We start from the raw sequence: 70,541 nt of genomic DNA, 5'->3' as shown, positions 1-70,541 counted from the left end.
CATTATATTCGAAGATGGTAACTGGGACAGCAAGTACAGGTCATCTTCAATAGAGGTGTCATGCATGGTACGTGTCTGTAACCAGCTGGCGAAACTCCTGGTTTGTTCACGTGTAATCCAGTCATCAGACCGCTCCGGGTGTTTGGAGCGTAGCAAATTCTTGTGTTCATCCATATACGGAGCCACCAAGGCGGAATTCTGTAGAACTGTGTAGTGTGCTTCAGTGAGAGAATGTCCGTCCATACATATTATTTGTTCCCCTCCTAGCGTGCCTTTTCCATCCAGTCTGCCCTTATGTCGCGATTCAGAAACACCAATCGGCTTAAGGTCAGGAATAAAGTAAATACAAAACTCAATGACCTCCTCATTTTGATGGCCCTTGGAGATGCTTCCTTCTGGCCTAGCACGGTTATGAACATATTTCTTTAAGACTTCCATGAACCTCTCAAAGGGGAACATATTGTGTAGAAATACAGGACCCAAAACGTTAATCTCTTCGCACAGGTGAACTAGGACGTGTGTCATGATGTTGAAGAAGGATGGTGGGAACACCAACTCGAAACTGACAAGACATTGCACCAAATCATTCTTTAACCTTGGTATGATTTCTGGATCGATTACCTTCTGAGAGATTGCATTGAGAAATGCACATAGCTTCACAATGGCTAATCGAACGTTTTTCAGTAGAAGCCCCCTCAATGCAACCGGAAGCAGTTGCATCATAATCACGTGGCAATCATCAGACTTTAGGTTCTGGAACTTTTTCTCTGCCATGTTTATTATTCCCTTTATATTCGACGAGAAGCCAGACGGTACCTTAATACTGAGCAGGCATTCAAAGAAGATTTCCTTCTCTTCTTTGGTAAGAGCGTAGCTTGCATGACCCTGATGTATGCCGTCTTCTCCGTGCATACGTTGCTGGTCCTCCCGTGCCTCAGGTGTATCTTTTATCTTCCCATACACACCCAAGAAGCCAAGCAGGGTCACGCAAAGATTCTTCGTCACGTGCATCACGTCGATTGCGGAGCGGACCTCTAGGTTTTTCCAATATGGCAGGTCCCAAAATATAGATTTATTCTTCCACATGGGTGCGCGTCCGTCAGCGTCCTTTGGAACAGGTTGTCCGCCAGGACCCTTTCCAAATATCACCTTCAAATCCTTGACCATATCATGTACATCAGCACCAGTACGGTGGCGAGGCTTCGTCTGGTGATCCGCCTCACCTTTGAAATGCTTGCCTTTCTTTCTTACGGGATGCCTGCTCGGAAGAAATCGACGATGTCCCAGGTACACATTCTTCTTACAACTATTCAAATATATACTGTCGGTATCATCCAAACAGTGCGTGCATCCGTGGTATCCCTTGTTTGTCTGTCCTGAAAGGTTACTGAGAGCAGGCCAATCATTGATGGTCACAAACAGCAATGCCTTTAGGTCAAATTCTTCCTGTTTGTGCTCATCCCATGCACATACACATGTTCCATTCCACAGTTGTAAGAGTTCTTCAACTAATGGACTTAGGTACACATCAATGTCGTTGCCGGGTTGTTTAGGGCCTTGGATGAGCACTGGCATCATAATGAACTTCCGCTTCATGCACAACCAAGGAGGAAGGTTATACAAACATAGAGTCACAGGCCAGGTGCTATGGTTGCTGCTCTGCTCCCCAAAAGGATTAATGCCATCTGCGCTTAGACCAAACCATACGCTCCTTGCGTCATCTGCAAACTCCTTCCCGTACTTTCTTTTGATTTTTCTCCACTGCGACCCGTCAACGGGTACTCTCAACTTTCGGTCTTTCTTACGGTCTTCTCTGTGCCATCGCATCGCCTTGGCATGCTCTTTGTTTTGGAACAAACGTTTCAACCGTGGTATTATAGGAGAATACCACATCACCTTGGCAGGAATCTTCTTCCTGGGGCACTCGCCCTCGACATCACCATGCTCATCGCGGCTGATCTTATAGCGCAATGCACCACATACCGGGCAAGCATTCAAATCCTCGTACTCACCGCGGTAGAGGATGCAATCATTAGGGCATGCATGTATCTTCTGCACCTCTAACCCTAGAGGGCAGACAACCTTCTTTGCTTTGTACGTACTCTCGGGCAATTCGTTGTCCTTTGGAAGCATATCCTTTATCATTACCAGCAACTTTCCAAATCCCTTGTCAGATACACCATTCTCTGCCTTCCATTGCAGCAATTCCAGTGTGGTGCCCAGCTTTTTCTTGTCACCTACACAATTCAGGTACAACAATTTTTTGTGATCCTCTAACATGCGCTGCAACTTCTTCTTCTCCAAATCACTTGCGCAGTTTCTATTTGCATCGGCAATGGCCCGACCTAGATCATCAACGGGCTCATCTGATGCCTCTTCTTCAGCTTCTTCCCGCATTGCCGGCTCAGCTTCTTCCCGCATTACCGGCTCAGCTTCTTCCCCCATTGTTGTATCAACGTATTCAGGGAACCCATGGCCAGGATAGCTGTCGTCGTCCTCTTCTTCTTCATTGTCTTCCATCATAACCCCTCTTTCTCCGTGCTTGGTCCAAACATTATAGTGGGGCATGAAACCGGACTCAAACAGGTGGACGTGAATGGTTCTTGACGTAGAGTAATTGCGACCATTCTTACAGCCAGCACATGGACAAGGCATAAAACCATCCGCCCGCTTGTTTGCCTCAGCCGCAAGCAGAAAAGTATGCACGCCCTCAACGAACTGGGGAGAGCATCAGTCATCGTACATCCATTGCCGGCTCATCTTCATTACACAACACCGAATAGACCAAATTAATACAAGTTCATACATAAAGTTCATACAACACTTAAATGCAACAAACAAATAACTCTCTAGCTAAAGCATTTAAATGCAACAACAAATGCGATCAAGATCGCAACTAAGGTAACAATTGATCCAACAGCATAATGATACCAAGCCTCACTATCGATGGCATATTTTCTAATCTTTCTAATCTTCAAGCGCATTTTCTCCTTCTTGATCTTGTGATCATCGACGACATCGGCAACATGCAACTCCAATTCCATCTTCTCCCCCTCAATTATTTTCAATTTTTCTTTCAAGCACTCGTTTTCTCTTTCAACTAAATTTAACCTCTCGACAATAGGGTCAGTTGGAATTTCCGGTTCACATACCTCCTAGATAAAAATATCTATGTCAACTTGATGGGCATAATTTGTCATAAACACGAAATGCAACAAATAGTTTTAAAAGAGAATATACCACATCCGAATCATAACAAGGACGAGGGCCGATGGGGACGGATATCAAAACCATGGCACTGTGTATAACAAATAACGTAGGGGTAAGATAATTATTATACGAGTAACTATATATCCAAATCACACAAACATCAATTTTTTATATAAAATTTCATGAACAAGAGGCTCACCACAAGGTGGTGCCGGCGACGGGATGGTGCGGGCGATCGATGGTGGTTACGACGGAGATTTAGAAGGCACTAAGTAAACCACACCTACATATGCAAACTAAGTATTATTTTAACCTCAAATTGCATATAAATCAAATACTAGCACATATATATATTTCCTCCCAAATTACTAAACTCACAAATTAATAACTATATAAAGCATTGCAAGAGCTAATCTAGCAATGAGAGATGAAAGGACAAAGTTGATAACCTTTGTGATCATTTGAATGGATGTGGGCCTTCAAATCTTGACAATTTTTGGGCAAAATGTGTGATGAGCTCGAGAGGAAGAGGGGAAGAACAGAGAGGATAGGGGAAAGGGGAAGAACAGAGCGAGCTCAGGTGGACGAAGGGTTTATGTAGGACGACCTTTAGTACCGGTTCGTGCCAAGAACCGGTACTAAAGGTGCTGGAGGGGGCCCAGACTGACAACATCCTGCCACCACTCTCATTAGTACCGGTTCGTGGCACGAACCGGTGCTAAAGGTTAGCCACGAACCGGTACTAATGAGAGCGGCCCGGCTAGCCGTTGGAACCGGCACTAATGTACACATTTGTGCCGGCTCAAATACAAACCGGCACTAATGTGCTTCATGTTTGACCCTTTTTCTACTAGTGCGAAGGTGTTTGAAATTCTCTTGAATTCACCGCAAGTTTTTTTTGAACCGCAAACCATTGAACAAATAATTGTAACGGAAATAACTAGGAACAAGAGAAACAACAATGAAAGTAAAGGAAAATTACTGACTTCAACCAATTCCCGCTCTTGAGAACATGAGATTATCTAGTAGATCTGATTCTCAAAGTGCTAGAGTCATAGATGTGCACTAATCCATCCTTTCTAAGTATTTAAATGATTTGCTTTGATTATGTGCTCCAACAGTACAACATCTGCCTTGAGCCTGAATTTTGAACAATTAACAGTCTGGACTTCATTTCTGAAGACCATACCATTTATTTTGATCCAAATGTTCCAGCATCCTTGTATGAGACATAAATATCAATTTTCCTTGGAAGTAGTTGGTGGGCTAGGAATATAACATCAAAGTTAGAGATACCCATCTTTTTGCTTGGAATGATGTTGGTCCAACAATCTTTAGAGAAACAACAATCCCAGAAGAGATGCCTTGCACTTTCCTCATATTTTTCATTATAGAAAACACGGTCATAAACTCCAAGTTGAAAGTCTTCCTTCCTAAGAGATTCCCGATGGTGACTCTATCATGCAGGAGAAATCAGAAGAAAATCTTGTGTCTTAGTCTGTTTGCACTTTCCAAATCCATTTAAAGAAAATGTGCTCCTCCTCATCTGCACACAGGTTCTGATACATCTTAATTGAGGAGTATTTTTGTCCCCCCTGACATTTCCAATGTCCTATACCCGAGAGTTGTTGTACTGATCAATCAGACCTTGAAGCTCAGTGTACTGAAGAAAGGCTTGAGCTGACAGAGGTGTATGGAAAATTGGGTTGAGTCATCAGATGTTATCTAGCTTGCAACAGTTTTAGAATCATTTTTGACAAAAGATTGCAACTCTGGATATTTGTTAATCAAAGGTCGCTCTGGTCACTGGTCATGCCAAAGGAGTATAGTTTGTCCATTGCCAATTTTGCATTCAGAATTTTGTTTGTACATGTTTAAAAGTTTCATGTGGTTCTTCACGAGCTTGAGCCCTCCATCCTAATACCAGGGAGGTCTGTAGGTAATAGCTCCCCCAAATCAGGTTACCCAAGGTAGATTTTCTCAGTTAAATAATTTATGCATATTTTCATCATGAGGGCTTTGTTATGTGGAGCAACATCCAAGATATCTAGTCTTCCTTGAAACTTTCCCTTACACACTTTTTTTCAAGCAATTAGTGCAGGTCTAGCATTATCCTGACCAAATTTTCTCCATAGTAAGTGTCTTAAGTACTTGTTGATTTTGCTTGTGATAGCCACTTGAAGAGTTAGGGTGCTCATGAAGAATACTTTGAGCTGAAAACACTGATTTGATGAGCCAAAGTCTACCATCATAGGATATCATAGTAGAGCACCTTGCAAAGTCTTCTCTCAATTTGCTGGCAAATGGGAGTGAAGTCTTCAATCTTAACTTCTTTTGCACTTAGAGGCAATTCCAAGTAAGTAAAAGGAAAACTCCCCTATTTGCATCCAAGAGCATTGAGAAGTTGAGTGAGAGTTACCTTAGTGACATTAATAGGTACCATAATTGACTTGTGATAGTCAATCTTTAAACCAGTTTGAGAAGCATAGTGACCTAGCAGACTGCTCACTTGTATTACTTGGCTTTGAATAGCAGGCAGAAACAGGATTGTGTCGTCGGCATATTGAATAACAAGAAAATATGGATTTGCTTGATAAGGTAACGGTGCTTGGATGATGTTGGCCTGCATTGCTCCATGCCTCCATTAAGTACTGTTTGCAAAAGATCAGCAACCAAAACAAATGTAAGTGGTGACAAAGGGTCCCCTTGTCTAACACCTCTTTTGCAGTGAAATTGCTTTCCAGACACCCCATTTAACATAATTGAAGAACATCTTGAGACGAAGATCATCTTAATCCACATAATCCATCCTATAAACGCCTTCAATTTATACTGTAAGTGCATCTAGTGTCACCCCTAGTTGGTTTTGGAGTATTGATGACAAAGTTGGTTGAGGGACTAATGCGTTTGTGAGAATTGCAGGATAACGCAGGTAGTGTCCCTCATTGATTCGGTTTACCTACCGGAGATGACCCCTAAAAATGTATGAAGACATTGAAGACAATGGTGGTATGAGAAGATATTCATATTGAAGACTATGACATGAGAAGACATTGCGTGAAGACTATGGAGCGCGAAGACTGTGTGGATTCATTGCTTCCCTTTCTTCTTTGTTGAGTCATAGGAACCACCGTACTGTTAAGTGGGGTCCAAGTGAACTAAGTCAGAGTGACTGAAGTGATGCTCAACTCAAATCCTATGTCTTCGAGCGAAGACAATGAGAGCAAACCTTATCCAGAGCTGGATGAGTCAGCTTTGCTTGTAGCCCAAGTAAAGTTGCCGCGTGTGTTTGAAATCTGATCGTTGGAACACGTGTCAGTTCCTTAGTGACCCAGGGTCATTTTGGACAAATCAGGTCGGGTTGCCTAGTGGCTATAAATAGCCCACCCCCTACACCATAAATTGGTGGCTGCTTAGAGTTAGTATACGGCTTTTGTCGTTTGAGAGAAACCCACCTCGAAGCATTTGAGAGAGAAAAATCCTTGCGAGGACAAAGCCCAAACACCCAGAGCCAAAGAGTGTTAGGCATCACTGAAGTCTTTCTGTCTGTGTGACCTGAAGACTTATTACACTTGAGGATTGTGAATCCTCCAGCCGGTTAGGCGTCGCGTTCTGAGCATCCAAGAGGCATTGTGGATTGCCGGGTGAACGAAGTCTGTGAAGGTTCGTAAGTCTACCTTGAAGACTTACCAGAGTGATTGGGTGAGGACTAAGTGTCCTTAGCTCAAGGGGAATAAGGTGACGACACGGTCTTCTGAGTTGAATCTCAGCCTCTCTAACCAGACATACAGTTTTCATAGCAACTGGAACTGGTCCAACAAATCCTGTGTCTTCAACAAGCAACTGGTTCTATCTCTTCCCTCCTTTACTTTGAGTTTGTCTTCGTGAAGTCATTGCTTATCTGTCTTATCTGATTGACTTCATTGCTTGACTACTATTGTTGATTGGCTTCATACTATCTTCCATCCTAATCCTACTACCTAGCTGCTATTAGTCTACGTACGTTAACGCTATTGCATACTTGACTATGGCTTGCTTGTTGTAGTTTATCTTCCACTGCATATCAATTAGGTTATTTCTATTGTTCGTCTTCGAAACTTCCACGTTTTGAAGACTTTGATAAAAATCGCCTATTCACCCCCCCTCTAGTCGATAACTAGCACTTTCAATTGGTATCAGAGCAAGGTACTCCCTTGTTCTGTGTGATTCGGTTTAACCACCTGGAGTTTAGCTATGTCGACTGCAGGGATAATCAAAGTCTCCGCTGCTTGCCCCATGTTCGATGGAACAGAATATCCCTACTGGAAGAATAAGATACGCATGCATCTTGAAGCCATTGATGTCGACCTCTGGTATGTCGTCAAGAATGGCGTTCCCAAAACTGGTGAAGGTGTCACCCCTACTGATGTCAAGAAGTTCATTCAACTAGACTCGACTGCAAAGAACATCATCTGTGGTCATCTGACCAAAGGACAATATGGCCGTGTGAGTGCTCTGGAAACGTCAAAGCTAGTCTGGGACTGGCTGTCCAAGGTCAATGAAGGCGTCTCTACACAGAGAGACCAAAGGATCAGTGTTCTTAGAAATCTCTTCAATCGCTTCAAGAGAAACGACAATGAAAATGTCCAGCTCACGTTTGATCGCCTCACTGATACCACAAATGAACTTCAAGCTCTTGGCGCAACTGAGATTACCAAGCATGAAATCGTCAAGACACTGCTGAGATCACTTGACAGCTCCTTTGACACCCTTGCCCTCATGATACAAGAACGTCCTGACTTCAAGACACTCAATCCGTCTGATATACTTGAAAGGCTCAACACACATGAGTTCCAGCTTTCTGAGAAAAGAGATATCTATGGCCCCAACTATGGCTGAACTCGTGCTTTGAAGGCAAAAGGTGTTTCCTCATCTGAAGAAGAAGAATCTGACTGCGGTTCTGACGATCCTGAAGACATTGGAAGGGAGCTTGCTATGCTTGTGAAGAAGTTCCAGAAATTCACCAAGAAGAAAGGCTTCAGAAAGTCTTCACGATCCAGCTCAAGGAATGATGAAGCTTCCACCCATGATCACAAGAAGAGAACCTGCCACAAGTGCAAGAAACCCGGTCACTACATATCTGAGTGTCCACAATGGGACACTCAGAAGAAGAAGAAGAAAAGCAAGGAATATGATTCCGATGACAAGAAGAAAAAGAAATCCTCAAAGTCTTCTAAGTCTTCTTCCAAGTCTTCATCATACAAGAAGAGCTCATCTGGCAAGGCTCGTGCTTTTGTTGGCAAGGAAATGGATTCAGAGGAGGAGTCTGCTTCGGAGGAGGCGGAGGTGGAGTCTGGTGAGGAGTCTGACCCTGGCATTGCAAGTCTGGCTCTAGCCACAGTCTATGTCTCCAAGTCCATCTTCAACACTGAAGACAATGACTTCCACACCAACGCTGAAGCTAATGACGAAGACGATCCTTCTCCCACCTACTGCTTCATGGCACGTGGTGCCAAGGTAAAATCCCGCGATGCTTACTTTCAAACTTCAAGTGAAGATGACTCTGATTGTGAATCCAAACCCAGCTACAAAACACTTGCTAAAATTGCAACTGAACAACAAAAGGCTATGGAACATACTCAAAAACTATTAGACAAAAGCGATGACCTGTTGGACGCTGAAATGACACCTTCACAGTCCTTAGTTGATGACATAAAAAATCTTCATGCTAAGTACCAAGAACTTGAAGGTCGTCATGAATCGCTCTCAACTACTTATGAAAGACTCTCCTATGATTATCTTCAAAGGAAACAAGAGCTTGAGAAATTGAGAGCGGCTCATGAAGATCTTCAAAAAGTGAATGAGTCACTTCGTGCTCAACAGATCAGTTCCGCTCAGGATGGATTTGAACCACCATGTCTAAAATGCATTGAGCGTGATAACGCTACATCTGTTGCTAAATGTTCCACTGCTGCTACTGTTTCATTGTCTTCACCTACTGAAGTGGTTACTAACCCCTCTGCGGAGGATACCACTGCTGTTGCTGATGAAAATGCTATGTTGAAGACATTGCTTGAAACAGGGATGTACAAAAGTTTGAAGGGACATCAGACTCTCTACGATGTCCTCAAAAAGCAGATTCTGAATCGAAACCCTAGGAAAGAGGGTGTTGGGTTCGAGAGGAAAATGAATGCTGATGGTTCCTACTGGAAGCCTGAGCAGTATCCCAAAACCACATGGGTTGCTGCAAAGGAACCTTCAGTGGATCCATCCACTTTATCTGGATTTACCTGTGCTAATCCTATTATCATTGATGAATCCTTTGATGCAAACTATAAACTGTGCAAAAATCAGAATGGTGAAGTGTTTGCCAGGTATATTGGTACTAACTGCAGGAATGGACCTCCTATGAAGAAGATCTGGGTACCCAAAAGCTGCCTTGAGAATCTTCCAGTGAATGTCATCATGACACCACCAGTGAAGAAGACAAACCCCAGACCAAAGGCATCATATGGTCCAACGGCTACTTACGAACACATGACTCACTTGAGCCACCCTAACGCCAATGTTTTGCAGGGAAATCATACTCAGACTCATGAATATGAACATGTGTCTTCAAACCACTATGTTCATAGAACTAAGAACTTTTCTGCTTATTCACATGAGTATCATTCATCTCCTGCAAGGCTATTTGCTAGGGCTTCAAAGCCGAAATTCTCAGATGCTGCACTTAGACTCATTGCTTCTAAGCCGCCCCTGAAAATGTGGGTGGTGAAGAAGAATTAACTCTCTTTTGCAGAATGTGGTCTCCAGCCAGCAATCAAAGGCGTCCGATATTATTGCTGGGGACCTAAAACACAAAGGGACGCATGATAAAATGACTCACTATGTATTCCACATATGAATCGCTTACCTGTCATACTGTGTGCTAACTTTCATCTATGCTGTGATAATCCACATTTGCATCAAATGCTTATGCTTCACAACATACCTTGTGAAGCCTATCCTCCTAACTGCACTGTAGGGCATGTCACCAAAAGCTTAAGCATGGATTATTGATAGCGGATGCACTAATCATATGACTAGTGATCGAAGTCTTCTCATGGACTCAACCTTACGTCCATCTGACAAGAGTCAAATCACATTTGCTGACACTGGTAAAGGCAAGGTATTGGGTCTAGGTAGAGTTGCAATCTCAAAGGATCAACACATGGATAAAGTGATGCTTGTTGAATCCCTTGGATTCAACTTAATGTCTGTCTCAATGCTTTGTGACTTAAACATGATTGTGATATTTGGAAAATATCATTGTCTTGTACTAATGGAATCTGACAAGTCTCTAGTCTTTAAAGGGTATAGGAAAGGTGATCTATACATGGTAGATTTCTCAGCAGGTGCACAACTTGGCGTATGTCTTCTTGCAAAAGCTTCAGAATGCTGGCTCTGGCATCAAAGGCTAGGGCACACTGGCATGCGGAACTTGCACACTCTCGTCAAGAAGAAGCATGTCATAGGCATCGAAAGTGTCAAGTTCAAGAAAGATCATTTGTGTGGTGCTTGCGAAGCTGGGAAGATGACAAGGGCCAAGCATCCATCGAAGACAATCATGACAACATCTCAACCCTTCGAGCTGCTACACATGGACTTATTTGGACCTACTCACTACTCCACCCTCACAACAACGGCGTGTCTCTATGGCTTCGTCATTGTTGATGACTACTCAAGATATACATGGGTGCACATAATTCTCTACAAAACTGAAGTACAAGATGTCTTCAGACGATTCACCAATCGAGCAATGAACAATTATGGCGTCAAGATCAAGCATATCAGAAGTGATAACAGCACTGAATTCAAGAACACCGGCCTTGATCTTTATCTGGATACAATGGGAATCACTCATGAATTTTCTGCTCCTTACACACCTCAGCAAAATGGCATTGTTGAGCGCAAGAACAGAACCCTCATTGAGATGGCTCGAACAATGCTTGACGAATACAAGACACCAAGAAAATTCTGGCCTGAAGCAATTGATACTGCATGTCACATCATCAACCGTGTTTACATCCACAAGCTTCTGGGCAAAACATCCTATGAGCTCCTTACTCGCAAGAAGCCAAATGTCAGCTACTTCAGAGTCTTTGGTGCTAGGTGCTGGATCAAGGATCCCCATCACAAGTCAAAATTAGAACCCAAAGCTCATGAAGGCTTCATGCTTGGCTATGGAAAGGATTCGCACTCTTACAGAGTCTTCAACCTCTTCCACTACAAAATCGTTGAAACAATGGATGTGCGATTTGATGAAACCAATGGTTCACAACGAGAGCTCCTGCCAAACACACTTGATGAAGCTCCTTCCAGTGAATCTATCAAGCTGATGGGAACTGGTGAGATCATGCCCTCTGAAGCACAGCCTGAAGAGGAACTTATCATTTCTGCACCAAACCAACCTGAAGACAATGCTCAGACCGAAGACAATACTTCCAATGATGATAATGATCAGCATGAGCAAGGTCTTCGTCCAGTTCATCCTCGTGTTGCAAATAAAGTACAAATTGAGAAGATAATTGATAGCATCAACGCACCTGGTCCTCTTACTCGATCAAGAGCAACACAGTTAGCAAATTTCTGTGGGCATTTTTCATTTGTATCAATATCTGAACCCAAGAAAGTTGCTGAAGCCTTTATGGAACCTGAATGGATTCAAGCCATGCAAGAAGAACTTCAACAGTTCAAGCTGAATAATGTTTGGGAACTGGTCAAGCGCCCTGACCCTCGCAAGCATAACATAATTGGCACAAAATGGATATATCGGAACAAACAAGATGAGCATGGTCAAGTCGTCAGAAACAAAGCACGTCTTGTGGCTCAAGGATATACTCAAGTTGAAGGAATTGACTTCGATGAAGCATTTGCTCCTGTTGCTAGACTTGAAGCTATTCGCATACTGCTAGCCTATGCTAATCATCACAACATCTTGCTATATCAAATGGATGTGAAAAGTGCATTTCTCAATGGCAAGATTGAAGAAGTATATGTTGCACAACCACCTGGCTTTGAAGATCCAAAACATCCTGATATGGTGTACAAGCTAAACAAAGCACTGTATGGCCTCAAACAAGCTCCTCGTGCCTGGTATGATACAATCAAAGACTTCCTGAAGAGCAAAGGCTTCAAACCAGGATCCCTCGATCCCACACTCTTCATGAAGACATATGATGGCGAACTGTTTGTGTGCCAAATATATGTGGATGATATTATCTTCGGCTGCACCAACCAGAAGTATAGTGATGAGTTTGGGTACATGATGCAAGAGCAATATCAAATGTCCATGATGGGTGAGCTGAAGTTCTTCCTTGGTCTTCAAATTCGTCAGCAACGAAATGGGATCTTCATATCTCAAGAAAAATACCTCAAAGATTATCTGAAGAAGTTTGGAATGGAAGACTGCAAAGGCTACACGACGCCAATGCCAGCCAAACACCATCTTGGTCCCGACGACAATGGTAAAGAGTTTGATCAAAAGGTATACCGCTCCATGATTGGTTCTTTGCTTTATTTATGTGCATCTAGGCCAGATATTATGCTTAGTGTTTGCATGTGTGCTCGATTCCAAGCGGCACCAAAGGAATCACATCACTTAGCTGTGAAGCGAATTCTTCGATATTTGGCTTACACCCCAACACTTGGATTATGGTATCCCAAGGGCTCAAAATTTGATTTGGTTGGATTCTCGGATGCTGATTATGCTGGTGACAAGGTGGATCGCAAGTCTACATCAGGCACATGTCATTTTCTTGGTCGATCACTTGTCTGTTGGTCTTCAAAGAAGCAGAACTGTGTATCACTCTCAACTGCTGAATCTGAATACATTGTTGCTGGATCCTGTTGTGCTCAGCTTCTATGGATGAAGCAAACTCTCAAGGATTATGGCATCAACCTGAACCAAGTACCTCTCTTCTGTGACAACGAAAGTGCCATCAAGATAGCCAACAATCCAGTCCAGCACTCGAAGACAAAGCACATTGAAATACGTCATCACTTTCTCAGAGATCATGTTATGAAGAAAGATATAGATATCATGCACGTCAACACTGAAGAGCAACTGGCAGATATCTTCACAAAGCCCTTGGATGAGAAAAGGTTTTGCAAGTTACGGTGTGAGCTAAATATCTTGGAATCCTCTAATGTCCTGTGATCAGGCACACATCCTAACACTTATGCATGTTGATGACTTAGATGTGCAACACACGAAGTAATGTCTATCTTCAATCAATGAAGATTTACACTCCGAGTGTGAATACATTAACATGGAATTTGACTTCGGAGCGCCACGATAATTGTGCGCTGTGTCTGGGTCTAATACTTCCTATACGGTGGGTAACGCCACCACCAAATTTCTCTGTTTGAAGTGTTTCACTCATGGCGTTACTTTTGCAAAGACTGCGCATTTGGTTTGTCTTCAGTTTCTATTTATCTTCATGATTTTCTGCGCTGTGATGATTTGATTGCATATATATATACTAGTGTTCTGTCCTCTGCAGCATTCACGTATAGCTATGTCTTCAAGATTGGATCTTTTGAACTAAGTGAATGTGATCGGACCCTAACCTCTCTATGCTTTCTATCTCAAACTCTATCTGTCCAAATCATATGCATTCTATTGAAACTGTCGAATGTCTTCTCTGCGTCCTAGTCAACAAAAGACACAGAGACAAACATCAAGTCCTATTTAAATGATTCATCCGACAAACTCGGCGGGCGTGGGATCGTGGGACAACTCTATGTATGTTGCATGCTTGCCACGTGTCCCACGGATGTGAACAGACAGGGGCACCTGCGTAATTGCGCTATGCCGCACACCTACTTATAAATACGTGTCCCCTATGGTCAAGAAAACCTTCTTCCACCTCTCCACCTCGTCAAAACCCTAGCGCCACTGCTAGCTCTCGACGACGCCGGCGACGAAGCACTTAGCTGCCGCGACTTCTCCGACGCCGTCCTCACACCGACCGCGGACATCATCCTCTCCGCCGTTGTCGTAGGTGTCCTCCGGCTCCAAGTTAGGGCACGGTGGGCTGAACTGCTCGGTCTCCTATTCTTCCCATCTAGCAGTTCGTCATGTGGTAATTATAACTCTATTTTTACCACCTTTTTGATCTTCATAGATTCATCCTACTTACCGAAAGTGGTTTCTACCTACTCAATGTTAGATCTATTCTGTCTGCATCTCATAATGCCTAGTCTATTCACTTAGATTTCCTATCTAGTTTGATTCCTCACTTGTACTTATTCACGGATTGGTAAAAATCTGGAACCAACTCACCACATATAAGTGAATGTCTTCGCATCATGAGGTCAATGTCTTCAAACTGATTTATCTTCAAAATCTTCTGAGAATGTATATGACCTCTTCCCCTTCCCTCGCATCTCTAATGCTGTCACAGGTACATGTCCGTGGGAGAATCCCTTGGTTCTCATAGTCTGCATTCGTTTGCAGAATACTTACAGCATCATATCAATTCTCCTGAAGCCAGTTCCTGTCTGACCAGCAAGCGAAAGCCTTTAAAGCCTTTGAACATATTGAAACCGTTCAGTTTGAAGTTCATGGCTACAGAGAAATCTGTCAGGAAGGGTGGCAGACAGCGTCGTGGGGGAACTTCAAAGGATCTGCCTGAAGATCTGGCAGAAATGTATAAAACAGATCCTGAAGAAGATTACAATCAGCGCAAGACTCGAATCCAATGGATTCGACGCTATTGGGCTGAACAGTGGTACAAGTACAAGTTCGTCACCCAGGAGTACGCAGAGAAAAATGCTATCAAGAGCCCTTGGGGTGATATTCTCTATCGAGGCCTTCCCCCCAAGAACAAAGCTGAAGCCATTGCGCAAGAATTCTATCCTTGCATGGTCCGTGGACCACAGCCTGAAGAAGCCGACCCAACATCATTGCTCTGGTGTCGCGATGACAATCTCTTCAAGCGCAACCTCCAGTTTGCTAAGGCTTCGACAAAGGAAAACAAGAAGTCATGAGGATTAGACTTCAACCCTGGTCCCTCTCCTCCTCGTGCTGACGGCTCTCGTGATGCAGAACCAAATGTTATTGGCCCCTTCTCCAACCTTGATGGCCTCATCACTTACATCTTGGTCCAAGGTGCCAAGGTAGATCATTCAGATAAGGATGCTGACACTAATGAAGCCCCAGCTCCTCCTTCGAAGCCACAGAAGCAAAAGAAGCTAAAGGCTTCTAAATCTGCATCTCCAAAAGCTTTACGCGCGAAGCCTCTGGCCACTGCACCTCCTGAAGCCAGTGTGCAGTCTGAAGATCAATCCCGTATCTCCAAGAAGACGGAGAAGAAAAAACAACTTGTCAGGCATACTGATCAAGCCTTGACTCCTGCCGCCATTCTGCGTGAAGATCCCATTGATCTATCCAGTGATGAAGATCTTGCAGATGATGCCCTTGAGCAATTGATCAAGAGCAAGGAAGAAGCATAAATCTTCAACAACTTGCCTCTCTTTGATGTGGCAATCATTCATAGCTTCATTGATGAGTGGTTCGACACCCCCAACCTCAGCTTTGATGATCTGCAGCTTCCCATTGGCCTAAGCGTCGCCTTTAATGGCGCCGTTGCTTCTGAGCTAGCTCTTGCTCAGCGCATTGTTGAGCTGAAGAACAAAATTGATTATGAAAAGGCTCAGTTCAAGAAGCACGTTGCGAAGCTCAGTGTGCAAGATGTCAAAAACTGCAAGATCATGCTGCATGATCTCAAAGAAGCCTTTCTCAAAAAGCGCCAAGAAGCTCAAGGCTCTCGAGAGTGTATGAAGAATTTGGCTGATAAGTGTCTGCTTGCCTACAATGAGGCAGAGAAGCGAAAGTCACTTGGTCGTCCTGGCATTGACCCCAGGATGGCTGCAAAGAAAAAGAAGAAGCTCCCTGCTGACCAACCTGCACCTTCAAGCCAAGAAGCTCCTCGCATTATCTTCCCAAGCAGCATGACTGGCTCGAAGCCAAAGGTCACCACAACCACTTCTGAACAGAAGAAGACGAGGGTTGCCGAGGCTGAAGCCAGAAAAAGGAAGAATACTGAAGCCTCTGATGCTGCTCCCTCCAAGAAGAAGCGCAAGACCAAGAAAAATCGGGCTGCTCTCACAGAGCCTCTGGTTGTTGAACCCATCTCAGTGGTTCGACATGCGTCTGAAAATCAAGAAAGACAGATGATAGTTCATGAGCATGCTCCCTCAGAGGCTCATAAAGCTAAAGATATTCCAGCAGCTGAACCCACCGCTGCTGAAGACATTGGTCATCATGACAATGTTGAAGATGATGAAGTTCTTCCTCAGATCGAACATGACGTGGTATCATCGCTTGTTCATACGAACAGCGAACTCATCAGCATTGGTCGTCCACTGATGCCAATTGCTCAGGATGCATCATGGGCTGATCACCCACAACTACAAGACTCCCCCAGTACTCCCCAACAACAACAACAAGCTACACCCCCGTGCAAGAAGAGGATGAAGACTTTCAGGCCCAGCCAACTCCATCTCCCAAGGCGTTGCCAGCATTTCACAGGCTTCGCAAAGGACAAAGGCCTCAAGTCCCTTTGTCGAGCGTTCCAGAAGGAGAAGTGCAACGTTCACCTATTCCACGTCAAGTATTTTCTAAACCTGCTCCAACTGTGAATGTCTCCGAGTCTGAAGCACATACTGCTGAAGACATTCCGGCTGCATCAGCCGAAGAAAATCAAGAAGATGTGCGTGTCCCTACTCCCCCAGCAATTGAAGAAGAAGCAGTTCCTGATGTGAACGTGCCTGTGCCCGACCCTCCTGTTCGTCAAGAGGAGGTTGACAATGTTGAGACTGCCACCGCCAACGCAAATGAAGCCAATGACGTAGTCATGGCTGACGCTAATGTGGAGCTCGCACCAACTAGTGTGCCTGAAGCAAGTGTGGCCACTGAACCTTAAACAACTGAGGTTGCTGCACCTGAAGCCAATGAGACAATCGCTCCCGAAGCACCTATTGTGCAGCCTGACGCCTCAACTGTTGCCCCTGCTCCTGTTCTGCCACCAAGGCCTCACACAATTGAGCAAGCATACAGTCATGGTCAGCTTACCAATGTCCGATGGCCCATTCTGGAGCCTCCGCCTACTGCCTCAGGACCTTAATTTGACTATCATATTGAGCATAGGCCTCAGGTCCAGAAGCCAAAGCCTAGGTTGCCAAGGTTTCCAGGTACTGCAAACTCACCAGGGTCCTTCAATGCCAATGGCTTCAAAAGCCACAGTACCTTCTTTAACAGCGCCAAGAACCCCTACTCCAAGCCAAGGATATCATCAGACCGGTTCTGGAGCTATCAGCAGAGAAGCTATTACTCATGCGTACTATATGATCAAGGGCGCATTTTCCCTCATATGCGCCTTGATACAGAAGCCATTGCTGGACTGCCGTGCTTAGAAGAAGCACTTGATTGCTTTCGTGATGCTGGTCTGCTCCATTTTGTGACAGACAAAGAACATTGGAATGAAGAGCTATTGCTTCAATTCTATGCTACTCTACACATTCACGGCTACTACAGAGACATCAAGACATGGGTTCTCGAGTGGATGACTGGAAATGTTCATCATGAAGCCAAAGCTATGGATATCATCGAGCTTACAGGGCTAGCCACTCCTGGAGAACTATATGAACCTGACTGTCAGCTACACCGCAATGCAGTAGAGAGTATCTTCCATAAGCCAGAACCCAATATGAGCCAGATGTTGAGCATGATGAAGCCCTTGCCATCTGACGCTGAATATCCAACAGATTTCTTTGTTGAAGACCTTGAGTATCTACCTCGCACCATATATCATATCATCAGGCGAACTCTATGGCCTGTCAAAGGACATTCATCAGTGACCAAGCTTGAAGGAGCTATGAAGACTTTGGTCTTCTATATTCTCAATGGCATCAGCTTCAACACTCAAGAGTTCTTCATCAGGCAACTTGCTGCTTCCGGCTCTGACCTATTTGGTCTGAAGTTTTATGCTCCATGGGTTTGGCGCCTCATCAAGAGACACTCATCTGTCAACTATCAGCCCTCTACTCGCAATCATATGATCTTTCTGCCAGAGGTTTGTTGGAAATATGCCCTATAGGTAATAATAAAAGCATTATTATTATATTTCCTTGTTCATGATAATTGTCTTTTATTCATGCTATAATTGTATTATCCGGAAATTGTAATACACATGTGAATACATAGACCACAATATGTCCCTAGTGAGCCTCTAGTTGAGTAGCTCGTTGGTCAACAGATAGTCATGGTTTCCTGACTATGGACATTAGATGTCGTTGACAACGGAATCACATCATTAGGAGAATGATGTGATGGACAAGACCCAATCCTAAGCATAGCACAAGATCGTGTAGTTCGTTTTGCTAGAGCTTTTCCAATGTCAAGAATCTCTTCCTTAGACCATGAGATCGTGTAACTCCCGGATACCGTAGGAGTGCTTTGGGTGTACCAAACGTCACAACGTAACTGGGTGACTATAAAGGTGCACTGCAGGTATCTCCGAAAGTGTCTGTTGAGTTGACACGGATCGAGACTGGGATTTGTCACTCCGGATAACGGAGAGGTATCACTAGGCCCACTCGGTAGTGCATCATCATAATGAGCTCAAAGTGACCAAGTGTCTGGTCACGGGATCATGCATTACGGTACGAGTAAAGTGACTTGCCGGTAACGAGATTGAACGAGGTATTGGGATACCAACGATCGAATCTCGGGCAAGTAACATACCGACTGACAAAGGGAATAGTATACGGGGTTGCTTGAATCCTCGACATCGTGGTTCATCCGATGACATCATCGAGGAGCATGTGGGAGCCAACATGGGTATCCAGATCCCGCTGTTGGTTATTGACCGGAGAGCCGTCTCGGTCATGTCTGCGTGTCTCCCGAACCCGTAGGGTCTACACACTTAAGGTTCGGTGACGCTAGGGTTATTAGGAAGACTTGTATGTGATTACCAAATGTTGTTCGGAGTCTCGGATGAGATCCCGGATGTCACGAGGAGTTCCGGAAGGGTCCGGAGGTAAAGATTTATATATGGAAAGTTGTCATGTGGACACCGGAAAGTTTCGGGGGCATATCGGTATTGCACCGGGGCCACCGGAGGGGTTCCGGGGGTCCACCGGGAGGGGCCACCCCTCTTGGTGGGCCACATGGGCCGCGTGGGGCAGGGAACCAGCCCCTGGAGGGCTGGGCGCCCCCCCCCTTGGGCCCATGCGCCCAGGGTTGGGGGGGAACCCTAAGGGGGGCGAACCCCCTTTGCTTGGGGGGCAAGCCCCCTCCCTGGCCGCTGCCCCCCTCTAGATCTCATCTAGAGGGGCCCGGCCCCCTTCCCCCTTCCCCTATAAATAGAGGGGCGAGGGGAGGGCTGAATACCTGATCCAAGGCGCAGCCCCTCCCCTCCCCAACACCTCTCCTCCTCTGTTGAGTGCTTGGCGAAGCCCTGTCGGAGTACTGCCTCTCCACCATCGTCACACCGTCGTGCTACTGCTGGAGCCTTCTTCCTCAACCTCTCCTTCCCCCTTGCTGGATCAAGAAGGAGGAGACGTCGTCCGTACCGTACATGTGTTGAACGCGGAGGTGCTGTCCGTTCAGCACTTGGTCATCGGTGATTTGAATCACGGCGAGTACGACTCCATCATCACCGTTCCCTTGAACGCTTCCGCACGCGATCTACAAGTGGTATGTAGATGCAATCTCTCTCCCATGACTCATTGCTTAGATGAACTCATAGATGGATCTTGGTGAAACCGTAGGAAAAATTTTAATTTTCTGCAACGTTCCCCAACAGTGGCATCATGAGCTAGGTCTATGCGTAGTTCTCTATTGCACGAGTAGAACACAATTTTGTTGTGGGCGTAGATCTTGTCAACTTGCTTGCCGCTACTAGTCTTTTCTTGCTTCATCGGCATTGTGGGATGAAGCGGCCCGGACCGACCTTACACGTACGCTTACGTGAGACAGGTTTCACCGACTGACATGCACTAGTTGCATAAGGTGGCTAGTGGGTGTCTGTCTCTCCTACTTTAGTTGGAGCGGATTAGATGAAAAGGGTCCTTATGAAGGGTAAATAGAAGTTGACAAAATCACGTTGTGGTTATTCGTAGGTAAAAAAACATTCTTGCTAGAACCCAATTGCAGCCACGTAAAAGATGCAACAACAATTAGAGGACGTCTAACTTGTTTTTGCAGCAATTGTCATGTGATGTGATATGGCCAGAAGTTGTGATGAATGATGAATGATATATTGTGATGTATGAGATAATGTTCTTGTAATAGGAATCACGACTTGCATGTCGATGAGTATGACAACCGGCAGGAGCCATAGGAGTTGTCTTTATTTTTTGTATGACCCGCGTGTCATTGAAGAACACCATGTAAATTACTTTACTTTATTGCTAAACGTGTTAGCCATAGAAGTAGAAGTAGTCGATTGGCGTGACAACTTCATGAAGACACAATGATGGAGATCATGATGATGGAGATCATGGTGTCATGCCGGTGACGAAGATGATCATGGAGCCCCGAAGATGGAGATCGAAGGAGCTATATGATATTGGCCATATCATGTCACTATTATATAATTGCATGTGATGTTTATTATGTTTATGCATCTTGTTTACTTAGAACAACGGTAGTAAATAAGATGATCCCTTATAATAATTTCAAGAAAGTGTTCCCCCTAACTGTGCACCGTTGCTAAAGTTCGTCGTTTCGAAGCACCACGTGATGATCGGGTGTGATAGATCCTTACGTTCACATACAATGGGTGTAAGACAGATTTACACATGCAGAACACTTAGGGTTAACTTGACGAGCCTAGCATGTACAGACATGGCCTCGGAACACAGAGACCGAAAGGTCGAACATGAGTCGTATGGAAGATACGATCAACATGGAGATGTTCACCGATGATGACTAGTCCGTCTCACGTGATGATCGGACACGGCCTAGTCGACTCGGATCGTGTAACACTTAGATGACTAAAGGGATGTCTAATCTGAGTGGGAGTTCATTAAATAATTTGATTAGATGAACTTAATTATCATGAACTTAGTCTAAAACTTTTGCAAAATATGTCTTGTAGATCAAATGGCCAACGCTCATGTCAACATGAACTTCAACGCGTTCCTAGAGAAAACCAAGCTGAAAGATGATGGCAGCAACTACTCGGACTGGGTCCGGAACCTGAGGATCATCCTCATAGCAGCCAAGAAAGATTATGTCCTAGATGCACCGCTAGGTGAAGCACCCATCCCAGAGAACCAAGACGTTATGAACACTTGGCAATCACGCACTGATGATTACTCCCTCGTTCAGTGCGGCATGCTTTACAGCTTAGAACCGGGGCTCCAAAAGCGTTTTGAGAAGCACGGAGCATATGAGATGTTCGAGGAGCTGAAAATGGTTTTCCAAGCTCATGCCCGGGTCGAGAGATATGAAGTCTCCGACAAGTTCTAGAGTTGTAAGATGGAGGAAAACAATTCTGTCAGTGAGCACATACTCAAAATGTCTGGGTTGCACAACCGCCTGTCCCAGTTGGAGATCAATCTCCCGGAAGAGGCGGTCATTGACAAAATCCTTCAGTCGCTCCCACCGAGCTACAAGAGCTTTGTGTTGAACTACAATATGCAGGGGATGGTAAAGACCATTCCTGAAGTATTCTCAATGCTGAAGTCAGTAGAGGTTGAAATCAAGAAAGAACATCAAGTGTTGATGGTCATAAGACCACTAAGTTCAAGAAGGGCAAGGGTAATAAGAACTTCAAGAAGGACGGCAAAGAAGGACCCAAGCCGGAGACTGAGTGCTTTTATTGCAAGGGGAAGGGTCACTGGAAGCGGAACTGCCCCAAATACTTAGCGGACAAGAAGGCCGGCAACACTAAAGGTATATTTGATATACATGTAATTGATGTGTACCTTACCAGTACTCGTAGTAACTCCTGGGTATTTGATACCGGTGCCGTTGCTCACATTTGTAACTCACAGCAGGAGCTGCGGAATAAGCGGAGACTGGCGAAGGACAAGGTGACGATGCGCGTCGGGAATGGTTCCAAGGTAGATGTGATCGCCGTCGGCACGCTACCTCTACATTTACCCACGGGATTAGTTATGAACCTCAATAATTGTTATTTAGTGCCAAGTTTGAGCATGAACATTGTATCTGGATCTCGTTTGATACGAGATGGCTACTCATTTAAATCCGAGAATAATGGTTGTTCTATTTATATGAGACATATGTTTTATGGTCATGCCCCGATGGTCAATGGTTTATTCTTAATGAATCTCGAACGTAATGTTACACACATTCATAGCGTGAATACCAAAAGATGTAAAGTTGATAACGATAGTCCCACATACTTGTGGCACTACCGCCTTGGTCACATTGGTGTCAAGCGCATGAAGAAGCTCCATGCTGATGGACTTTTAGAGTCTCTCGATTATGAATCATTTGACACATGCGAACCATGCCTCATGGGCAAAATGACCAAGACCCCGTTCTATGGAACAATGGAACGAGCAACCAACTTATTGGAAATCATACATACTGATGTGTGTGGTCCAATGAGCGTTGAGGCTAGCGGAGGATATCGTTATGTTCTCACTCTCACTGATGACTTGAGTAGATATGGGTATGTCTACTTGATGAAACATAAGTCTGAGACCTTTGAAAAGTTCAAGGAATTTCAGAATGAAGTAGAGAATCAACGCGACCGAAAGATAAAATTCTTACGATCGGATCGTGGAGGAGAATATTTAAGTCACGAATTTGGTACACACTTAAGAAAATGTGGAATCGTTTCACAACTTACGCCGCCTAGAACACCTCAGCGTAACGGTGTGTCCGAATGTCATAATCGCACTCTATTGGATATGGTGCGATCTATGATGTCTCTTACCGATTTACCACTATCATTTTGGGGATACGCTCTAGAGACAGCTACATTCACTTTAAATAGGGCACCGTCTAAATCCGTTGAGACGACACCATATGAATTATGGTTTGGGAAGAAACCTAAGCTGTCGTTTCTAAAAGTTTGGGGATGCGATGCTTATGTCAAGAAACTTCAACCTGAAAAGCTTGAACCCAAGTCGGAAAAATGTGTCTTCATAGGATACCCTAAGGAAACCATTGGGTATACCTTCTACTTAAGATCCGAAGGCAAGATCTTTGTTGCCAAGAACGGATCCTTTCTGGAAAAAGAGTTTCTCTCGAAAGGAGTAAGTGGGAGGAAAGTAGAACTCGATGAAGTACTACCTCTTGAACCAGAAAGTAGTGCAGCTCAGGAAAATGTTCCTGTGGTGCCTACACCGACTGGAGAGGAAATTAATGATGATGATCAAGGTACTTCTGATCAAGTTGCTACTGAACTTCGTAGATCCACAAGGACACGTTCCACACCAGAGTGGTATGGCAACCATGTCCTGGAAATCATGTTGTTAGACAACGGTGAACCTTCCAACTATGAAGAAGCGATGGCGGGCCCAGATTCCAACAAATGGCTAGAAGCCATGAAATCCGAGATAGAATCCATGTATGAAAACAAAGTATGGACTTTGACTGACTTGCCCGATGATCGGCGAGCGATAGAAAACAAATGGATCTTTAAGAAGAAGACGGACGCGGATGGTGATGTCACCATCTATAAAGCTCGACTTGTCGCTAAGGGTTATCGGCAAGTTCAAGGGATTGACTACGATGAGACTTTTTCTCCCGTAGCGAAGCTTAAGTCCGTCCGAATCATGTTAGCAATTGCCGCATACTATGATTATGAGATATGGCAGATGGACGTCAAAATGGCATTCCTTAACGGGCATCTTAAGGAAGAACTGTATATGATGCAGCCGGAGGGTTTTGTCGATCCTAAGAATGCTAACAAAGTATGCAAGCTCCAGCGATCCATTTATGGGCTGGTGCAAGCATCTCAGAGTTGGAACATTCGCTTTGATGAGATGATCAAAGCGTTTGGGTTTATGCAGACTTATGGAGAAGCCTGCGTTTACAAGAAAGTGAGTGGGAGCTCTGTAGCATTTCTCATATTATATGTAGATGACATACTTTTGATGGGAAATGATATAGAATTCTTGGACAGCATTAAGGCCTACTTGAATAAGTGTTTTTCAATGAAGGACCTTGGAGAAGCTGCATATATATTGGGCATCAAGATCTATAGGGATAGATCGAGACGCCTCATAGGTCTTTCACAAAGCACATACCTTGATAAGATTTTGAAGAAGTTCAAAATGGATCAGTCCAAGAAAGGGTTCTTGCCTGTACTGCAAGGTGTGAGATTGAGCTCGGCTCAATGCCCGACCACGGCAAAAGATAAAGAAGAGATGAGCGTCATCCCCTATGCCTCAGCCATAGGATCTATTATGTATGCCATGCTGTGTACCAGACCTGATGTAAACCTTGCCGTAAGTTTGGTAGGTAGGTACCAAAGTAATCCCAGCAAGGAACACTGGACATCGGTCAAGAATATCCTGAAGTACCTGAAAAGGACAAAGGACATGTTTCTCATTTATGGAGGTGATGAAGAGCTCATCGTAAAGGGTTACGTCGACGCTAGCTTCGGCACAAATCTGGATGACTCTAAGTCACAAACCGGATACGTGTATATGTTGAATGGTGGAACAGTAAGCTGGTGCAGCTGCAAGCAGAGCATCGTGGGGGGATCTACATGTGAAGCGGAGTACATGGCAGCCTCGGAGGTAGCGCATGAAGCAATTTGGGTGAAGGAGTTCATCACCGACCTAGGAGTCATACCCAATGCGTCGGGGCCGATCAAACTCTTCTGTGACAACACTAGAGCTATTGCCATTGCCAAGGAGCCCAGGTTTCACAAGAAGACCAGGCACATCAAGCTTCGCTTCAACTCCATCCGTGAAAATGTTCAAGATGGAGACATAGATATTTGCAAAGTACATACGGATCTAAATGTCGCAGATCCGTTGACTAAACCTCTCTCGCGAGCAAAACATGATCAACACCAGAACTCTATGGGTGTTCGATTCATCACAATGTAACTAGATTATTGACTCTAGTGCAAGTGGGAGACTGTTGGAAATATGCCCTAGAGGCAATAATAAAAGCATTATTATTATATTTCCTTGTTCATGATAATTGTCTTTTATTCATGCTATAATTGTATTATCCGGAAATCGTAATACACGTGTGAATACATAGACCACAATACGTCCCTAGTGAGCCTCTAGTTGACTAGCTCGTTGGTCAACAGATAGTCATGGTTTCCTGACTATGGATATTAGATGTCGTTGACAACGGGATCACATCATTAGGAGAATGATGTGATGGACAAGACCCAATCCTAAGCATAGCACAAGATCGTGTAGTTCGTTTTGCTAGAGCTTTTCCAATGTCAAGTATCTCTTCCTTAGACCATGAGATTGTGTAACTCCCGGATACCGTAGGAGTGCTTTGGGTGTACCAAACGTCACAACGTAACTGGGTGACTATAAAGGTACACTGCAGGTATCTCCGAAAGTGTCTGTTGAGTTGACACGGATCGAGACTGGGATTTGTCACTCCGGATAACGGAGAGGTATCACTGGGCCCACTCGGTAGTGCATCATCATAATGAGCTCAAAGTGACCAAGTGTCTGGTCACGGGATCATGCATTACGGTATGAGTAAAGTGACTTGCCGGTAACGAGATTGAACGAGGTATTGGGATACCAACGATCGAATCTCGGGCAAGTAACATACCGACTGACAAAGGGAATAGTATACGGGGTTGCTTGAATCCTCGACATCGTGGTTCATCCGATGACATCATCGAGGAGCATGTGGGATCCAACATGGGTATCCAGATCCCGCTGTTGGTTATTGACCGGAGAGCCGTCTCGGTCATGTCTGCGTGTCTCCCGAACCCGTAGGGTCTACACACTTAAGGTTCGGTGACGCTAGGGTTATTAGGAAGACTTGTATGTGATTACCGAATGTTGTTCGGAGTCCCGGATGAGATCCCGGACGTCACGAGGAGTTCCGGAAGGGTCTGGAGGTACATATTTATATATGGGAAGTTGTCATGCGGACACCGGAAAGTTTCGGGGGCATATCGGTATTGTACCGGGGCCACCGGAGGGGTTCCGGGGGTCCACCGGGAGGGGCCACCCCTCTTGGTGGGCCACATGGGCCGCGTGGGGCAGGGAACCAGCCCCTGGAGGGCTGGGCGCCCCCCCCCTTGGGCCCATGCGCCTAGGGTTGGGGGGGAACCCTAAGGGGGGCGCACCCCCTTTGCTTGGGGGGCAAGCCCCCTCCCTGGCCGCCCCCCCCCCCCTCTAGATCTCATCTAGAGGGGCCCGGCCCCCTTCCCCCTTCCCCTATAAATAGAGGGGCGAGGGGAGGGCTGAATACCTGATCCAAGGCGCAGCCCCTCCCCTCCCCAACACCTCTCCTCCTCCGTTGAGCGCTTGGCGAAGCCCTGTCGGAGTATTGCCTCTCCACCATCATCACGCCGTCGTGCTGCTGCTGGAGCCTTCTTCCTCAACCTCTCCTTCCCCCTTGCTGGATCAAGAAGGAGGAGACATCGTCCGTACCGTACGTGTGTTGAACGCGGAGGTGTTGTCCGTTCAGCACTTGGTCATCGGTGATTTGAATCACGGCGAGTACGACTCCATCATCACCGTTCCCTTGAACGCTTCCGCACGCGATCTACAAGTGGTATGTAGATGCAATCTCTCTCCCATGACTCGTTGCTTAGATGAACTCATAGATGGATCTTGGTGAAACCGTAGGAAATTTTTTAATTTTCTGCAACATTCCCCAACAAGGTTGATATGTCAGTTGAAGCTATATACTCTGACCCTACCAAGAGGCCTCTTTGTCTTCAGAATGCTGAGCACCAAAGCTTCACTCAGCCTATTGAACGTGTTCAAGCAGCGCCACGAATCTATCTATTGGCTAGAGACACTCGTCTGCCTCATCGAGCACCCACTGAAGCCACTGAAAGCACCATTGCACAAAGGCCTCGGAAGCGTTCTCGCGTTCTCAATGACCGAGAACTTCTTGTGGCCCTTCATCAGAAACAGGATAAGCATCATTTCTGGCTCAAGAGACAGATGCAAAGCCTCTTGGTGGATGTCAATCGCATTCGCAACCTTGCCACCAAGAATGCCTTTGTTGCTCATGAAACTTGTCGGCGATCATGGAAGAGTTTGACCCTGCTCAGTGCTGAAGCTGATCTTCAAGACGATGGCTTCAATGAAAGATTCCATTTTGACTCCACTCCTCCACGGACTGCTGTCCTGCGTCGTACTCCATCTCTTGAAGACTCCGAATATTCTTCCTCCGCGACAATGGTAAATGCCAGAGTGATCGATGATGAAGATGATGCTACTTCACCACCTCCTACTACTGCGCGCATCGACACTGCACCAAGTTCATCCGCACCGCCACCCAACGACGATAACCCTGCTGCTTCACCTACTCATGTTGACGAGTAGATGCTCTATGTCTTCAAACCTTTTTGGTCCTTACTGACAAAAGGGGGAGAAGCGTATGAGTTGATAGTCTTCAAGCGGGTTCATATGGGCGGTTGCATTATATTTTGCTGCGTGCTTACAACTCTTGCCTTTTGAAACATTTGGTTCTCTGAGTTGTAACACCTAAACTTGATGGTCATCTACTACTTATTTGCTTTACTGTGATGCGATGATAAATTCCGCATGTGCTATGATAACTTCCACACTTAGATCATTCTGCAGACGTCCATTTTTCATTATGCATGTCATTCTACTTGCTATATCAGTTCATGCATGATGAATTATCTTCATAAGTTGAAGTGGATCTCCACAAGTACAACCTGCCATGTGCATTTGCATTCCAAAAGCAAATTACTTACATGCACATCTTCAGGGGGAGCCCTTGCAACTTCCTATCCTTACAATTTCACGTATTTATCCCCGTTGAAAACTTCAACCAGTTTGTCATCAATCACCAAAAAGGGGGAGATTGTAAGTGCATCTAGTGCCACCCTAGTTGGTTTTGGAGTATTGACGACAAAGTTGGTTGAGGGACTAATGCGTTTGTGAGAATTGCAGGATAACGCAGGTAGTGTCCCTCATTGATTCGGTTTACCTACCGAAGATGACCCCTAAAAATGTATGAAGACATTGAAGACAATGGTGGTATGAGAAGATATTCATATTGAAGACTATGACATGAGAAGACATTGCGTGAAGACTATGGAGCGCGAAGACTGTGTGGATTCCTTGCTTCCCTTTCTTCTTTGTTGAGTCATAGGAACCACCGTACTGTTAAGTGGGGTCCAAGTGAACTAAGTCAGAGTGACTGAAGTGATGCTCAACTCAAATCCTATGTCTTCGAGCGAAGACAATGAGAGCAAACCTTATCCAGAGCTGGATGAGTCAGCTTTGCTTGTAGCCCAAGTAAAGTTGCCGCGTGTGTTTGAAATCTAACCGTTGGAACACGTGTCAGTTCCTTAGTGACCCAGGGTCATTTTGGACAAATCAGGTCGGGTTGCCTAGTGGCTATAAATATCCCACCCCCTACACCATAAATTGGTGGCTGCTCAGAGTTAGTATACGGCTTTTGTCGTTTGAGAGCAACCCACCTCGAAGCATTTGAGAGAGAAAAATCCTTGCGAGGACAAAGCCCAAACACCCAGAGCCAAAGAGTGTTAGGCATCACTGAAGTCTTTCTGTCTGTGTGACCTGAAGACTTATTACACTTGAGGATTGTGAATCCTCCAGCCGGTTAGGCATCGCGTTCTGAGCATCCAAGAGTCATTGTGGATTGCCGGGTGAACGAAGTCTGTGAAGGTTCGGAAGTCTACCTTGAAGACTTACCAGAGTGATTGGGCGAGGACTAAGTGTCCTTAGCTCAAGGGGAATAAGGTGAAGACACAGTCTTCTGAGTTCAATCTCAGCCTCCCTAACCAGACGTACAGTTGTCACAGCAACTGGAACTGGTCCAACAAATCCTGTGTCTTCAACAAGCAACTGGTTCTATCTCTTCCCTCCTTTACTTTGAGTTTGTCTTCGTGAAGTCATTGCTTATCTGTCTTATCTGATTGACTTCATTGCTTGACTACTATTGTTGATTGGCTTCATACTATCTTCCATCCTGATCCTACTACCTAGCTGCTATTAGTCTGCGTACGTTAACGCTATTGCATACTTGACTATGGCTTGCTTGTTGTAGTTTATCTTCCGCTGCATATCAATTAGGTTATTTCTATTGTTCGTCTTCGAAACTTCCACGTTTTGAAGACTTTGATAAAAATCGCCTATTCACCCCCCTCTAGTCGATAACTAGCACTTTCATATACGTTGTCGAGTAGGGAGTCGTGGGCCTGGGCTTAGTCCCATGATTGAGTCACATCCGTTAACGACTCGTTAATTAATTAACCATTCATGACCATCAAAAGTATAGGACAAGCATAGGTCTGAGCTCGGCTTGAATCATTCACGAAACATGATACACACGCATGACGCAAGGTGGGCGGCGGCGAAGGAGGAGTGCATGTGTACCACTCCCCTTCTCAAGCTCCAAATGGTAAGTGGTAAAGCAACCCATATAAAGGGGCCTCAACTCTCCTCAAGTTGGGAAGTGGTACTGAACTTCACACCACTTATCATGCACCTAGATGGGTCTTAGAGATTAACCACGAATTATTGTCTTATATGGCCAAGGCCCATCTACAGTTCAACAATGGGGACCTAGGCGACCTTTTTTCATTTTGAGAAAACATTGCCTGTTTTTTTTTTCTCTCACTTTTTTTTGTGTTTTTCAATGATTTTAATAGTTTTTCTTTGGCTATTTCCTATATTTTTTTGGTTTCTTTGTTTTATCTTCTTTTCCCTTTGTTCTTCTCTTTATATTTTTTTAGTTTTCACATGCTAATTCATGAATACGTTTAAAAACATGTTTTTTGAAAGACTTTGAACTTTTTTTTAAAAATCACAATTTTTTTAATTCATGAACATTTTTTAATTAGTGAATATTTTTAAAGTTCATGAACATGTACATTATTTAAATTTTCATTTTTTCAAACTCATGTACATTATTTGAAATCCACAAATTTTAAATTCCCATTCGTTTTATAAAAATTCATATTTTAGATTTGCAATATTTTTAAAAATCCAACCATTCCATGATTCATGTGTTGGCCCATGTGAGCCTTATAACACTAATTCCCTTAAAAAATAATTCCATTATTTCAGCGTGGAATGAGAGCTCTCAAGGGGCTCATACAACCACCATCTGCTGACACCGAGGCCGAAACATGGAAGGACTCCACAACCATGCACCTAACAACTTCACTTTTATCTCAGAAAAATATTGTCTTCAGTAGCAGGCAAACACAATATATGAACGAAAGAACATAACATAATTTAAACCCAAGCCAACATAGAAAAAAGAGTTAATCCCATGGGTGAAGGACGGCGAAGCGCACGTTAACCTCTAGTAATAAGCAACACCGCATGCTAAATATGTGTGCGTGTGTGCGTGTGCGGGTGCGGGAACTCCAAGGTTGCAGGTCTATTCAAAATCAATGGGCTCCCCAAATGGCAAGGAATGGCGAAAAAATCCCAGCATGGCAGGCGGTATCATCTACCATGGCACACACGGAGAAGATTCAATCAATAGCTGCGGCCCCAAAACGACCAGGTCTTGGCGGGCTTTCCAGAAGCAAAGCACACAGTTCCTGAAATTTCAGCGCAAAATACCACACGCAGATGATCAGAGCCACGAGCATCAGCAAAACAAAAACCTAAAACGTAGTCCACATGTACTGAAATATTAGGAAATCCGATAGCATACCTTCTGGAAGATCTGGTTGATCGAATGGAGCACACAATGTTTTGGCAGAGCCGAGATCGCCTTCGGTCCGAGCTCTCACGTCCTTCTCAACCTCCTGCACCAAAGGCAAGAAACTCAATGACAAACATGCTGAGCGGAAAGCCTATTTACAACGATGCAGAATATAATATATGTGGAGAAGGCCTTCAGCTACCTCTTCCTCGCACCATGGAGCCAAGATCAGCTTCTTGTCATTCAAAGCTGCTGTGAATTCGTCCCAAGTGTGGACGACTTCAATGCAAGCGTCTCTCTTCTGCTTGGCTGTTTCAAACAAGCTATCTTGAATCCCATCCAGCAACACCTTTACATGCTCAACCAAATCGGTCGAAGGAATATCAACCTTTGCACCATTGTCTCGGCGGACGACGCGCACCTGAAAAGACAGAAGGCTGTGCTTAAATTACCCGCAGAATAAATGTTCATGAAGATGACAAGTTAAACGCGACAAGATGAGAAGTAAATCCTTGTTAACTCTGTAAAAAAACGAATGCTGACAAATCCTTTCAGATCTTTCAGAAGGTTGTGCTTAAACCTGCTTGTTTGCCAGATCTTTCACATCTATCTCGATTCTTAGGGGAACACCTTTCATTTCCCAGTGAGAATATTTCCATTCAGGAGCGTGGTTCTCACGAGCATCCAAGTCTGCACGAATCCCAGCTTGGTTTAGAGTGTATACAATCGTCTCACACACTCCTTTAATAGCAGCCGTGTCCGCATCCTCTAATAATGGATCAGGAATAACGATGACCTGGATAGGTGCCACCCTTGGTGGTAGCACTAAGCCCTTGTCATCCCCATGGGTCATCACCATCACCCCAATCTGCAAGATCATAACTGCTGCATATCAGATATGCGAACATAATTTAGGTGGGAACACTTCAGACGGGATATTTCAGACACAAAATAATTGTACAATGTAATACATTTTCCTACAATATACAAACACCCCATGATATTCACAAAATTACCACAGATGGTTATGGACAGCCCTTTGCATTAGCACCAAAAGCTAGTGCTAATTCTCGATTTGATGGGAAAACAAAAGAGAACACTAACTATATTAGTTACCGGTACAAAGAATTATGCAGAACTGTGGCAATATCAAAAACGTTTTTTGTCTTGAAAATTACACCCAGATGTACACCAGCATTCCCCACCTTACCAGTTCCTTTTTATTGATATGCAAATGCTTTGGCAGTGCTAACAGAATACTTTTGAAATAAAGTAGCTATTTATGTATAGAATCAACACCATGTATGTCATAAATGCCATGTACCTATTTTGCCACCTGCTGTTCTTACAAAGTGAACTTATAAGTTAATCAAATAATTTACATCAACCAGCGAGATGTCTAATCAGGCAAGTACAATAATCTGTATAATATGGAAGCGTCATTGTCATTTCCAACACTTCAGCATTCAGAAGAAAAGTTAAACAGAGAAAAGAAAAGGAAACCCATATCAAGTAGGAAAATAAGAATTACCGAGCGGGTGGTGTACGCCCAAGAATTCTGCCACACCAAGGACCTTTTATCTTTCTTATTCTTCTTTTTTTGAGTGGGATCATTCTCACCCTCGAAAAAGATTTCAAACATCTTTGCAAAGTTTTGACCAAGACAATTTGAAGTTGCAGCTTGTATACCACGGCCAGTGTTTGGAATGAAGGCCTGAAAATAAAGAAACCGCTTGCCTTATTACTAGGGCAGCTTTAAGAAAGCTAGATGTAGCAAAGTTCTCATGTCAATACCTCAACACTAGTTGTATAAAGTCCACCAGCGAATTTTTCCATCTCACTTTTCCTCCCTTTGGACACTGGAACTGCTAAAAATTCTTCATATATCCTTCGGTAGAGTTCCAATATATGGAGAACCTGATAAAATTGTGAACATTAAAATTCCCCATGTAGGTTGGCATAGAATCATTTTACCAAACAAACCTTATAATGAACACTGCAGTATTGCATTCATTCGAGTCTGCCTTTGATACATGAGGACTTGAGCAACTAGTTATTGGGAAAAATTACTTAAAATAAGATTATTTGTATTTGAGATATGAAAGAATCATGTTATGAGTTTCAACTTTCCAGTGATGTAATTTACGAAACAGTGATAAACTCTTTTATCCATAATAGACGTTTCATATCTTATAGCTTCATACGCTAAACCAACCCAGTGAACCAGCTCTAGTTCAGACCAGCCATTTGTTCCCTTCGTAATTCATATTGGGTTAAAACCAACCCAGTGAACCAGCTCTAGTTCATAACAAACCAGTATTAAAATAGTGCATAAATAAGTAGTTAATACCTCTTCATCTGACTCCTCTTTAGTTGCAAAAACTGTATGCCCTTCTTGCCAAAGAAATTCGCGGCTCCTGAGAAGAACAGTTGCAGAATGTTTAATTCAGGCAGTTGACGAGAGAATTTTATGTGGGTAAAAAAGGCTGAATGGATGCAGCCATCATCATGCGCCTTTGCAGAAACACAAGGTGCATGGAATTTGCTTTATTTCACTATATTGAAGATTTTTTTTTAAAATTGTCATAGTTCTTGAGTTAGTGAGCATCAGATTGCTATTGTAGCACAACGGTATGATTGGTGGTTGTAGATACCATATAAGGTTGGAATTATAGAGTAACCGGGCTGCAACAATTCCCTGAAAGTCCAAGTTGCACGAGTCTATTTACCAATCTTCCTTTGGTCCTTTCGTTCAAAATGTTAGGGCACAAATCGGAATGTTGACATTCGAGCAGAGTTGGCAACAAAGTATTTGCTAGAGAGCTATTCTATGATTCAAAGAAACAGATGAGCTACCTTATTAAAGGAATTGGATTGCTACACTCCCATCGAACAACGCTGCACCACTGGTTGCATCTCAAAGGTAAGTTACGATGGCTTCTTATCCATTTAGCGAAGTATGGATACATGACCGTCTCACTCGTGGGACGGATTGCAATAGGAGCTTCCAGCTCAGAATTTCCTGTTTTAGTAACCCATGCCACCTGGAAAACAAATTAATAGTTTACTTAGTACTTGCCTTTTTACATAACTGACCAAAGGGCAATAAGAGAATGGATAAAGCATCAAACATAAGCTTAATAAAAATATGACACGGCTTATTAGGATCATCGCACACATTTAATTAAAGGAATAACATATTTCATGAAGCACTGATGGACTCAAAGCCGCTCGGAAATTGTTTTAAAAAAAATGACAGCTGCCAACAATCACAGGCTTGCAGCTACTGATTTACACAATTTTATTGGTTTGACTGAACTCTGGTGGAAGTTGCTTGAGAGGCAGTGACACGTGTCGCAAATAAGCCTCATAGCCAGCAGCAAACTAGTTTGGAGTTTTGACAGGTTGACAGGACACATTCTTCATTAATCATCCATTCAAGGTCTTCTATAAAGGGATATTAGCAAGTTCGTTGAATTTAAATTGTCTTTACAACAACAACCTTTCCTAAGTACAACAGCTTCCCGGTTCTTCTGGGCTGGCGAGGGGGATAAGCAGAAATATCACATGGTGAGCTGGCCTGACATCAGCAAACCCAAAGACCAGGGTGGCCTTGGGATCCTATCCTCCAGGCGGATGAACATCGCTCTCCTGGCGCGTTGGCTTTGGCGGATTGCCAATGGGGAAGGGGGGCTTTGGCTTACCATCATCCGCAATAAATACCTCCGCGGACAGCCTTTTGCCTTCTGTCAGCGCTCCGGTGGATCCCAGTTTTGGCAGGCTGTGATCCAGCTCGGCAGCTCCTTCCTGTTCTCCGTATTGGTACCTCCATTGAGGTGGGTTCTGGGTCCGCGACGCTGTTCTGGTTTGACCGGTGGCTGGGGGACTCCCCCCCCCCCCCGGGCCGCCCGTTTCCCGGAGCTATTCTCCATTGCGGTTGACCCTCGGGTCTCCGTCGAGTCGGCCCTTTTGACTTAGGGCGGCTCGTCTTCCGTCGCCCCTTCGGTCCTCTCGAGGTTGCCGCTTGGGACGCTCTCCTCCAGGCCATCGCCCTCCAGCCTTTGGATCTGGATGGCGCGCCTGACTCCGTGTCATGGCGTCTGGAGCCTTCGGGACGGTTCTCCACGAAGTCCCTTTATCCGGCCATTGCTCCTTCTCAGGCCCCTGAGCCTTAGCCTGATCTGGGACATCCGCTTGCTGTTGAAGATCCGGATCTTCTTGTGGCAGTAGATCCGGGGCCACCTACCCTCTGGGGTTGAGGTCCTGAAGCGCAATGGCCCGGGTGATGGGATGTCCCTTATGTGGCACGGTTGAGGATGCCAACCACATCTTCTTCTCGTGCGTCTCGGCCCAATTCCTGTGGGCTTGCTTCCGCGAGACGGTCAGTGGTCGTTGGTGCAACACCAACTTCCAGGACCTGCTGGCGGAAATCCAAGCCTCCGCCCCCCGTCACCGCCACATTAGGTGGCTGCGTGTGGGGGTCCTTTCCTGGACTCTCTAGACCATTCGCAACAAGCTTGTCATCCAAAAAACGCCTCTTCGACGTGCGACTGACGCAATCTTCAAATTGTGTGGTTACTTGCAGCTTTGGCGGCCGCTTAGCCGGCCCCAGGACCGGGACGCCATCGACACCCTCCTCGCCGACCTCCGCGCGATGGCCTTCCGAGTGGCGCCTCCTCTCCCGCCCCCACCCCCGGAGCCCGACTAGGCTTGCGCCTTCTCCCTGAGACGCTGGATGTGTTCCGCGCCTTGCGATCCGGCACTTCTGTGCCTTGTGTTTTTTATGTTTTCAGGGCTTGTTGAGCTGTGCCCTCAGCATTAACCCAGATTGTACTCTGTGTTCTCGTGGACTCCTAGTGTGTGTGTGTGTGTGTGTTGTGGACCTATGTTGGATGTTTGGCTTGGGCGGTTTGCTTTATATATAAAGCGGGGCGAAAGCCTTTTTCGGTAAGTACAACAGCTTCATAAGGATTAAGGTGCTCAGGGAGTTTCTTCATGAGACTTGTGCGCCAAATTCCACAAATGAATATGAGTGGTTCAGGTCCAGTTACCTCACATTTAACCAAAAGAAGAGAGAAAGAAAAAGGAAACAGTGGCATCCTTCACATGATTCATAAAGCTCTGGTTTTCTGGTACCCCTTAGGAATTCTATTAGAACCAAACACTTCTTGTGGGCAGTGTCCAAACCAAAAGAAGAAGAAAAAAAGAAAAATAATAACAATTTAACTTTCCAGCATCATCAGTGGCGGAGCCAGAAACTCAATATAAAGGGGGCCAAACATGTTATATAATGTTAGACGGGGCCAAATCTTCTAAATCTTGCTAATTATGTTTGAAAAATGGACAATTAGGAGCACATATAGCTGTATTTGTGAGAGCATAGGGGGGGCCAGGGCCCCTGCAGCACCCCCCTGCCTCCGCCACTGAGCATCATGTATGCATCATTTCATACAGATTCTTCTTCTTTCAGTTGTTAATCGTACAAATGAAGTCACTTCAATGTTGGATATGCGAGTAGCACTCTAAGTCACTTCTAATGAAGTCACTGGCAAAATACAGAACTAAATGTAAGGGACGAGAGAAAAATGCACACCTCAGGAGCAAAGCTCTCAAAGTGGTCCTTCTTCTTCTGCACAACATTCTCAGTAACGAACAGAGGGAAATAATAAGATTTCGACTTCAGCTTTTTTATTTCTGCATCAAAGAATTCCTGCACAAAAATTACATATCGGTTATTAAAAGAAAACGGGGCTATACTAATAATGTCAGTATCACTTGATAAGATAAAAATAATATGAAAACAAACAATGAGGATTCCGGTGCTGCCAACAATGTAAATCTACTCAATTCAGTCAGAAGGTACTGATAAGAGAGTCTGATGCAACAAAAATTGAATACAAGACAGCCATACACTGACGAAGAGAAGTGAAACTTATGTTCATAATTCTGAAACAAATATAGTATCACATTTTCTAAGTGCGTAAGGGGGATTGTAACTTGGCATATCAAATGTCGTCAAGTGAACTGGACAAATTAAGTTCAGATTAGTCACCATATAACGATTATAAAAAGTAAAAGATAAAGCATATGCTTGACAAAACAAGCTTTAGATGGCAGTCAAAAAAGTCTGTAAATATAGAGATGCCTTTCTTTCATCACCACAGATAATAACATTACAACACTTGCAGCAAAGCACACTTGTATTTAATTGCAAAGAAGGGAAAATACTAACAATCCATCAAATCCATCTCGATTAACTGAATTTCACAGGATAAAACTCACTTTCAGCAATTCCCAGATCTCCATCACCCATGGCCTCAAAATATAACAGCCAGGGATGTCATGGTACTCAATAATTTCACTGTTAACAACAACCTGCGCAAAGAAACAACAAAGCTTCAGATAAGCCCTATTATTTGAATTTTGGTATCTGGAATCATCCAACTAGCACACAGAAAATCAAGTTTTCCTTCTCTTTCGAGAAAAAAGCAACTAAAGGAGAAAATGAGCATTAAACCAAGAATAATTCAGAGAGCACGGCTGCACCAACATCAAGCCGACAGGTGAACCAATGTAATATGTTGCATTCAAGAGCAAAAACTGTAACACAACACCCAAAATGCAAGTGAACCCATGTCAGTAGTATTTTTTGACTAAGTCAGAATTTTTAAGCTATCCACCATAACAGATATTAACAGAGCCATCATATCAAATCTTGTCCGGGGCTTCTTTCAGCACCTTAATCATGGCTCCTATATTAAAGTTCACTTTCACTTTGTATTAAGCCCAAATTGACTTGGCAAGCCTCACCAAGACGGCAAAGGCCAAAGAAGGTAAGAAAACACACCTCGGAGTACCATTCCCCGAAGTTATCATCCTTCTTGAACGCCATCGTCCCCGGTTTGCTAGTGGATGTGGATGGATCCTGAGGCGCTGCTGCTGCACGGGATGAAATACAAATGACAGCTAAGTTGGCTCTCAGAAGACATAAGAATTCACGAAGAACCGGGAAAACATGTAGCCTGTGTTTTATTGCCCGCGGTCCACATGTATGCAGTGACGGCGACTCGATTATGAAAAATTGCAAAGTACTTCACCATCATGTTCGTTTGGACTCTGTGCAGACTCAAAATGTCCGTCCTAATAATATTTGTAGACGCTATCTTGAAGGCTGCTTGATAAAAAGAACAGAATAATACTTGGGAAGAAAGATCGTCAGTGCAAGTTTTCTCCTAGAACTTCTTTGACAAAATGCTATAAGCTTATGATGACCAGCAACTGGTCAGCTTTTCATCCCCCACCCCTATGCTTACTACTGTAGGTACTAGTACTGATGATGTAAGCTCCTCCCAACAGCAGCTGTATTATGTTCGAGTCCAATGACTACTCTACATGCCCTGTTTCTAACTTTCTACAACTATGATTGCGAAGAAAACCTAATACGCCGAATTATTTCGGTTGAGCTCTTCCGCATAATTAAAAAGCTCAACGAAAAGGAGCAGAAAGACTAAGGAATAGCACCGGTCCAACGACCAAAATAGCAGAAAATATGGTGATTTGACGGCATGCAGCTAAGTAGTCCACACCTCGATCGACGGCGCTCGGATACGCCGCGGCTGGGGAGGTGGAGAGTGGAGACAGGGCGTTGCTGCGGATTCAGGGTGGAAGGGGGCGGAGGCTGAAGGGCAGCATATATCGCCCGCCAGCGCTTCCGCTTCCGCTTCCGTGTCCGCTACTGAACCGAAATAGGAATAAGAAAATAGGAACGGTTGGTGGTGGAAAGAAGGAAAGAAAGAAGACTAAATAATTCCTGTCAGGAGACCAGGAGAGTCAAGACTCAAAGAGACACTTCAAAAAAGAAAAGACTCAAAGAGACGGTAGGCGGCGCCCTCATCGTCTCCACAGTGCGCAAAACACTGTACGCGATCCCCGATCCCGTGGCTTGATCGATAGCTCCGGAGGTCGGTCGATGCGATCCGTCACCATGCATGCATGGCTGTGCCGATCGAGGAGTGAACCTGGGTCGCGTCCAGAGCGCCTCCCGATCGCCACAGCGCCAATCACGAAAACCGTCACGTACACAAGGGACGGACCAGCATTACCCTACTTGCCCGTCCGGCCTCTTTCTTCTTCACAAGATGGTGTTGGCAGATCTGGCATTACCCTATTTGCCCGGCCTACTTGCCCGGCCTCTTTCTTCATCACCAGTAGTTGACCAGCATTACAGGGAGTAGTAAATATTGGTAACTACTGGTGATGATCCTAGTGTTACATTACAGCAGAGCTAGCCCAGCGAGAGTACAGTTCCTCAAGAGACTGGGACTGGTCAAGGAGTGATAGAGATACTGATGGTAATTTTGTTTTACACAAGATCATGCACAGAACAAATACTATTTCCTTGCTTCTTTCCTAAATGCACAAATACAAATACATTAAGAAAAACAGTGTCACAATCATCAAGAAAAAGAGATGTTGGTGGTAATTTCCGCTGCATATAAATTCATGGCATTCAGCATCATCATGTGACAAAAGTATACATGGAAACAGTTTTGACATGCATGGATGCACACATTATTTTAAGCATCTAGTACGAGTTCTTGGCACAAGCATTTGACGGACGGACTGCGTTGAGATTATTGATCCGCCTTTGTTACATTCCCGGGATCAGGCCATTAACACCAAAGCTTCATCAATCATAAAAGAGCAAGGACGGACGGACGAATGCCTGATTGTCGCCATGTCTACCAAATGAAGTTTAACTTGAGAACCAGCAACCTTGAACCTCCGTGTACAATTTTCATGATGGCATCCTTCACATGGCACAACTGGCAGTAGCAAGACAAAGAAGCACATCATCGATACTTCTTTTATAGAGAACAATCATATATTCCAATAAAACTGGACATCAAATTGGCTGTGTGCATCGCATGATGAAGAGGCCCAAGTATTCCCTTTTTCGAAAAGAATCGATGGACATCAAACTTCGGTGAAAAAAGGTGGATAAGAAAACCCGTGGTGGAAATTAATTGATGCAGCGAACCACCATTCCATCGGCGAGAGCACAGTATGCGGGAACTCCAACCAAAACAACCAGATCTCACTAGGGCAAGTACCTCCGCATGCCCTTGACGTCAAGAAGCCTCTCGTGTTCTGCAAGATCATTGTCGTCGATGTGATCACTGATGTAGTAATAAGAATCCTCACGGTAATCCTCATAATCCTCGTGATTCGGATAGTCAGGACTCCAACAACAACTGCAAGGCAGATATGGCAAAGAGTACCGAGGGCCATCCATGTTAACTCGAGAACACTTCTCCAGCAGGTCATCATCCATCCTGAGATACTTACATTCGAAAACGTTAAGGTGCTCTAGGTGGGGACAGCCATCAAGGATCACTGTCAGCCCTTTGTTGGTGAGTCTGTTGCTGTCGAGATACAAGGAACGTAGCTCGTGCATCTTCGCAATCGCGAAAGCATTACCATCATCTCCAGGTTTGTAAAAACGATCTTTTTTTATGAGACTGAAGTGCTTCAAGTGTGGGCAGGCTTCAGCGACGATCTCGAGCATTTCCGTGCTACCAAACCACATCGAAAGCTCGAGCTCTTCAAGGAGAGGGAACTTGCGCATAACCTTTGCAAATACTTCCTTTGAGACGTAATAACACTTGATGAGATAGAGCCTCTTTAGTAAGGGTGCCCTGCAAGATAGTATTAAGATTAATGCTACTCTCTCTTATCCGATTAATTAACGCAGTCTACAATGTAAAATGGACAGCTACGGCCGACTGCGTGAGAGGGAGGATCAAAAGCTGACGGATGGGCCATTTATCTGGCTTAACGGCAAACTAACGGTGTGAAGATTTTGGTGCCAAGTCAGCCCTTACAGTGGGACCCACCTGTCAGATTTCGTGTCAAAACGTGATCAAATGAGTGTACAGTGTTATCGGTAAACGGATTACTGAAAATCGATGTTTTCGGTAAATGGTGGTTTTTGTATACAACGTGTGCAATTGTGATGGTTTTTAGCTATTTACTCATAATTTTGTCATGCGAATTTATGTTTCTTTTACAAACCTTTAGCGAAATTGTGGTTTTTTATACAACACGCGCAATTGTGATGGTTTTTAGCTACTTACTCATAAATTTGGCATGCGAATTCGGTCGAGTTTATTCTGCTTAATTAGCAACTGAATAGAAAAACGAACAGGAACAGGAGACCCTTGCAGCAAAGCGGGTCAAGAAGAGAGACTTACTGCTCGCCGAGGAGGAGGAAGAGGTCATCGTCGAAGAGCTCGGCGGCGAAGACCTCGCACTGGCCGGCGCTGAGCCGCAGGGCGGCGCGCACAAGATTGGTGCGGACGGCCTGCCAGCCGAAGGGCGGAACGGCCGGCAGGTCGCGCGCGTCGATGCAGCGCCACAGCTCGGGCTCGTGCCGCGCGACGCGGCGCCAGGAGCGGCACACCGCCGCGGCGCCGCCGAGCAGGAGCTCCACCTGGTCCAGCTTGCGGAGGATGCAGGAGATCGCGTCCTGGGGAAGCTCCGCCCAGTCCCTCTCCCACGGCACGGGCATGTTGTTGAACACCGTGACGTGCCACGTCCGGTCTCTCCTCCTGCTGGCTCGTCCCTTTCGACTCCGCCGAGTGGCCGCCGGCGGCGGCGGGTGGAGCGATGGCGGCTGCATCGGGATCGCGATGTGTGGAGCGTTGACGAGGGCAAAAACCTCTTTTATGGCTGCGATAAGCGTAGGTCGGTGCCTTAATTTTTCTTTTTCTTTCGCATAGGTAGGTCGGTGCCTTGATTTTTCTTTTTCTTTCGCATAGGAATTGAGGTCTCTCACTTTGCACTATGCATATGTGTATTTTTGGGGTTATTAAACCATGTGTGCGCTAACTATCATTCAAAACATAATAGTTTTTTTTTCTTTTGCGAAACAAAACATAATAGTTGGCCGAACACAAGACATCATATAATGTGTTCCAAAAACATCGTGTACTTGACCTATATTTTTCTTACAACTCAGCCTCGATGACTGATGTCGGGCTTTTCCTGTCGCGGGTTGGGCACTGTGAAGCGGGCGGTTGACGATGTCTCGTGGCATGGACGCCGGGGCGGCGGCCCTGGAAGGCGGTCTGCATGGTTAGCTCTCCGGCGGGCATCATGTTGGTTGTGGTGGCTAGGTCTCTTGGCCGTGTGGGCGGGCGAGAAGTTTGGCGGTGGATGGCTCAAGCGCGCTATGTCATGGTGCACTGATCCGGATCTAGGAATCCGAACCCGTCACACTTGTCCTGGAGTCCTCGTGGTGTCAAGGTGGAGTTGTTGGGCAAAAGCTCTAAGCTTTGCCGCAAATGATGGACATCACTTTTTTTCTTGAAAACGTTGTTGTGGTACTCCTCTCCGTGTTTGGATTCCGAGTGAACATTGTGGACTCGGTAGCGGCGACGCTTTCTGCCGTTCTCCCTTCTGTGTTATCTTTCGGTAGCGTAGTCCCTTGCCTTCTGTGTTATCCGATTATCCTAAGAACGGCTTTGTAAGAGAACTACATCACCACATTGTATCATTCGGGCATGATGAGTTGTGGTTAGGGGTGAAATTCCACTCGAACCCAGAGCTAGCTAGTTCTCCCCGAAATGCATTGATTGTTTCTTCTCATTTTGTTTTAGGATTCTTCTTTTTTTTGCAAAAAAAGAGATATAGTGAGTGATTCCATAAATTCACGCAGTTGCCCAAGAATTCACTATATATTCTTAATACGTAAATCAATAGTTCAAATTGCACTCAAAGGTAGAGCATTTCCCAGCCTCAGCCGCATACATCACTGCACTTCCACTTGACACCTATTTAAATGGCTCGTCTCGCCGCTACCTTATACTCCCTCCGTTCGGAATTACTTGTCGCGGAAATGGATGTATCTAGACTTATTTTAGTTCTAGATACATCCATTTTCGAGACAAGTAATTCCGAACGGAGGGAGTACCTTTGTGAGTATAAAAAAGAGTATTCCTCCTTTACTCTCTTAATTAACGTCGAGCTAAGTGACTTTGTGTAGTAGAATGAAGGCTACGTCGCACCGACACTCTCTTATCCCTAAGCCTCTTCGCTAACTCGCTCGCCTACAAAAATGAGTAGGCGAGGGTAGGCAAACTCAGCTGCTGACTTTGACTGTGGTATAGACTTTCTAGCCTTTTATTTTAGAACCCTTTCTCATGTTCTTTCATCCAAGTAGGCGAACCGTCAGGTTCTTAGTAGCGTTGACAAAGAAAAGCCACTGCAACAACAAAAAACTAGAATTTCCAATAGTGAGACCAGCTTGACAAGCTACCTTTCCTCTTGATATGAGGTGCGAAAAGAAACATGTACTCCCTTCGTTCCTAAATATTTGTCTTTCTCGAGATTTAACAAGTGGCTACATACGGAGCAAAATGAGTGAATCTACACTCTAAATATGTCTATATACATCCATATGTGATAGTCTATTTGAAATCTCTAAAAAGACAAATATTTAGGAACGGAGGGAGTACTTTGTTGAATTGTTGCTTTATACTCCATCCGTCCCAAAATCAGTGTTTTTGATTTAGTACAACTTTGACTAAAGTTGTAGTCTATTTGAAATCTCTAAAAAGACAAATATTTATGAACGGAGGGAGTACTTTCTTCGATTGTTGCTTTATACTCCCTCCGTCCCAAAATAAGTGTTTTTGATTTAGTACAACTTTGACTAAAGTTGTAGTCTATTTGAAATTTCTAAAAAGACAAATATTTAGGAATGGAGGTAGTACTTTGTTCGATTGTTGCTTTATACTTCCTTCGTCCCAAAATAAGTGTTTTCGATTTAGTACAACTTTGACTAAAGTTGTACAATTTTGAAACGGAGGGAGTATATAATAAAGTGGAGCAAAAGCCTTTTGAGAAAACATAGGCTAGAATAACCTTGACCAAAATTTTGGCAGCCAAATACTCCCTCCGTCCGGAAATACTTGTCATCAAAATGAATAAAAAGGGATGTATCTAGAACTAAAATACGTCCAAATGCATCCCCTTTTGTTTATTTTGATGACAAGTATTTCCGGACGGAGGGAGTACTTAGCAAGGCAAGCTTAGGCAAAAACCAAATACACCCTGCATGCTTAGCATACTGGGAAAAATGTTTGAGTGATGGTAATGCTCGGGATAGAGGAAGAAAAATAAAAAGGCAAGCAGCTTGTACAAGATATGACAGATCCTTTACAAGAAAGGGAGAAGCTGGTAGAAAATTTTCCTGAGAAGATTCAAGAGTGTGACAGAGAAATGCTCTTGGTCTGATCTCTTATCCTGGTCAGGCAAAACACAATACTAGTGAAGATAGCAATGGCACTGATGACATGGATGAGTTGCAAAATGCAGTTCCTCGAGAGCAGGGTCAATGTGGGAGTGATAGAGATACTGATTGTAATTTTATTTTACACTGGATTGTGCATGAACCAAATACTATTTCTTTGCATTCCTAAATGCACAAATATAGGAAGAAAAAGAGAATGTTGCAATCATCAATAAAAGAGATCTTGGTGGTAATTTCCGCAATATATAAATTCATGGCATTCAACGTCATCATGTGACAAAAGTATACATGGAAACAATTTTGACATGCATGGATGCACACATTATTTTAAGCATCTAGCAGGAGTTCTTGGCACAAGCATTTGACTGACGGACTGCGTCGAGATTGATCCGCCTTTGTTGAATTCCCGGGATCAGACCATGAACATCAAAGCTTCAATCGTAAAGAAAATTCTATCAGGAGGTACAGGAAGTAAGATGGGGAAGCGAAAGGACAGACGGATGCCTGATTGTCGCCACATCTACCAAATGAAGTTTAACTTGAGAACCAGCAACCTTGAACATCCGTGTACAATTTTCATGCTGGCATCCTTCACATGGCACAACTGGTTATAGCAAAAGTGAAGAAGCACATGTCGACACTTCTTTTATTGGGAACAATCATATATTCCAATAAATTTGGACAATAAATAGGCCGTGTACATCGCATGACGAAGAGGCCTGGGTATTCCCCTTTTCGAAAAGAATAGATGGATACCAAACCTCCGTGAAGAAAGATGGATTGGAAAACTCGCGGTTGAAATTAATTGATGCAGTGAAACAACATTCCATCAGCGACATCAGCAAGAGTAGGTTATCTGGGAACTCCAACCAAACAACCAGATCTCACTAGGGCAAGTACCTCCGCATGCCCTTGACGTCAAGAAGCCTCTCGTGTTCTGCAAGATCATTGTCGTCGATGTGATCACTGATGTAGTAATAAGAATCCTCACGGTAATCCTCATAATCCTCGTGATTCGGATAGTCAGGACTCCAACAACAACTGCAAGGCAGATATGGCAAAGAGTACCGAGGGCCATCCATGTTAACTCGAGAACACTTCTCCAGCAGGTCATCATCCATCCTGAGATACTTACATTCGAAAACGTTAAGGTGCTCTAGGTGGGGACAGCCATCAAGGATCACTGTCAGCCCTTTGTTGGTGAGTCTGTTGCCGTCGAGATACAAGGAACGTAGCCCGTGCATCTTCGCAATCGCGAAAGCATTGCCGTTGTCCTCAAGTTCGTAAAAACGATCTCTTTTTATGAGACTGAAGTGCTTCAGGCGTGGGCAGGCTTCCGCGACGATCTCGAGCATTTCTGTGCCACCTAACCACATCGAAAGCTCGAGTTATTCAAGGAGAGGGAACTTGTGCATAACCTTTGCAAATACTTCCTTTGAGACGAAATAACACTTGATGAGATAGAGATTCTTTAGTAAGGGTGCCCTGCAAGATAGTATTAGAGATTAGAGTGTGGTTTTCTACGCCGGGTGCATTGCAACCGCGATAAAATTAAAACTGAAAACAACAAAAATGGAAATTTTCTGAAGCTTTGCGGCTTTGATTATTACCAAAATATTTTAGGTGCTTGCAAAATTTGGTGGCCAAATGACATCCAAGAAGGATGCAAAAATATATTTCATTGCAGCTCTGACTTTAAATCCACAAGAGAATATTTATCATAACTAGATATAATGAGATTACTATGTATACCATCAAAGTGAAAGAAATCATTACACATCAGAACACATTGTTGCTACTTGCTACTCTAGGTTTTCCAGCTAGCCATCAAAGTCTCGCCATTTGTTGGGTGGAAAATTAGCAATCGGTGGGATGATGCAAAATAAAGGAAAACTGGATGCTGCATCAATGATCAATCCTGTAATGTGACGTACGAATTCGGTTGTATTTATTTTGCTTTGCAACCTAATCGAGTAGACGAACAAGAGACCTTTGCAACAAGAGCGTAGTTCCCTTGCAACAAAGTGGGTCAAGACTCAGGAACGAAGACTTACTGCTCGGAGAGGAAGATGAAGAGGTCGTCGTCGAGGAGCTCGGCGACGAAGGTCTCGCACTGCCCGGCGCTGAGCCGCAGGGCGGCCCGCACAAGGCTGCCGGGGGTGGCCTGCCAGCCGGAGGGCGGAACGTGCCACGCGGCGCGGCGCCAGGAGCGGCACACCGCCGCGGCGCCTAGCAGGAGCTCGAACTGGTTCATCTTGCGGAAGATGCACGAGATCGCGTCCTGGGGAAGCTCCGCCCAGTCCCTCTGATCCCACGGCAGCGGCATGTAGTTGAACACCGTGATGTGCCACGTCCGGTCTCTCCTGGGTCGCCCCTTTCGACCCCGCGGTGTGGCCGCCGCCGCCGGCGGATGCAGCGATGGCGGCTGCATCTGGATCGCGATGTGTGGAGCGTTAACGAGGCAAGACTTGTTTTATGGGCTCCGATAAGCTTAGGTCGGTGCCTGTTTTCTTTGGGAAAACTCCTATGTATATGAGACCGGGTCACACATACCAGCACGTAAGACCGAGACGGAGACCCACTCGGATGGACGACGAGATCCTTTCGCGTGGCCGTCATGAACGAGAGCGAAAACAGACAAACCCTAGGTCGTGTTGTACTTGTGTTACATACTTGTAGAAATTGCAATTGGAAATAGCAGTCCGGAATGAAAATTAACAAGCAAACAGGAATTAGGTGCTTTGGCATTGTGATGCCACGTGTCATGCATTGGAGTGGATCTCACGTGCTAGCTTGTGAGACCTGGTTTCATAGGATTTTTTTTTCCGTTGGTGTGTTGTTGAGTTTGGATTAGGATCCCCTACAGTAGCGCACTGTGCAGTACGGTCACTGCCATGTGTATTTGATCCTTCATATCAGCGGCACTACAACATCACAATAGGATCTCAACCTGTTAAGTTCTTTCTCTTTGAACTCTACATGTGTGTATTTTTAGGATAAACCCTGCCCGCGCTAACTATTATTCAAAATATAATACATCGGCAGAATACAAGACAACTTATAATGTGCTTACAAAATGTCACATATTTGATCTATATTTTTGTTACAATTCAGTTTTAAAATTAATAAAGCCCCAAACAGTTGATAACCCAACAAGCAAAAGGCAAAACAAGCAAAAGAAGAAAAAATGAAATAAGTGTAGATTGAACCATCAAGGTCATTCTCCACTGATGCGCCCATCACTAGATCACGGAGGAGTGCATAGTTGAATTACGGTTATGCCCATATTTGCTCGCGAATGGCCAACCTTGGACTCGAGTGACATATGTATTCACCGCCGAAAAGGACCCCTTAGCTACCCTCATGCCTTGGATTGAAGGGCACCGCACTATCGATACACGGAATGGTTAACCCTGGAACCAGAATGAGTACTTCACAGCAGACTATCGAGAGAGAGGACAACATGAACAGACATCACACAAGGCGAACTCCCCCCGTGCAAACTCCGTTGGCGCCTAGGGCACAAACCACACTCTCTCCAAGATGGGTCGCTGAAGTGGTAGTGCGGAACTGATACATCTCCAACGTATCTATTGTTCCATGTTATTATATTATCTGTTTTGGATGTTTTATATGCATTAATATGCTATTTTATATTATTTTTTTGGACTAACCTATTAATTTAGAGCCTAGTGTCAGTTTCTGTTTTTTCCTTTTTTTTTAAGTTTTATAGAAAAGGGATATCAAACGAAGTCCAAACGAGCTGAAAATTAACGGTGATCAATTATGGACCAGAAGAGACCCACGGAACACCGGAGTTGTGCCAGGGGGTGACCGAGGAGGCCACAAGCTAGGGGGCGCGCCCCTAGGGCTTGTGGGCCCCTCGGGTGTCCCCTGACTTGTTTCCAACGCCAAATACTCTTATATATGGAAACCTTAGAAAAGAACCCTAGATCGGAAGTTCCGCCGCCGCAAGCCTCTGTAGCCACGAAAAACCAATCGGAAGCCTGTTCCGGCACCCTGCTGGAGGGGAAACCATCACCCGAGGCCATCTTCATCATCCCTGCGGTCTCCATGAGGAGGAGGGAGTAGTTCACCCTCGGGGCTGAGGGAATGTATCAGTAGCTATGTGTTTGATCTCTCTCTCTCGTGTTCTTGATTTGGCACGATCTTGATGTACCCGATCTTTGTTACTATAGTTGGATCATATGGTGTTTCTCCCCCTCTACCTTCTTGTGACGAATTGAGTTTTACCTTTGAGGTTCACTATTATTGGATTGAATACTATTATGAATTTGAGAACACCTGATGTATGTCTTGCGTGGGATACCCGTGGTGACAATGGGGTGTTCTATTAATTCACTTGATGTATGTTTTGGCACTCAACTCACGGATTCCCGAGGTGACATTGGGGTAATATACGCATAGGGGTTGATGCACGTTTTCATCCTTGTTTCTCCAGTAGGAATCTTGGGGCACTCTTTAAGGTTCTTTGTAATGGACTGAATATTATGAATCTGAAGTTGTTTGATGCATATCGTATAATTGACCCACGGATACTTGTGGTGACATTGGAGTATCTAGGTCACATTAGGGTTGATTGATCTGTGTCATATGGTGTTATTTTACTATGAACTCTAGGGTTGTTTGTGACACTTATAGGATAGCTCCATTGATTGATCGGAAAGAATAACTTTGAGGTGGTTTCGTACCCTACAAGCAATTTCATCTTATGTTCTCCGCGATAGGAATTTTGGAGTGACTCTTTGTTGCACGTTGAGGGATTGTCATATGATTTAATTATGTTATCATTGTTGAGAGACTTTGCACTAGTGAAAGTATGAACCCTAGGCCTTGTTTTCAAGCATTGCAATATTGTTTTTGCTCACTTTTACTGCTTGCTACATTGTTGTTTTTATATTTTCAGATTATAAAAACTCATATCTACTACCCATATTACACATGTATCATCATCTCTTCGCCGAACTAGTGCACATATATATACAATTTACCATTGTATTGGGTGTATTGGGACACAAGAGATTATTTGTTATTTGGTTGCATGGTTGTTTGACAGAGACAATCTTCTTCCTATGCCTCCCACGGATTGATAAACCTTAGGTCATCAACTTGAGGAAAATTTGCACTGTCCTACAAAACTCTGCGCTTGAAGGCTCAACACGAGTCTACAAGAAGAAGATTGCGTAGTAGACATCAAGCTCTTTTCTGGCACCGTTGCAGGAGTGGTGAGTGCTTCAAAGTATATCTTTAGATCTTGTAATTGAATTTTTTTTATTTTCTTGTTTTATCACTAGTTTAGTCTATAAAAAAACTACAAAAAATGGAATTGATCGAGGTTGCCTCATATACTTCATCGTTATAATGTTTTTCTTGAAAATGATGGATCGAAAAATTGTGCCAAAGTGTTAAAAGAAGTCAATAAAATGTTTGGCACTAAATCTTTGAATGATGAGCATGGTTGCAATGTTGTTAGTATGAATTCTTTGAATACTCATGATGCTAATGATATGCAAAGCCACAAGCTTGGGGATGCGATGTTTGATGAAGATGATATTTTTAGCCCCCTAAGTTTTGATGTGCAAATTTATTACGATTATAGCATGTCTCATATTTATGATGATTATGTTGATGAAAATGGGTTTGAAAGAGTATCAACTCTAGAAAATAATGATCCCACTATTTTGGAGGGTGTTGAATCTTTTCGCAATATTGATAAAAGTGGATTTGGAAAGGTCATGACTTTTAGTGATGAATCCACTACTTTGAAAGAGGTTTCAATTGACTATAATAAAGAATTTGCTATCTATGATGATTATTGTGATGACATGTATGCTATAAAGAGTAATGATAAACATGAAACTTGTTATCATGATTTTAATGTTCAATTTGATTATGTCAATCAAGTATTCCATGATAGCTATTTTATTGAATTTGCTCCTCCCATTACTATGAATAAAAAGAATTTTGCTTATGTGACGAGTAGTAAAATTTCTATGCTTATGAATCATGAAAAGAATGCTCTACGTGATAGTTATATTGTTGAATTCGTTCATGATACTACTTTGGATGTTATGAATTTTTTTTCTCCCGTTGCAATGCACGGGCCCTTTTGCTAGTAAAATTATATACTGTGATTTCACAAAAAAATCGACATTGCATGACATCTCAAACCTATTTCCTGAATTTTAAGTCTATTCTTGTCTTGCTCTGCTTCTACTCTAAAGTTTTGAAAACCCAGTATTCTGCTCTGAGTGCTTTTGTTAGAACCACTTCCTAAGTATCATATTGCCAGGGTGGTTTTGCCACCGGTGACGCCGATAGTGGTATGGCTGTACACGTGATGAAACTCGAACTTAGTTTTAGCTACAAATCTGAACATTAGCTCTTTAGGCCTGTTTATCAACGGTACTATATTTGTCAGCACAATTTTGTTGTTACATTTTTAGAAAGGAACGATGGCTCCATATGTCTCAAAAAGTGAAGAAGGCCCCATTGACTAGAATTAAACACACATGACTTGGTCTTGGAAAAGGCTGCAGAGCGAAAGGGACTTTTTTCTGTCGAGAAGAAAAGTGGAAAGGAACATGGTCGTAGCACTCGACAAGACATTGTGTCTGCCATGGTACCCCTGTTGGACATCGTATGCTCAATATAATCTCTGTTTTGGTTTACATGAGATGATCTCAAACGCATCAAAAATCCCGCGGAGATGATACAGGCGGATCCTTCCAGAGAAATCGAAACATCACCAACAAGTCCCATTTCTATGGCCAAAACAAAAGTTCAGGAAAGTGTGCATCATCTACTTGCTCCTCGTCACCAGTACACAAAATCAGACCGCGCAAAACTGAAACCTACCTGCCTTGTCCATGGCATTCCAAGGTTTATGACGGTATAGCAATCATAGAAATCCAATAACATTGCTGACCAGCTCATAAAGCAAACTCCGTTTCGGCTCGTTTCAGGACACGTGAAACCATGGCGTAGAATTCAGGTTCCTCATCTTTTATCTGATCAAGCGTTGTGGATTCATGTGCATCCGCCTGCAGGGAAAGAAAAGGTGAAGCGTAAGAACACGATACTCCTTTTCCATCTTTGCCATATGCTTGCGCATTAATATTTGAATTCAAATGTCAGTTATCAAGTACACATGATTTACCTCGCTGAACTTGAGAAGTATTAAGTTTGACACACCAGCAGGCTTTGATTTGTCCCACCTATAACAAAATAAAGCACCAAAGCAAAACAAAAAAACATGAATTTGTTTCAAAACGGCAGTTTTATTAACACATTAATAATGGAAAGTTAAGTACTCCCTTTGTACCATAATATTTGTCTTTCTAGCAGCTTAATTTGAACTGCTAGAAGGACAAATATTATGGTACAGAGGGAGTATATAATAAGTCCATTTCCCATTCAGTAAGATTGCTATTGCAAATTGATATCGAAATGATGTTGAAGACCATAAGATGGAAGCTTAACACAGAATGAAGTTGGAATAACACTAAGTTAATGTTAGAAGTTAGCAGTTACAAGGTCATGAGCTCGACTGGGCATAATAGTTCGCGGGGTCAGCTTACAGTTCATCTCACTGTTCCACAAAACTACAAAAGTGTGTTTGTCATAGTCCACTTAAGTCATTAGCAAGTGGAATCTGCCTGTTACAGCATACCAAATTATGTTTTTACTGTACCATGTCACTATACATAAATACATAACTACCACGAAAACCATGATAATTGTCATGTAAAAGTAAAACCACACTATCAGTTACAGAGAAGCGTACCGAACAAGCATCAGTTCGTTGACAGATCTCCACATTTTCCAGCCAGTGTCCTTCATGTTTTGGTCTCTAGCACTTCGGCCACGCCACAATTCTTTCACAATGTACATCACCTCTTCAGCATCAACCTTTTAACAGATAAAAATAATTTGAAATTTTACAATGCGACAGCACAATCACATTTTCACAAGTGATGAGGACATTGCTACCATGGAAACAACCAATCAAGAAATGATGATAAAGCAAAGGCATATGATTAGGTGTTGTACAAGAAGTCCTCCCCACATCCTTAACTCAGATTCAGACAGAACAGACATACCTGACTTCAGACATACCTGACTTCATACGTCTATAACTTTCACATCCGGACTCTGTATTAGGTGAATCTTTTTTTGTTGTTGGAAAGCTTATCTCATGTACTTACCAACCCAATTGGACTCACATTCAAATTCGTTCCAAGCACGACGGTATCGCAGAAACAGTCCGATGCAACAGCAGGATCGGAGTCAAAACGTGTTGCCTCACCTCCACTTGGGCCCATGGGCCTTGTATGACCTGGGATACCCTTTGGCCAGCACCCCTTAGTCCATATAGGTAGATCAACCTCCCTAGTGTTTTGTTTCCTTAAAAGTAGTCATCGTTGCAACTTCGTGTACTTTCTTTGTGTCCAACGACCAGGCCAAGACCGCTATCAGAACCCCAACTTTATCATCTTTTTTAGATAATTGATCTTCATATATAGTTAGAATATTTAGATTGCTTTCTATTGTAGTTCTTTCTTGTTCTTCGATTGCTTGCAGGGATTAGACCTTCGTGGTCAGAGCGTCAGGCTAACCTTACTTCCAACATTTTCAGTAACCTCCAGGTGATTGGTTTAGTGATTGCTAATGCGCAAAGTCATCGCACGTTTGTAGTCAAAACGTCAACGGCGCTAGGGTTCCTTTGATGAAATCACACTATCAATTGGTCGGCCACTGCGTATACTATTTTCCATCCAGGTGTTCGCACAAGGTGTAGATGGATATGCAATGGGAGGGCCCGTGCGTATCGTATATAAATTGGATCGATGGACAGTTCATTTTGCCGTGTGGCTGGCTAAAGGAATTAACTCCGGCACGGTCCTTCACGTTTTCAAAAAGCTACTACTTCAGTTTATAAAGCTTGATGCTTCGTTTCATCGGCCATGATAATTAACAGCAGTCTGCCATGGTACTCCTACTCAGCGTGATCGACGTCGTTTCACATTTCTGGTCAGATCGTCAAAGTCGTACTTCATCAAAATCGACAGTGTGATTCCCATCAAAAGGTCATGAAAGACTTTGCCGAATAAATATCACACTAAGTAGGAGTACCATGGCAGACTGTTGTCAATTATCATGGCCGGTGAAACAAAGCATAAGCTTCATAAACTGAGATAGTGGCTTTTTGGAAACGCGAAGGACCGTGTCAGAGTTAATTTCTTGAGCCAACCACGGGGCGAAACAAAGCGTCCTTTGATCCAATTTATATCACGGGCCCTCCCATATCCATCTACACCTCGTGCGAACACCGGGACGGAGAATAGTATCCGATGTGGCCGACCAATCGACAGTTTGATAAAGATCTCGAACGGCATTGATGATCCGATTACAAATGTACGACGATGTTGCGCGTTAGCAATCACTAAATCATCTCCTGGAGGTTACTGAAGATGTTGAAAGTACGGTTAGCCTGACCACGAAGGTCTAAACCCTGCAAGCAATCGAAAAACTAGCAAGAACTATAATAATAAGCAATTTGAGTATTGCGAGTATATATGAAGATCAATTATTTCACAAAGATAATAAAGTTGGGGTTTGATTGCGGCCTTGGCCTCGTCGTTGGACACACACAAAGTACACTAAGTTGCAGCGATGATTACTTTTAACGAAACAAAACACTACGAGGTTGATCTATTTATATAGGACTAAGGGGTGGTGGTCAAGGGGGTGGAAGCATGTCCCAAGGTATCAAAAACCCTACTCTAGGTCGTACAAGGCCCATGGGCCTAAGTGGAGTTTCATGCAACACCTTTTGACTTGGATTTGACTCGGATTCTACTGCTGCATAGGACTTGTTTTGCGATAGCATCGCGCTCAGAACTAATTTGAAGGTGAATCATGTTAGAGTATATGTGGATTGCACTGGCCCTTTCCATCAGTTCGGACTTTTGGTTGCGTTGGCTAGTGCATGAAGCTTAACATGGTATCGGAGCTGAGGTCTTGAATTCAAGTCCTGGCTTTCGCAATTTATTTAAAAAATTGCTGATGCCCCCCTTTGTGTCCACGTGTAGGCCTCTTGAGTCATACGTGAGTTTCGCGCGCCGTCGCTCTCTTCCGGTTGCACGTGTTGACTTGTCTTCCCCGTCACACGTGAGAGGGGGTGTTAGAGTATATGTGGATTGCACTGGCCCTTTCCGTCAGTTCGGACTTTTGGTTGCGTTGGCTAGTGCATGAAGCTTAACAAATCCAATAGGGTTAGTTAGTACACGAGATAGATACAACAACAACAACAAAGCCTTTAGTCCCAAACAAGTTGGGGTAGGCTAGAGGTGAAACCCATAAGATCTCACTGATGGATAAGTCTGTGTACTGGGGTCCTTGTGGGGCTGCAGCACATGGTCCTTGTGGCAGTTAGGAGGATAAAGTCCTGGACCATCAAGGACTGGCTGTTAGGATAGAGTTCTGTTCTTGACCATCAAGGACTGTCAGTTAGCATCTTAGACTAGCATCTTAGACTGGCATCTTAGCAGCATCTTAGCATATGCCTTGGCTGGCTAGCAGCCTATAAATATGTATCCCCAACCCCTCAGGTTGGCATGGCATTGTGTGAGAAATAAACCAACGAAAATTGTCCCAACTCCACTAGTGTCATCCACAACTATCAATGCTCAGGCTGAAAGGTCTAACAAGTGGTATCAGAGCCTCGTTAACCTGCACCCTGAGCATTTCCTGTGAGCAGCCCAAGTCGGTAGCAGCAGCTGCTCCGTCTGCCTCTGGTTACCTTCCTCCCTCCGGACTGTCGAGCAGCAGCTCATCTTCATCAGCCTCCTCTTCACGCAACAGCCCCCCTGCAGCGAGCCATGTCTGCAGGTCGCTCTCAGCACACGGCTACCTCGAGCATGCGGCGCCGGCAAGAGGCCGAGCGCGCCGTGGCAGAGGAGCGTGAGCGAGCGGCTGTAGCAGCGGCTGCTGCGGCGGCAAGAGTGTCGAGGCTGGCTGCAGCGGAGCTGGCAGCAGCCAGAGCGGAGGTAGAAGCAGCCAGGGCGGAGGTAGAAGCAGCAGCAGCAGCAGAAGCAGCCCGTGAGGCTACGGCGGATGCCAAGGCACTCCGCGGCAGCCCCGGCAGCTCCAGCAGCTCCGCGCCTGCGGACGATGGCGCCGACGCAGATCGCGCCAAAGTGGCGCAGGAGCGGACGGCGCAGTGGGCAGCCGAGCACGCCCGCGCTCCAGGTGGAGGCGCGCACCGCGACGGCGGCTGCAACGACCAGGACCGCGGCCTCTACGAGGTCTGGACTGTGGTCAGGGATGTTGGTTCCAGTGTTGGGTGGCCTACCCTCACTAAAACCAACTACGTCGAGTGGGCCGGGATCATGAAGGTCAGGCTCCAGGTGCGGCGCATGTGAGAGGCAGTCCAGGACAGCAACGTCGACCACCTAGAGGATCGACGGGCGCTGGACGCCCTCATCGCCGCAGTCCCGCCCGAGATGCAGTTCTCGCTTTCCAACAAGCGGACTGCCAAGGAGGCTTGGGACGCCATCGCCGCAGCACGCATCGGCAGCGACCGTGCTCGCAAGTCCACCCTGCAGGCACTTCGTAAGGAGTGGGAGAACCTGGGCTTCAAGCCAGGTGAGGACGTTGATGACTTTGCTCTCCGTCTCAACACTCTGCTGCAGAAGATGGTGAAGTTTGGCGATGCCACCTACACCGAGGAGAGAGCTGTCGAGAAGCTTTTTCGGTGCATTCCCGAGAAGTACAAGCAGATGGCTCGCTCGATCGAGTCGTTGCTGGACCTCTCCACGATGACGATCGAGGAGGCGATAGGTCGACTCAAGGTCGTCGACACCGACGAGCCACAGCCCCCCTCGGGGCCCGTCACCACCGGCGGGAAGCTGCTCCTAACTCGGGAGCAGTGGGATCCCAGCCTTGGTGACAAGAAGAAGGGGGAGCCTTCCTCCTCGACGGGCGGCCGCAAGCGTGGCAAGCAGCGTAAGGCGCGAAGAGGCCCCCCGGGCAGGGCACAAGGACGTGCCGAAGGTGACGCCCGCGGAGGCGCCAAGGACGGCGCCGCTGGCAAGCCCAGGCCGGCACAAGACAACAGTTGCCACAACTGTGGCCGGTTTGGCCACTGGGCCAATGAGTGTCGGCAATCACGACAAGGCCAGGCTCACGTCGCACAAGCGAAGGAGGAGGAGACGGCTCTGTTCATGGCGCATGCAAGCATTGAGCTACCCTCGGCGACTCCAGTCGCAAAGGCTTTCATCCACCTCGATGAGCCAAAAGCACACGCTCTTCTCGGCGATGGCTCCGGGAAGGACAAGGCTACGGGGTGGTGCCTCGACACCGGCGCCACCCACCACATGACCGGTCGAAGGGAATTCTTCGCCGAGCTCGACTCCGATGCGCGAGGCTCCGTCAAGTTCGGGGATGCCTCCGCTGTGGAGATAAAGGGCGTCGGCTCCGTCATCTTCACCACCAAGATGGGAGAGCACCGGCTGCTCACCGGTGTCTACTACATCCCCGCGCTAAGGAATTCCATCATCAGCTTGGGACAGCTGGATGAGAACGGCTCACGCGTGCTGATTGAGCATGGGGTCCTACGCATCTGGGATCTCCAGCGTCGCCTTCTCGCCAAGGTGCCCAGAGGTGAAAATCGACTCTACGTCCTTGATGTGCAGGTGGCACAACCGGTCTGTCTCGCTGTCCGTCGAGACGACGAGGCGTGGCAGTGGCATGAGCGCTTTGGGCACCTTCACTTTGAGGCCCTGAAGCGTCTAAGTGCCAAGGAGATGGTGCGAGGCCTGCCATGCCTCGACCATGTGGAGCAGTTCTGCGACATCTGCGTACTGACAAAGCAGAGACGACTCCCCTTTCCCCAACAGGCGAGTTTTCGGGCTAAGGAGAAGCTGGAGCTCGTGCACGGAGACCTGTGCGGCCCGGTGACGCCAGCCACACCAGGAGGTCGACGCTACTTCCTGCTGCTCGTCGACGATCTCTCCCGCTACATGTGGGTGATGATCCTCGGCAGTAAGGGAGAAGCGGCGGACGCCATCAGGCGCGCGCAGGTTGGTGTGGAGGCGGAGAGCGGCCGCAAATTGCGCGTGTTGCGCACTGACAACGGCGGCGAGTTCACGGCGGCTGAATTCGCGTCGTACTGCGCCGATGAGGGCATCCAGCGCCACTACTCCGCGCCGTACAGCCCGCAGCAAAACGGCGTCGTCGAGCGGCGCAACCAGACGGTTGTGGGGATGGCTCGGGCTCTCCTCAAGCAGAGAGGGATGCCGGCTGTCTTCTGGGGAGAGGCGGTGCTAACGGCCGTCTACATCCTCAACCGCTCTCCTACTAAGGCACTCGACGGCAGAACTCCGTACGAGGCCTGGCATGGGCGGAAGCCGGCGGTCTCTCATTTGCGGGTCTTTGGCTGCCTTGCGTTCGCCAAGGAGCTCGGCCACATCGGCAAGCTCGACGACAGGAGCACTCCGGGAGTCTTCATCGGCTACGCGGAGGGCTCAAAGGCCTACCGCATCCTCGACCCAAAGACACAACGTGTGCGCACAGCGCGAGACGTCGTGTTCAACGAAGGGCGAGGGTGGCAATGGGACAAGGCGGTGGACGACGGCTCGACGCCGACGTATGGCGACTTCATTGTCGAGTACGCTCACTTCAAGGAAGCTGGGGGAGCAAGCAGCTCCTCTTCACCGGGCACGTCTACCCCGGCCCCCAAAACTACATCGACTCCGGCGCCTGCTACACCGACGACACCACAACCGGCGACGCCGCATACTCCAGCCCCGGCGGCCGCCACTCCGGGCTCGTCTTCATCAGCACCAGCTCACGCAGAGCACAACCCGATGAAGTTCGCTTCCCCGCTCACTCACGACGAGGAGCGGGTCGACGCATGGTATGGAGGCGAACCGCTGCGGTACCGTACGATGGATAATGTGCTCGGCGACCAGCCGGTGCCAGGACTGGTGCCACGTGACCTGGAGGCGCAGCTACAGCTCGTGTGTGAAGACGGCGAACCACGGTCCTTTGCAGAGGCCGAGAGAGACGCGGCATGGCGCGCCGCGATGAAGTTGGAGATGGATGCGGTCGAGCAAAACCGCACCTGGGAGCTTGCTGATCTCCCTCGAGGTCACCGCGCAATCACCCTTAAGTGGGTGTTCAAGCTGAAGAGGGATGGAGCCGGCGCCATCATCAAGCACAAGGCTCGTTTGGTGGCCCGAGGCTTCTTGCAGCAGGAAGGAGTCGACTTCGACGACGCTTTCGCTCCCGTGGCACGGATGGAGTCCGTGCGACTTCTCCTTGCGCTGGCTGCCCAGGAGGGCTGGCGTGTTCACCACATGGACGTTAAGTCGGCATTCCTCAACGGCGACTTGAAGGAGGAAGTCTACGTGCATCAGCCACCGGGGTTTACGATTCCCGGCCAGGAGGGCAAGGTGCTCCGCCTGCGCAAGGCTCTCTATGGCCTGCGGCAGGCACCCAGGGCGTGGAACGCCAAGCTGGACTCCACGCTGAAGAAGATGGGTTTCGAGCAGAGCCCGCATGAGGCTGCCGTCTACCGACGGGGGAGTGGAGGAAATGCCCTGCTGGTGGGCGTCTACGTTGACGACCTGGTGATCACCGGCACCAAAGATGCAGAGGTGGCGGCGTTCAAGGAAGACATGAAGGCCACGTTCCAGATGAGTGACCTGGGGCTCCTCTCCTTCTATCTAGGGATTGAGGTGCACCAGGACCACTCCGGGATCGCGCTTCGACAGTTCGCCTACGCCAAGCGCATCGTTGAGCTAGCTGGGCTCACCGACTGCCATCCAGCTCTCACTCCGATGGAGGAGAGGCTGAAACTAAGTCGCGACAGCACGACGGAGGAAGTGGATGCTACGCAGTACCGACGCCTTGTGGGGAGCCTTCGCTACCTCACTCACACACGGCCGGACTTGGCATTCTCCGTCGGCTATGTCAGTCGGTTCATGGAGCGACCAACGTCGGAACACCAGCAGGCAGTGAAGAGGATCGTCCGCTACATAGCAGGGACCCTCGACCACGGCCTCCATTACCCTAGGTGCCCTGGGGCGGCACACTTCGTCGGGTACAGCGACAGCGACCACGCCGGCGACATCGACACCAGCAAGAGCACGAGCGGGATCCTCCTCTTCCTCGGCAAGTGTCTCGTGAGCTGGCAATCAGTCAAGCAGCAGGTGGTGGCCCTGTCCAGCTGTGAGGCTGAGTACATAGCGGCCTCCACCGCCTGTACTCAGGCGCTCTGGCTTGCTCGACTGCTTGGTGATCTCGTTCAAGACACCAGAACGGTGCAGCTCCTGGTGGACAGCAAGTCCGCCCTGGCCCTGGCAAAGAACCCCGTGTTCCACGAACGGAGCAAGCACGTCCGACTGAGGTATCACTTCATCCGCAGCTGTGTGGAAGAAGGGAGCATCAAGGCGAGCTACATCAACACCAAGGATCAGCTCGCAGACCTGCTCACCAAGCCCCTTGGGAGGGTCAAGTTCCTCGAACTTTGCTCCAGGATTGGGATGATTCAACTCTCCCACAAGACGACGTACAAGACTTAGGGGGAGAATGATGGATAAATCTGTGTACTGGGGTCCTTGTGGGGCTGCAGCACATGGTCCTTGTGGCAGTTAGGAGGATAAAGTCCTGGACCATCAAGGACTGGCTGTTAGGATAGAGTTCTGTTCTTGACCATCAAGGACTGTCAGTTAGCATCTTAGACTAGCATCTTAGACTAGCATCTTAGACTGGCATCTTAGCAGCATCTTAGCATATGCCTTGGCTGGCTAGCAGCCTATAAATATGTATCCCCAACCCCTCAGGTTGGCATGGCATTGTGTGAGAAATAAACCAACGAAAATTGTCCCAACTCCACTAGTGTCATCCACAACTATCAATGCTCAGGCTGAAAGGTCTAACACTCGCAACCAACTCATGGCTCTGGCACATGGATAGCAAGCTTCCACGCACCTCTGTCCATAGCTAGCTCTTTGTCGATACTCCAATCCTTCAGGTCTCTCTTAGTACACGAGATAGATTTCAAACAAAAAAAGATTCATCCAGTTTGGAGTCCGGATGCGAAAGTTATAGACGTCTGCACAGTCAGAATCTACGTCCAGGACGTGGGGGACTTTGTTCTAACTTTTCTTGGGCCAAAAGTGACGTGAGAGGACTTCACAAGAAATGTACTACCTCCATTGCAAACCATAAGGCGTAGTTTGAGTAAGCACAAGGATTAATAAGCTTATGGAACAAAGAGAGAGAGAAGAGAACTGCGCTGCCCCTACTCAAGTACATAGGACATAGAGAAGAGAGATAATACATAATTATCAGGGTACTACTTATATGCAGAAGAAAATGTTGTAAATAAGGGCAAACACACAAAAAACATCAATAAATGTCCGTGCACACATAATAATATGAAACTGGATGAAAAAAAATAGACCTCACAAACTGAAAAGGAGGGAGGTATAATACCAAAACTTGCTCAGCTGACCCATATATCAGCTCCTCGTGCTCAAGAAGACGATGGTGAAGAATGCGGTAATGATCCAAATCCAGGTTAACAATTGGTTCAGTTTGAAAATCTAACTGGGCAAGCTGAGTAACCACATAAGAGGCCATAACTTGACCAAATATTGCAGGGATAGTTCCCAGTACTGGGATAATGCGAACCCTGAATCCTGGCACAATCTGCATGAGTATGCATGCCATGTTATCAGTATTATCTGCACTGTTAATATATAGGCGACTAGATGATTTACAGAAATTTAATCAAATAATTGTCATGCATACTAAGAAAATAAACACTACTGGTCAGTGAGGTAGCACCCCGGTGGCTGGTGCACAGATAAAAGGAGCTGACCTGGTAATCTGATGGAGTTTCCTCTTCTTTCGAACCTTGAAAGGGAAGTAGCTTTGCCTTGGGCTTCTCCATTGAAAAAACTACTGGTATTCCACCTTCAATTCCATGATCCTTCTTCAGCCGATACCGTACCTACAGAAAAGAAAATTGGAGCACCTTATTTACAATTACAGCACATCGAAAGTGGATAACTTAGCAGCTTCAAAAGGGTCTGAATAATTATTTTGGTCTTTAGAACAAGTTGTCAACATTTACCGCCCGAGAAAGGGGATCATTGCTTGATTCTCTCAAATCCGCAACACGGATTCGGGTCGGGTCTGCTCGAGCTCCAGCCCCCATTGCAGACAGTACCCTTAACCCTCTGCGTACGCAAGCCGCAAGAAGAGACACCTAAAGATCAATATTATCAACATCTCATGATGATGCACAAAGCATAATATCAAATTAGTTAACTAGATGAAAACTGGGCCAAGTAACATTTTGCTCAAGAAACTGGGTTTAAAGTGCCGAATAGGGTAACTTTGAGTTGATTAATCATTAGAATGCAGCGAGATCAGGAACATCCACCTTTGTGACCAATTTGTTTCCAGAATTAGTTAAGTAATTTGTGATTATGCTACTAGATCATCCCTTCATGAAACTGAAGGCAGTGTTGCGTGGAGGACTCACAATTATTTACTCATGAAACTAAATACAGGAACACACACGGTAGGATTTAGAGCATAACAACATGAAAAATATAACATACACCTGAATACTGAAGAAAAACACAAAATGTGTGTAAGGCTAAAGCCAACCATCTAACAAAAAAATCAGCATCAGGTTTGGCATCCGAATTATTTAAGAAATACTTGTTTACCTTAGTATCAATGTTATCTATGCAATCAAGAACAAAATCTGGCTGTCCAGAAAGAATTTCGTCCTCAGCTGATGAATCATACAACTGCACTCTTGCTTCTATTTGGCACTCTGGATATATCAATGAGAAATGCTTCTTGAGGCAATATGCTTTTGGGGTCCCAACGTCCTCTCTGGTTGCCACAGCATGCCGATTTAGTGATGACAGTGAGACCTTTCAACATATCATGAGTTGCATGTTAATGTCCATCTGTTTTGGATGTAGGATATTATTTACAGAAACATAATGTAAGAATGCCCATTTCATACTACCACAAAAGCCTGATCAGCACTCAGTATAAAGGGCAACCTGGTGCATGTAGCTCCCGCTTGCGCAGGGTCCAGGGAAGGGTCCGACCACTTTGGGTCTATAGTACGCAGCCTTTCCCTACATTTCTGTAAGAGGCTGTTTCCAGGACTTGAACCCATGACCTCATGGTCACAAGGCAGAAGCTTTACCACTGCGCCAAGGCTCCCCTTCCTGATCAGCACTCAGTATGCTTCATAGAAATAAGTTATCATGTATCCTGATTTTATATGAAACTGATGTGCATCTACTATATGGCATGATGATTCTCTGTGCTTCAAATGGAAATTTCGAAAGCTCTGAATATAAATGTATTAACAAAGAAGTAAAACGACTCCAGGTTGACATCTGAGAACATATACCTGATCAAAATCTACTAGGAGCAACCTGCCAACCCCAGATCTGAGGAGCATGGAAGCAGCATGACTGCCAACTCCTCCAAGACCAATGACTACAACAAAAGATTCAGTAACTTTCTTCTGAGATTCGACTCCAAAAAATTGTATATTCCTATATAAGAAGTAAACAGGTGTTGATAACCACAATCAAAACATGAACACATTGAGCGTTTCAAAATGTTTGGGTATTAAAGTAGTCTGAAGATTAAGAAAGGTGGATCATAGATAGAGCATATCTATAATGTACAAGGAATGGTAAGTTACAGACTATGTGCTGTGAGAATACATATCACTTTCTGCTCTGCTCACATGAATTTAGAAAGGTACAAGGTCGAATATATTGGCAGCAGGAGAAATAGCTCTTTCAGGGTTATATACTCATTATTAGCTAATAGCTCTAGAAACAAATTCACCAACTGTGCAATATATCAAGTAAGAATCTGAACCTTGTAAGCTGCTCAGCGACAACTTCATCAGAGAGAAGATCCGAGCTATCATGCAGACGTGCTCCCGGTGCAGTTTTGCCTGCTCCCAACAAACGCTCTTAAGACAAGAGTACTAAGTACTTGATAGAACAAGTTCAAAGTTCAATACCGGCATTTCAGCAAACAAGTAATTGTTCAGCACCCAATCACCACACAGCAACATAATTGTTAATTTGTTCCTATGAGACGCCCTAAGAATATACTTGGTGCATCACTGGAGAGCTACATGGACGCCTTAAATTCTCAGCAGTCTCTACAATTACTAGTCTACTAAACGTTATTCAACCGGAAAAGCATTAACCAGAGGTTACCAGCGTGCGGACCACCAGCACCGCCATTGGATTCCAGCAGCTTGCGCACGTATCCCTCTCTCCGCTTCGCCCTGCCACTCAGCAACAGGAACAACAATGAAGCGACTGTTCGGCGAACGCTCCCCCGCAGCTCGCGGGGCCAGTTTCGGGGTGGGGGTCGCGAGGAGGGGGGTTCGGTCGGTTACCTGGAGAGGAAGCTGAAGACGGCCGCGGTGGAGAGCGCGCCGAATGCGGCGCCGACGCCCGCGACGGCGGCGAGGAGGAGCAGCTGCCTCGCCCTCTCCTCCATGTCTCCGGCGCAGCCGCCTAGAACCCTAACCCCTGCTCGGACGATCGATCAGAAGGAAGAGGAAAGGCTTGGAGGCGATCGACCCGGCGCGGCCCGATACTACTTTTTTTTTAGCATCTCCTTCCGGCCCGGCCCGCTCAGTTAATGGGCTTGTTTCAAGAAAGCATCTTTTCCCTGGGCTCGCCTCGCCTCACGCCGTGACCCGCGCTCCCCCCTCCGGCGCCAGAGCTCTGGCTTATTACCACCACAGCATAATTCGCCAACGCAGCGCCGCCCGAGACTGATCAAATGGCGTTCCCCTGCTTGCCCTCCGTGCGGCCACCGCCGCGCGCCGTCCGAGCCCGAGCTGAGCGTCCCCGCGGCCGGCGGCCCGCGCTGACGGTCGTGGCCGCCGGAACCCGAACCAGCGGCGCCGAGGCCCGGGGGTCGCTGGTGCTGGCGCTCGTCTCGCAGGCCCTCGCCGCCTCGCAGCGCCGCGCCGTCGACCTCGTCACCGAGGCCGCCAAGTACGCCCTCCCTTCCGGCCGCTTCGAGCCACGGAACCTCGAGGAGGCCCTCATGTCCGGTCAGTGCTCGCCGAAATTCCCTACCCGAGGAACGCTCCATTTTGCCCAAAAAACTCTGGGGGTTTGGGACTTGCTTACTGAAATCCCCCCTTCGCAGTTCCCGACCTGGAGACCGTCCCGTTCCGCATCCTGAAGCGTGAGGAGGACTACGAGATCAGACAAGTGGAGGTGATGCTTTGTTGTTATGAACCAAAGTGTTCTTCTATAGTAGCTAGGAACATGCATCGAGGAAGTGCAGTCAGTCTTGATACTTGATGAGTAACGCCCTCTTCTGCTGTCAATTCTCATCAGTCGTACTATGTCGCTGAGACGACGATGCCTGGAAGAACTGGGTTTGATTTCAGCGGGTCGTCTCAGTCGTTCAACGTGCTGGCGTCTTACTTATTCGGTAAGGTAATTCATATCTTTGCTCCCTATGATGTGCTGTGAAAGGAATTCATTTGATTAAATGCTTCAACTGAAGGGAAATTTATGATGGTGTATGCTTCCTTTCAGAACACGAGCTCCGAGCAAATGGAAATGACAACCCCTGTTTTTACTCGGAAGGAGGAAGTTCGCGGTGAAACGATGGACATGACCACCCCAGTTATAACAAAGAAGGCATGTTCTATATGACGTTCTCATGAGCCCATTCTTCAGAGTTTGCCTTGTCTCTATTTGCTTGATGAGCATTGAATGTGCTTACGAGTTAGCACATTACTAAAAACTCCCGCGTTGAATTTTAATTCATATGTTGTCACTTGCAGTCAGCTGATGGAAACAAGTGGAAGATGTCTTTTGTGATGCCATCAAAATATGGTCCAGACTTGCCTCAGGCAAAAGACCCGTCTGTGACTATCAAGGAGGTGCCCAGCAAAATTGTAGCAGTTGCGGCCTTTCCAGGTCCATGTGTTAACCTCTTTACTCCATTCCAACTTGCATTTTTATTTCGAGTATGAAGGATGTATTCTATTTCTTTGACTTTTGTTGAGCAACAATCCACTCCCTCCATCCGGAATTACTTGTCTTAGTGCCTGTTTGGCAACCCACCAACTTCCGAAAATCCAAGGATCTGCGGAGCGAGGAAACAGCTGCTCCCTGATTTTCAACTACAGCTCCGGCTGCTCCGGAGCGGAGTTGCGGAGTCAGAGTGATCCCGAACAGAGCCTTAGATTTGTCTAAATACGAATGTATCTAGACTCTTTTTAGTGTTAGATACATCCGTATCTAGACAAATCTAAGACAAGTAATTTGGGACGGAGGTAATATTTAAATGTTGAAGCAAGTTGGTGGCTATTGGCACAATCTTTCTCCCATGTGTGTCCATTAAAATTTTACGTCCTGTCCTCATTTTCTTTGCTGGAAAAATCTGTAAAAAAAGCAGATGAAATATTCCCTCAGTGCCCTGCATTAGCATTAACCGTACTAGGTAATGCATCGGAAATAATTAAGAAGGATCTGAATTGTAGCTGCTTCCTGAATCCTGGATTCTGAATCCGTAGCAAATATTAGCACTGACATGATACCTAATTTAGTAATTTGGGAGTACTTCCATGATATCACATAAGAAACCTCCAAATTGTGTGAAGTTGTCAGTTCTGAAGAAGGTCCACCTACTTTACCCTTCCATCTTAGCAGAGCATAGTATAAAGTTACACACAAATTCTGTATCTTTAGTCCATCTTTTAAGTTATATCAGTGCTCTGTAAAGAAATAAGATCATTTAGAACACTGGAGTTATATTTCTTTACAGAGGGAGTAGTATTCTAATGGTATTACCAACCTAAAAAATTAATACCCTCTCATTCTACTAATTTATGTAAGATATTCAAACTCTCAAACGTTTTGGAAATAATTATGTTTTCAAGGAAAGTTGTAGCAATGACCTATCTTCATTCCTTTTGTATTTTGTATTGGTATGCCTAGTTTTGAACCCCTATCTATTACTCCCTCTGTCCCCTAATATAAGAGTGTTTTTGACACTATGTAGTGTCAAAAACGCTCTTATATTATGGGACGGAGGGAGTATATTGCAATGTTTATGCACCACACTAACAGTGGTTTTTAAATTTCTGATGTTGAAACAGGTTTGGTTACAGATGATGACATAAGCCAGAGGGAATCCAGATTGCAGAAAGCTCTCCAGAAAGATACACAGTATCGGGTAAAAGAGGATTCAGTGGTGGAAATTGCACAGGTAGAGCTTGTTTCAGTGTCCTAGATAACAAGGATTGGTTCATACTTTGATGTATAGATTAACAAACTGGTTTTGTTGAATTTGCAGTATAATCCCCCTTTCACACTTCCGTTCGCAAGGCGCAATGAAGTAGCACTAGAGGTTGAGGGGGTTGATAGTGCCTCCTGATGTCCAAGATTAACAAATTAGTTTTTAGTTTCAGGTTGTATGCAGATGTACCTCTAGCCTACCCCAACTTGTTTGGGACTAAAGGCTTTGTTGTTGTTGTTGTTTGTTGTTTGTTGTATGCAGATGTACATTGTCCCTAACATTCTCGCTAGTGCAGTATGTATAGTATATGTACATATCTCATTTATCACATACTACAATGGTAAAGAGTAAAATCTTGGTTAAACTTTGGTCTCTTAATTTGTGGTATGAATCTATGATACTCCCTCCGTCCCACAATATAAGAGCTTGTATTGTGGGACAGAGGGAGTAACAATATGTAGAGGACTGATTTCTGTGTCAAAGCTCATCAAGGCATTTTCGCTAAGGTATATTTTAATCTATACCGAGCTTTCTACAGTTGACACTGGTCCAGCAAAGTTTTCAGTTCCCCTGTTCTTTATACGCTTTTGTTTTTGACATTGATGGGTCACCTTTTCCACTCACTGAAACAGTAGTTATTGTGGGCATGTTAACAGTATCACTTTGTGACTTATGACCCATGCATCTATTCCAGGTGCGTATGTGTTTTCCCATTTCTGGACATGGCAAATGATATTATTGGTTGAATTATATGGCTTGTTTCTCACAGTACAGATTTATGGGTGACATCCCCATATGCTCAAATTCGGCTCTTCCATTCACTATTTGTGTTCATAGTCGTAACATCACAAAGCTAGCCTTGAGTGAAAAAGTTGTATGGGAAGTGGCTCATTTTGGGGAGTGCACTAAGAAACTACCTTAAGAATTGAAAACTCAGTTAATGAGTTTACAACAAATTGGTCACAAGCAAGTCAGTTAGCCAAATTCTTTCTCCGACCTACTCCCTCCGTTCGGAATTACTTGTCACAAGAATGAACGTATCTATAACGAAAATACATCTAGATACATTCATTTCTTGGACGAGTAATTCTGAACGGAGGGAGTAAAATGCAAGTCATGTCTTTTAGATGGTATTTTGACCGTCAGCTTTTGCCCGAAAATCGTGTCTCATATAAAAAAATTGTTGCATGTTGTAAAATTATGTTCATCATTTATTGATATGTATTTGAAGTTATGAGCATCAGCAATTCTTTCTTCGGAGTTTATAAGACATTAACGTGTGGCATAGGGTCTACGTGACTTGTATTAGGATCTTTATTATGATATAAATGAGACACGTATTACCATACAAAAGAAAAAATAGTCACTATTGACAGAGGCTTATCTATGATATATAAATAGTTCATCCCCGCTAATCTAATTTTCTCAACATGCAGCCTATCCAACTGAGCAAGGTGCCACATTAGCAAAAGCTACCCCACTCCGTCCCGATCCTACTTTTTTTGTTCAAGGATCACTCCGTATACATGCGTTTTTTTTTGTTCAAGGATCACTCCGTATACATGCGTTTGGTTTCGTCCGATATGTTCTGATTACTTGAGGCCTGACGCAGGCCATAACTCCGGCTCTGTTGACCCCATCGTTCATTTTTCGTATATTCTAGAACTCTCTCGATGCGTGTTGCGGCCGTATCATCTCCTCCACCCATTAATTAAGTTGGCAGTCTCGCTCCTTCTGTCTCCTGCACGATTGCCTTCTTCTCCTCATCTTCCCTACCAAGCAACGCTTTCCTCTTTTAACGGGCATGCCTTGCACCCGCGGCAGCAGCTCCGCCTCGACGGTCCTCATCGTCGCCATGACGCAGCGCATCACGCGCTTAACAGGTGCGCCGGCCTCTACTACGGCGGCATCGTGTCCCTCTGGCTCTTTGCCGGCCACAACTCGAGGTACGTGCCGCTCGGCTGCTACTTCCATGGCCTGGTCGTGGGGTTTTCTTAGAGGGCCTTCCGCCTACCACCATGCTGCCTCCATACGTGACTGCACTGGGAATGATGCCCTGCTTGAAAGCAATCTTGCACCGGCGTCGACATCTCTGGTACTGCACATGGTAGTTAAATCGTCCCCATACGGCCCGTACCTCATCCGCTAACTGTCTCCTCAATGCACATATTCCTTGCCTTAAATTTCTTTTAGTGACGCTGTTGTTTCTCAAGGCGCAACACTGGACGGAGGCTACATGCAAAATAAAATAAAATTGTACGTCACTCCAATTTCTCCTTCCAATGATTTTTTGCTTTCCATTTATTTATGTACAATCTAGAGATCATATATTATGTCCTGTATTGGTATCGCATTTGTATTTCTGTTTTTTCCATTTGTGCATTTTATATTCAAATATGGAAAACCCTTTTCTCTTTCATTTTGGTTCGGTCAGGATCTCCGCAAATTTGATAAATGCAGTTGCAGTGAAGGAGAGCAGGTATCATCTTTGATGAGGTGCCTTATCTTTTCTTTTGCTGCCCGCAGTACATAAATTTCAGCTTGAACATCAAATACTCAACGGCAGGCTAGAAGGCAGTACCTTGACCTCTCTTTTACCTGCCGTAATAGTTCTACGGCAAGTGAAGTCTATTTTAAACCTTGAATTCGTATGACTTGTCCGAATCAAACCTCGAACTCTCAATCTCTGAAATCGGGACCCTGTACTTTCTAATCCCGATCAACCCTAACCTTAGGTCTGTTTGGCGCACCAGGAAAAGAACAAACCCGACGAGGTTCACTCGCTACTCTCATTGACAGCACAGGTCCACATGTCATATATATTCGTCTTCTTCCTTGTTCTCTCCCAGCCAAATGGATTGATCCACTCTTCATATTATGTTGAGAAAATTCCTAGTGTTTGTACGCAGCGAGGCAGAACAATCAATCAGGCCGGTAGTTGCGTAGCTGTGTACTTGCGTCTCATCGGATTAAATCGATCTAGCTCCTATCAGTTCACTAGAAAGTATCCGGCAGGGATGTGTACGAACGGAAACAGAAGATGGCAGGGGCGTTGAGGCCAAGGCCCAAGCGGCACACTGCTGGGTGTATGGAGTGGAGGAAGATGAATATGACATGTAGGCCCGCAGAGTCAAGTCAATGACAGAAGCGGGATTGCCTTTTTCCCGACGCAACAAATAGTGTAGGGTCGGTTTAGAGTTGGAATTGACCGGGATTGGTGAATACAGAGTGCTGATTTCAAGGATTCAAAGTTGAGGGTTTGATTCCGACTGCCTCTACGAGTTTAAGATTTAAAATAGACTTCACTCTTCTACGGTTGTATGACACAAACTTTTGCTACTGCATGCTTCATAAGGTGGACGTACTATTAGTAATCAACACGATCTCATTTATTTTCTGATTCTTCTCTTTATGTTAGGTTAATTTAGTTCTGACAACTTATGTTATCACTTATCATCAAATATCTTCTGTTATGCAGTGCTGTTTGCCAGATGTTTCTGCACTCAAATACATTTATGCTCACGTAACAGGTGCCAAATCCCGATTCCTCTCTTTTTGGGCTTGATAGTGTATGAATGATTATTCTGCTTTAAAATAATTTCGAGCTATTAAAATAGTCTCTATATTTCTTCCTGAACTCTATTAATTGTTGAATAGGGTTCGTTGTCCTTTATATTGAAGATCACACACCTCTACCAAGTGATAGCAAATAACATGGAACCAACACTTTCAACTTATGTTACTATTGGATGGGAATAAGATCTAGGGGGAACGACTTGGGTAGAATCTGAGCTTGCTGTA

The 70,541-nt window shown here is 45.3% G+C and overlaps 5 protein-coding genes across 8 annotated transcripts; 1 reads left to right on the top strand and 4 right to left on the bottom strand.

Moving 5' to 3' along the window:
• Window positions 1-30,548: 30,548 nt before the first annotated feature.
• LOC123159543 (proline--tRNA ligase, cytoplasmic) lies at window positions 30,549-38,805 on the bottom strand. The gene is made up of 12 exons (XM_044577374.1): window positions 38,638-38,805; window positions 37,899-37,990; window positions 37,334-37,426; window positions 36,645-36,761; window positions 33,908-34,095; window positions 33,402-33,468; window positions 32,846-32,968; window positions 32,583-32,765; window positions 31,632-31,919; window positions 31,254-31,472; window positions 31,061-31,154; window positions 30,549-30,944 (listed from the first exon to the last, which is right to left on the bottom strand). The coding sequence occupies exons 2-12, from the start codon at window positions 37,941-37,943 to the stop codon at window positions 30,880-30,882; spliced, it is 1,482 nt and encodes a 493-aa protein (XP_044433309.1). The 5' UTR covers window positions 37,944-37,990; window positions 38,638-38,805; the 3' UTR covers window positions 30,549-30,879.
• A 535-nt stretch (window positions 38,806-39,340) lies between these two features.
• LOC123160487 (putative F-box/LRR-repeat protein 23) lies at window positions 39,341-41,912 on the bottom strand. The gene is made up of 2 exons (XM_044578298.1): window positions 41,305-41,912; window positions 39,341-40,749 (listed from the first exon to the last, which is right to left on the bottom strand). Exons 1-2 carry the CDS (start codon window positions 41,730-41,732, stop codon window positions 40,152-40,154), a joined length of 1,026 nt encoding a protein of 341 aa, XP_044434233.1. The 5' UTR covers window positions 41,733-41,912; the 3' UTR covers window positions 39,341-40,151.
• Window positions 41,913-44,571: 2,659 nt separating this feature from the next.
• Window positions 44,572-46,856, bottom strand: LOC123161213 (putative F-box/LRR-repeat protein 23). The gene is made up of 2 exons (XM_044579061.1): window positions 46,421-46,856; window positions 44,572-45,851 (listed from the first exon to the last, which is right to left on the bottom strand). Exons 1-2 carry the CDS (start codon window positions 46,795-46,797, stop codon window positions 45,755-45,757), a joined length of 474 nt encoding a protein of 157 aa, XP_044434996.1. The 5' UTR covers window positions 46,798-46,856; the 3' UTR covers window positions 44,572-45,754.
• Window positions 46,857-50,995: 4,139 nt separating this feature from the next.
• LOC123155514 (tRNA threonylcarbamoyladenosine dehydratase) lies at window positions 50,996-64,036 on the bottom strand. Of its 4 annotated transcripts, XR_006477475.1 has the most exons (12): window positions 63,865-64,036; window positions 63,680-63,750; window positions 63,330-63,408; window positions 62,848-62,995; window positions 62,141-62,353; window positions 61,537-61,671; window positions 61,282-61,413; window positions 60,894-61,109; window positions 52,174-52,298; window positions 51,547-51,604; window positions 51,246-51,430; window positions 50,996-51,151 (listed from the first exon to the last, which is right to left on the bottom strand). XR_006477475.1 is itself a non-coding variant. In XM_044573674.1 (11 exons), exons 1-11 carry the CDS (start codon window positions 63,966-63,968, stop codon window positions 51,320-51,322), a joined length of 1,392 nt encoding a protein of 463 aa, XP_044429609.1. In that variant the 5' UTR covers window positions 63,969-64,036; the 3' UTR covers window positions 50,996-51,319. The 4 variants fall into 4 exon arrangements, 3 of the variants coding, with proteins under 3 accessions (XP_044429609.1, XP_044429611.1, XP_044429610.1); XM_044573674.1 differs by having other exon boundaries at window positions 50,996-51,430; XM_044573676.1 differs by having other exon boundaries at window positions 50,996-51,430; window positions 62,848-62,936; window positions 63,865-64,029.
• Window positions 64,037-64,184: 148 nt separating this feature from the next.
• Window positions 64,185-67,101, top strand: LOC123162548 (heme-binding-like protein At3g10130, chloroplastic). Its single transcript, XM_044580329.1, has 7 exons — window positions 64,185-64,533; window positions 64,632-64,702; window positions 64,826-64,927; window positions 65,030-65,134; window positions 65,281-65,416; window positions 66,601-66,710; window positions 66,798-67,101. The coding sequence occupies exons 1-7, from the start codon at window positions 64,257-64,259 to the stop codon at window positions 66,876-66,878; spliced, it is 882 nt and encodes a 293-aa protein (XP_044436264.1). The 5' UTR covers window positions 64,185-64,256; the 3' UTR covers window positions 66,879-67,101.
• Window positions 67,102-70,541: the final 3,440 nt, after the last annotated feature.

Source organism: Triticum aestivum, chromosome 7B (assembly GCF_018294505.1).
Source record: "Triticum aestivum cultivar Chinese Spring chromosome 7B, IWGSC CS RefSeq v2.1, whole genome shotgun sequence".
NCBI classification, from domain to species: Eukaryota; Viridiplantae; Streptophyta; class Magnoliopsida; order Poales; family Poaceae; genus Triticum; species Triticum aestivum.
The sequence above is the reverse complement of the archived record's forward strand: the minus strand, read 5'-3'. Positions and strand labels throughout refer to the sequence as shown.

Excerpts from the sequence above, each read along its gene's own strand:
- LOC123162548 (XM_044580329.1), top strand. The coding sequence starts at position 64,257 with ATGGCGTTCCCCTGCTTGCCCTCCGTGCGGCCACCGCCGCGCGCCGTC. Across the intron at positions 64,534-64,631 it reads CGAGGAGGCCCTCATGTCCG|TTCCCGACCTGGAGACCGTC; the intron begins GTCAGTGCTCGC and ends CCCCCTTCGCAG. Across the intron at positions 65,135-65,280 it reads CCCCAGTTATAACAAAGAAG|TCAGCTGATGGAAACAAGTG; the intron begins GCATGTTCTATA and ends TGTCACTTGCAG.
- LOC123161213 (XM_044579061.1), bottom strand. The coding sequence starts at position 46,797 with ATGCAGCCGCCATCGCTGCATCCGCCGGCGGCGGCGGCCACACCGCGG. Across the intron at positions 45,852-46,420 it reads TTCATCTTCCTCTCCGAGCA|GGCACCCTTACTAAAGAATC; the intron begins GTAAGTCTTCGT and ends ACTATCTTGCAG.
- LOC123159543 (XM_044577374.1), bottom strand. The coding sequence starts at position 37,943 with ATGGCGTTCAAGAAGGATGATAACTTCGGGGAATGGTACTCCGAG. Across the intron at positions 32,766-32,845 it reads TTTATACAACTAGTGTTGAG|GCCTTCATTCCAAACACTGG; the intron begins GTATTGACATGA and ends CTTTATTTTCAG. Across the intron at positions 31,473-31,631 it reads AAGATCTGGCAAACAAGCAG|GTGCGCGTCGTCCGCCGAGA; the intron begins GTTTAAGCACAA and ends CTGTCTTTTCAG.
- LOC123160487 (XM_044578298.1), bottom strand. The coding sequence starts at position 41,732 with ATGCAGCCGCCATCGCTCCACCCGCCGCCGCCGGCGGCCACTCGGCGG. Across the intron at positions 40,750-41,304 it reads TTCCTCCTCCTCGGCGAGCA|GGCACCCTTACTAAAGAGGC; the intron begins GTAAGTCTCTCT and ends ACTATCTTGCAG.
- LOC123155514 (XM_044573674.1), bottom strand. The coding sequence starts at position 63,968 with ATGGAGGAGAGGGCGAGGCAGCTGCTCCTCCTCGCCGCCGTCGCGGGC. Across the intron at positions 61,672-62,140 it reads TAGATAACATTGATACTAAG|GTGTCTCTTCTTGCGGCTTG; the intron begins GTAAACAAGTAT and ends ATTGATCTTTAG. Across the intron at positions 52,299-60,893 it reads GGTCAGCTGAGCAAGTTTTG|GTTGATGCTGAAGAGGTGAT; the intron begins GTATTATACCTC and ends ATCTGTTAAAAG.